Source organism: Heterodontus francisci, chromosome 17 (assembly GCF_036365525.1).
Source record: "Heterodontus francisci isolate sHetFra1 chromosome 17, sHetFra1.hap1, whole genome shotgun sequence".
In the NCBI taxonomy this organism is placed as follows: Eukaryota; Metazoa; Chordata; class Chondrichthyes; order Heterodontiformes; family Heterodontidae; genus Heterodontus; species Heterodontus francisci.
Window position 1 is genome coordinate 69382950 of NC_090387.1, and position 69099 is coordinate 69452048.

The 69099-nt window shown below is 44.3% G+C and overlaps 1 protein-coding gene across 1 annotated transcript; it reads left to right on the forward strand.

Annotated features, from left to right (window-relative positions):
• The first annotated feature begins 20662 nt into the window (after nucleotides 1-20662).
• On the forward strand, nucleotides 20663-60061 carry ano10b (anoctamin 10b). The gene is made up of 12 exons (XM_068049928.1): nucleotides 20663-20843; nucleotides 22090-22263; nucleotides 22358-22492; nucleotides 37262-37381; nucleotides 38804-39367; nucleotides 40785-40840; nucleotides 42782-42856; nucleotides 43822-43995; nucleotides 46045-46236; nucleotides 55724-55861; nucleotides 58436-58552; nucleotides 59648-60061. The coding sequence occupies exons 1-12, from the start codon at nucleotides 20663-20665 to the stop codon at nucleotides 59774-59776; spliced, it is 2055 nt and encodes a 684-aa protein (XP_067906029.1). The 3' UTR covers nucleotides 59777-60061.
• Nucleotides 60062-69099: the final 9038 nt, after the last annotated feature.

The window sequence follows — 69099 nt, forward strand, 5'->3', positions numbered from 1 at the left end:
AGCACCTGCCGCAGTGTCAGTAGACGCCAAGCTTGTTGTCTGACTTCACGTCTCGGGCCCTGGATTGGATGCCCCCCCTCCCGCCTCGCATAACTTAATTGGCTGGCTGCTGCGAGATCTCTCCAGGGAGGTTGGCAGCCAGTTAGCATAATTAAAGGCCCAATTAGGGGCTATTTTAGGGGGCAGCTGGCATTTAGCCGATGGCAAGGCTGCCAGCTAAATGGAACCAGCCTCCCTGTGGATGTCCGAGGGGGCAATCAGAGCCAGAGGCTCGATGGCCCAAAGAGAGGGCTGGGGGCAGGGAAAGCAGCTCCCGCAGCCTCAGTGATCACCCCAGAGGGGTTTTCCCTCTGACATTCTGCCCTGTGAATTAATTTTTTTAATTGACCTAGCCAAGCTCCCGAGGTTTCCTGCACACTTCAACTGGGAACACCTGTCCTGGTAGTGCTGCTGAGGCTTCCGAGCTGCCTGACCTCTGTTTGGGCCGACAGCATCAGGATCCTGCCTGCCCTCTTTAATTGGATGGTGGGCCTGCAGGTGGCTAATTAAGAGGCTGCCTGGGGTAAAATTTCTGAGGTGCACCCACTGCCGCAAGTGCAGGCTCAGGACTTCTGCCACAACATTGCGGTCCTGACGCCCATGGTAAAATTTAGGCTGAAATTTCTCAATTTCTTCCTGCCTGCCAGGTAATGCTCATGTTGGCAGTAGGTTTCCTGGTTCTTACACTTTCCCGCGGAATACTGGTAGGTCATTGCTCCATTGGCTGTCCTGCTGCTGCTATTATTGCTGAGATCGATAGATGTTTGTTAGATAATGGTATCAAAGGTACAAAGGTGGATAGAGTTGAGCTACAGGTCAGCAAATGGAGCCTCTGAAAAAGGCACCTCTGGCAGTGCAGCACTCATACAGTGTGTACTGAAGTACCAGCTTAGATTTTATGCTCATGTCTCTGGACTGGGACTTGACCCACAACCTAGTCACTCAGGGGTGAGAGCGGTACCCATTAAGTCAGACTGACATTGTAAAAGCATCTGATTATTTCTTATATGTATACACTGCAAATATTAAAGCTACATCATCTTTAATGAAGTTAGTACTTTGGTTCTCAATTCATTTCACACCAACTACCAACCTTACCACAGCTCTGAATGCTGAAATATCTCCAAGTGCTTCACAGGAAAAGACTTTGAAGTATGATCAACATGCTTCTGTAGACAAAGTCTCCAGCCAATCTGTGCTCCACAAACAGCAGTGAGATAATTGGCCAGTTAAAACCTGTATTTTGGTGGTGGTGTTACTTGACGGCTGGATATTGCCCAGGATGCAGGAGGACTCCCATGGGATCATTACCATTCCATATGAAAGATAGGCATGGGAGTTTCCAGTGGAGTCGGATATAATAACTGCATTGGAAGATTGGCAGAAACCCATTTCTGCCAATCCTTTGCCAAGTTATGCCAGCCAATCAGGAAGACCCCCGAGGAAATTGCCGGCAAAACACCTGTGACAATGCAGCACTCTCGGTATTGTGCTGGAGTTGCAGCCTCGAGTGGGGCTTTAAGTCAGCACCTTCTGACTCAGAGGACAGAGTACAATCACTGAGCCAAGCTGACAGCATTGAATCCTTATCAAACAAAATTCAGTTCTTATGCATGGGAATGTTCCTTGCTTGGAGTTGTAGAAGCACTGCAGGATATTAAATTGTAAGCTTCATGTAAACAAGCCTACAATGTTTGACTAATTTGGTTGCAAAGATCAATTTAGTTTTCCATTCGCAGACAAAGTTATGCACACACTAATGCAAACAAATGTCCTTCATTATTACCATCAGCTATTGATTAGTTTTCCAGTACAGAGAGCTTCAGCTGTGCCACTGTCACTGTTTGTTACGGTAATGGAGATATCCGTGGAGAAGTCAAGGGCAGGACCTTCTCAGACAGAGCTTGCATTGGTAAACAAAAGTCAGATTGAAATCTCACTGAACATAGCAACACCAGTAGGCAATTCAACCCCTCAAACCTGCTTCACCTTTCAATTAGATCATGACTGATCTGTACCTCAACTCCATTTACCGGCCTTTGTTCCAAATCCCTTGATAACGTCACCCAACAAAAATCTATCAACCTTTGAGAAAGGCATGAATGTCCTGATGGAAATTCCAAGCTGTTGGTATCTTGTTGACATTGGTGATCAGAAAACACTTTTGTTGAGTAACTTCACACATTTGCACATTCTCTGAGGGTAGATGATCTGAAGAACATTGTAAATTAGACTATTATAAAGTTTTCAATGCCATCTCCCCTACAAACCAGCATTATTTCTCTCCACAGGCCATTTAACAGATTAAAAAATGAGGCACACAATGAATTCACTTGATTGTACATCTTGTAAACAAGTAGCGAAGCAATTATGTAAATGTGGTTTGACACTTGTTAAAATGGGCTATTATTTAACACTATACACTGAGGGATTGATCACAGTAAAAATTCCAACAACATGTTAATCATAACTTTGGTGATAATTGGCAGTCAAATGGTTTCTGATACTCCACTTATCACATAGGTAGCAAGCAAACCATTTCAAGGCAGCACAAATGACCCAGTGCTGTAGCCATTGGCAGGCTGGGCACCTGCCCAATTGTGAACTGGAAAATAATTCTTAACAACAGAAAATTAGTTTGAATCCTGTTTCTGATCCCATCTGAGTACCTCCACCCACAGCTCTGTACATGTACAAGGCATCTGCTCAAAGCCCATAACCCTAAGATTTGACTACAATAGTCTTAGGGGATAGAGACATACATGGGTATTTCTGTAAGCACAAATTGATACCCAAATGGCATGCTGCCACCCTGGTGCCAGAATAAAGGGTATCACTCAGCAGATGCAGGGCATTCTGTGAGGGGAATGGGAACAGCCAGAAGTGGGCGGCACAGTGGCGCAGTGGTTAGCACCGCAGCCTCACAGCTCCAGGGACCCGGGTTCGATTCCGGGTACTGCCTGTGTGGAGTTTGCAAGTTCTCCCTGTGTCTGCGTGGGTTTTCTCCGGGTGCTCCGGTTTCCTCCCACAAGCCAAAAGACTTGCAGGTTGATAGGTAAATTGGCCATTATAAATTGTCACTAGTATAGGTAGGTGGTAGGGAAATATAGGAACAGGTGGGGATGTTTGGTAGGAATATGGGATTAGTGTAGGATTAGTATAAATGGGTGGTTGATGTTCGGCACAGACTCGGTGGGCCGAAGGGCCTGTTTCAGTGCTGTATCTCTAATCTAAAGTCGTGGCCTATGTTGGAGCCAAGTATATACGTAGAAAACGTATTGAGGTCCTTCAGGCAGACTTTCGGGAGCTCGGAAAAGGATTAAAAAAACAGGACCCCAAAGGTAGAAATCTTAGGATTACTCGCAGTGCCACATGCTAATGAATATAGAAACAGGAAGATGGTCCAGGTAAATGCATGGCTGGAGAAGTGGTGCAGGAGGAAGGGTTTCAGTTTCTTGGGCATTCGGTCTGGTTCTTGGGGAAGGAGCACTTGTACAAGATGGAACGGTTGCCCCTAAACAAAGACTGGATCAATGTTCTCACTGAGAGGTTAACTCGTACTGTTAGGGAGGGTTTTAAATAAGTTGGCAGAAGGAGGGCAACCAGAAAATAGCAGAGAGGAGCAGTAATGACATCAGAGGGCAGAGTGAAACAGCAGTAAAATGAGAAAGATCCCAAAGGTTGCAGGGACCAAATTGTGTAAAATAGCAAAAGTAACAAAGGAGGTATTAAATTGTATATATGTCAATGTCCATGATATAATTAATAAGGTTGGTGAGCCGGAAGCAAAACTTGCCATGTGGGATTATGAAATTGTCGCATTAACAGCGGCATGGCTCAAACAAGCTCAGGAATGCGTTCTTAATATTTCTGGTTACCAAGTATTTAGGAAGGTTAGAGAAGGAAAAGGAGGAGGGAGAATGGCAATGTTGATTAAGGATGATGTTGCAGTTCTGAATAAAAAGGATATGCTATATGATTCTAAGACTGAGTCTATTTGGCTTGAGTTGAGGCACTGTTGCATGGTTGGGTGTGTTTTTTTATAGTGCTCCGAACAGTGAGAAGCAGAGATTTCAAAGGCATGTAACAAAAATAGAGTGCTAATATTAGGAAACTTTAATTACGCTAATATAGACTGGGAAAAACAAAGTGCCAAGGGCAGGGAAGGAGCGGAATTTCTGATCAATATGTCTCCAGTCCAACAAGAAAGGAAGCAGTGTTGGATCTGGTTCTGGGAAATGAAGTAGGGCAGGTGGAGTGTGCTACAATAGGAGATCATCTAGCTAACAGTGACCATAACATAATTTGGTTTAGAGTAAATATGGAAAGAGACCAGAAAATATCAAATGTAAAAATGCTGAACTGGGGAAGAGCTCATTTCAGTGACAAAATACGGGTCATGGCATGGGTAGATTGGATAAGGTAATTGCAGGGTAAAGCAGTAACAGAGCAATGGAAGACATTCAGGGAAGTGGTAGCTCAGGTACAAACTAGACATATTCCTTTGAAGGGAAAAGGCAGAACATCCAAAGCTAATGCCCTCTGAATGACAAAGGAAACAAAAGTTAAAATGAAACAGAAAAAGGAGGCTTATGACAAACATCAAGAGCAAGATTCAGTTAATAACCAGGAAGATCATGGAAAGCACAGGAGGGAATTGAAAAAGTTAATACGGGAGATAAAGGGAGGTGACGAGAAAAGATTAACAGGCAATATTAAATTGAATCATAAAACATTTTATAAACCTATAAATGTTGGGCTTATTTAGGACCCAAAGGAAAATCTTCATGTAGAGGCAGAGGATATGGCTAAAGTATTAAATTAATATTTTGCATCTGACTTCACAAAGGTATCAGATGATGTGAAAGTTATGCTTAGAAGAGAGGAGAGATTGATAGAGAAGATTACTAAAAAGATTAGCATGACTAAAAATTGATGTCACCTTGTCCAGATGGAATGCATTCTAGGTTGTTGAAAGGAGCAAAGGTAGAAATAGCAAAGGCATTGGTCACAATCTTTTAATCCTCATTAGATACAGGAGTAAAGCAGGAGGACTGAAGGGTTGCTAATGTTATACCACTGTTCAAGAAAGGGGAGAGGAATAAACCACAGGCCAGTAAGCTTAACATCGATGGTGGGAAAGTTATTAGAATCCATTATCAGGGACAAAATGAACTTTCATTTGGAAAGGTATGGGTTAATCAACTGAGCCTGCAAGGATTTATTAAAGGCATTAACTTGATTGAATTCTTTGATGAAGGTAGTGTAGTAGATGTTGTATATTAAGGTTTCAGAAGGCATTTAATAAAGTGCCACACAGGAGGCTCATTAAAAAGATGGAAGCCCATGGAATTAAGATGAAAGTGGTGGTCTGGATAGTGGTGGCCTCAGTGATAGAAGCAGAGGGTGCTGGTAGTTGGATGTTTTTCAGACTGGGAGGTGGTTTCCAACATTGTTCCCCAAGGGCTTAATTTTACAATGGGCTCTGGGACCCAGAAGTCGGGGGTGCTATTTTCCCGGAGGCAGCCTCTTAATTGGCCACCTCTGAGCTCACCGTCCAATTAAGAATGGTAGGCAGGCTACCAATGATGCTGGCCCAATCAGAGGGCCGGCAGTTACCTAATCTCAGGTGTAGGGAGCAGCAATATAAAGTTTGCAGATGACTCACAACCTGGCAAAGTAGTAGATATTGGTGAAGACAGTTATAGGCTTCAGGATGACATAGACAGGATGGTGAAATGAGCATGGCAGATGGAGTTCAATGTGGAGAAGCGAAAAGTGGTACACTTTGGGAGGTCAAATATGGAAAGACAGTAGACTATAAATGGCACAATTTTGAAAAGTGTAGATGAGCAGAGAGACCTTGGTGTCCATATACACAAATCCTTAATGGTGACAGGTCAAATTAATAAGGTAGTTGAAAAAGCATATGGGTTATTTAGGTTTATAAATACAGGAAAGAAACAAAGAGATCATGCTAGAACTTTATACATCACTGGTTAGGCCTCAATTGGAGCATTGTGGACAATTCTGTGGACAAGAAAGATGTAAAGGCTTTAGAAAGGGTACAGCAGAGATTTACCAGGATCTTACTAGGAATGAAGGATTTAAATTATGAGCAGAGGTTGGAAAATTTAGGACTCTTCCTCTTGGAACAGAGAGGTTAAGAGGTGACCTAATAGAGGTTTTCAAGGTGGTGAGAGGTTTTGATAGAGTAGATAGAGAAAAATTATTTCCTCTGGTGAGTGGGTCAATAACCAGAGGTCATGTATTTAAAATCATTGATGGAAGATCTAGAGAGGAGATGAGGAGAAATGTTTTCACTCAGAGAGTCGTCAGGATCTGGAATGTTCTACCTGAATAGGTGGTGGAAGTGGATTCCCTTAATAGTTTTAAAAGGGAGTCAGACAGGTAATTGAGGATGAGAAACTTACAAGATTACGGATAAAAAGCAGGGATTGGGACTCAGCACAACTGCTCTTTCAAAGAGCCAGTAAAATGATAGGCCAAATGGTCTCCTTCTGGGTTGTAATTTTCTATAATTCTATGATTCTACCCATCCTCCGTCCTGTGGCTCTGGAGGCTAAGCTTATACGGTGACAAAAGTAAACTGCTGCCAGTGGCAACCGTTGCATCATGCAGGCCATTTTGATTCTGGTCCGCAACTGCAATCAGATTCCACATTGATTGAACTTCAGATCGGGCAAAGTCCACAGGCAGAATGAAAAACCACAAAAGTGACTTTGTAGTACAGATTTGTGCACGCATAGTTGTTCCATTGTTTGCGGATCTGCCCCACAGTATAAACAGGGGAAATTCAGTACCAAAGGAATCAACTTTTGATGGAAATATCTCACTGCAGCAGTTTATTTGCTGTGATTTGTATATTAGCTGCAACAAGGATAGGTATCTCATAATATTACCCTCAGTGGGTACAAAAAAAATGGGATTTGTTTTTAATTCATTCTTGGGATGTAGGCATCGCTGGCATTTATTGCCCAATCTGTAGTTGCTCTGAAAAGTTGGTGTATACAGTGGGCGACGTCAACATCGGTGTGGGACTTCAGACTGGGTAAGGGTGGCAGGTAACCTTCCCCGTAGTTTATTAGTGAACCAGTTGGGATTTTAATGACAATCCAAAGCCTCATGGTCATGATTACTGATATTAGCCTCTGGATCACTAATCTAATAATGTCACCACTACACCACCAGACTTCCTAGTTTGGTACTAGGGTGCCAACAAACAAGTTGACATTATTAGTATTTCAATGCATGCCCCAGCAAACCCGATGCAGTGAGCAGTGGTTCTGGAAAACTGTTACCGGAAAGCATTCTGTTTTTCTACCAAAGTGAAGGTGCATGTACATTCGGGACCAGCAAAGCCAGGCGCTGGAGATCCCAAGCTCAGTCAATGCAGAGGTAATTTTTTTTTGAATTGAGAAATCATGGTGATGTGTCAGTGTCTATCATGCAAGTAGCAAGGTTGATTAAAAAAAAGATAATGCCCCGAGGAAGCAGTGATTAGGCAAAGCCATGACTTGGGTTTGAAAAGACTGAAGGTTTAGGATTAAGATAAAGCAGAGGCCAGGCAGTGATGACCTCAATGTGCACAGCCTACACTTCTTTACATAGTAAAATCTTAAAAAAAATCTATCTACCTTGCTTTGTCCCATTGAAATTTCAGGGTGGGGGAGCATATAGTGCTTGGTAGAGGTTCCGGAGCTGTAAGCTAAGCTTGCTACACTGTGTGATTGGGCTGATTTGATTGTCTGTGACATTTGCTCCTTGTTCTACATTTGAGGCGTGTGTTAATGTCACTTATGCTGACTGTACAAAATAAGATATATTGCAAAGATTTTCTGGGAAATGCAGTGTGGAGATCAGGAGTCAGGTTAAATCAATTATACGATGAAGAGAGACAGAATCAGTAGCATTATATACACAGACAGTCTACATCTCTTATTGGACTAAATTTTACTATGGGCTTTGGAACCCTGAGGTCAGGGTGAAAAGTGGGTCTTGAGCCTATACATGCTGTCAGTGAGACCAACTCATCGATTTTACCTCTAAATGGAGGTGCCCTCGGACAGGTCTTTGAAAATTAAAATTTAGAATGGCCGAAGGTGGTAGGCCCCGCCGGATAGACGGGAAAGCCCTCTAGGAGGATCATTATGGCCACGCGGGCTGCCTTTCATGCCCGTGGACCCCTCTGTGAGCCATGGAGGCTCAGGCTCTGATGGCCCCCTTGGGCTGCCGCAGGGAGGCTGCCTCCATGAAGTTAGCAGCCTCCCACACAGAGGGGGGCAGCACTGCCATTGGCAAAATGCTGCCAGCCCTGTAAAATGACTCGTAATCAGGCCCTTAATCTGTCAAATCAGATGCCCACACCCATGGCGGTGCAACCCATTTCCTGCCCGCCGCTGGGAAACTTCCCTGGTAGCAGGACAGCAACAAGGAGCCATTCCAACGTGGCTTCCCGCTATTTTGCCAGCTCCCTGCCTCCGTTCCCGCTACCTGGGGGCGTGTATAATACAGCCCATTGTTTCTCCTCTGCATGCTCTACAAGACTGAGGACCAGTTATCAAATTCTACAACCACATTACCCCTGTATACAGACAACTATAAACATTCCCCTGTGCTCACACTTTAATTTTAATGGGCTTCCATGACCAGATACAAACAATGGAATCACAGGAAATTACAGCGTAGAAACAGCCCATTCTGCCCATCAAGTCTGTGTTGGTATTTTTCTCCACATGAGCCATCTACTCTAATCCCACTGTCCTGCTGGCTCCCCATATTCTTTAATATTCATAATTTTCATTCAAATATTTAAATCTCTTTTAAAAGAGTTTATGAACTATGGTTTCACAATAGTTTGTTAGAAGAATTTTGATTCTATGATTCTAACCATGCTCTGTGTATATGATTTTCTTTTGACCCCCTTCGTTACACTGTAAACTCTTACAGCACAGAAGGAGGCCATTCAGCCCATAATGTCTGTGCTGGCTCTTTGAAAGAGCTATCCTATTAGTCCCACTATTCCTGCACTTTCCCCGCAGCCCTGCAATTAGTTGGTCACTTGCCAGAAACACACTTGACAAAACATGTAACAGGCTTTCAGCTTTAATAGGCTCCACTCTCCGTACAGCACAACATGGTGACTAAAAGCAACACCAAATGCATTTCATACACAATGATGTTTGCATGCAACTTACTTGCTCCTGAATTAGGCTAACTGGCCTGATGAAAGAGAGAGAGGGAGATAGAAAAAAAGAGTGAGTTAGCAAGCAGTGCGAGATTGTCAATCCAGACCTCAGCCTGAGGAATATGTGCTGCTACAAGCCCCCAAATCCTTGGGGCAATCACAAACTTTTCATTTATTCTATTTGATACAAAATATAACAACAACAATTTATATTTATATAGCACTTTTAATGTCTTTTAATCCAGGAAGTGCCAGGTAGCAGCACGTTCAGATGTTTCCCGAGAGCTTGCGCGCATCTGCACATACATTCAAATTCTTTATTCCCAGCTCATTCACAGTGCACAATTGGAAATAACCCAAACCAAACACACTGAATGGAAAAAATATTAATCGGGGATGGTGAAAGTGCGTTGAAGTAGGATTAGATTTGACAGCTCCATGTAACAGCATAAGCATAATGGGACAAATATTCTCTTTCTGTATCCCACTCCAGGACTTGAGCTCAGAAATCAAAACTAACACTCCAATGCAATACTGAGGGAGTGCTGCACTGTCGGAGGTGCTGTCTTTCAGATGAGACATTAAACTAAACCCCCATCTGCCCTCTCAGGTAGACGTAAAAGATCCCAAGTCACTATTTCTAAAAAGAACAAGGGAGTTATCCCCGGTGTCAAAGAACAAAGAACAAAGAACAGTACAGCACAGGAACAGGCCATTCAGCCCTCCAAGCCTGCGCAGATCTTGATGCCTTCTGCACTTCCGGGGACCGTATCCCTCTATTCCCATCCTATTCATGTATTTGTCAAGATGCCTCTTAAACATCGCTATTGTACCTGCTTCCACCACCTCCCCCGGCAATAAGTTCCAGGCACTCACCACCCTCTGTGTAAAGAATTTGCCTCGCACATCCCCTCTAAACTTTGCCCCTCTCACCTTAAACCTATATCCCCTCATAACTGACTCTTCCACCCTGGGAAAAAGCTTCTGACTATCCACTCTGTCCATGCTGCTCATAACTTTGTAAACCTCTATCATGTCGCCCCTCCACCTCCATCGTTCCAGTGAAAACAATCCGAGTTTATCCAACCTCTCCTAATAGCTATTGCCCTCCAGACCAGGCAAAATCCTGGTAAACCTCCTCTGTACCCTCTCCAAAGCCTCCACGTCCTTCTGGTAGTGTGGCGACCAATTGTCAAAAACATCACAAAAAACAGATTATCTGCTCATTATCACATTGTTGTTTGTGGGAGCTTGCTGTGCACAGATTGGATGCCATGTTTCCTACAACAGTGACTACACTACAAAAGTACTTCATTGACTGTAAAGCACTTTGGAAAGTCCTGAGGTCACGAAAGGCGCTACATAAATGCAAGTCTTTCTTTTTTATATTGACATAATTTGCCAATAAAGAAATGTTACTTACCGCTTAATTGGACTGCTGGTGAATGGGGTAAAACTGGAGTTCTCGGCCTCATCTATTGGAATCAGCAGACTTAGAATCTCAGGAGTGTATCTGTTCCCTAGAGGATGGGTAACTTGGATCCATCAATTTCACTGTATAACCTGAACATGCTGTGGCATGAGGAAGGCAAGGACCATCATCGTAACATAAATTGGTGCCAATGGGCATCATACTCAATATGAGGGTGAATAGGAAGCTATGCCAATCAAGGTATAACAAGACAAATTGTGAGATTATTTCCTTCCCTACCTTCCAGATGTCTTCAGCTCACCAACTGTTTGGGATGAGTGGATGCTACTTGATGATCAAATGATCATGTTAAAGTGTCAATAGTTCCCGGTTAATTGTCTTACTATTTTATTCCAGTTTAAAACAAAAACAAATAACTTGCGTTGATATAGCTCCTTTCACAACCTCAGGATGTACCAAAATGCTTTACAACCAATGAAGTACTTTTGAAGTGTAGTCACTGTTGTAGTGTCGGAAATGCAGCAGCCAATTTACACACAGCAAGATCTTACAAACAGCAATATGACAATGACGAGATCGCTTGAAGGATAAACATTGGTCAGGATAATTCCCCAGCTTTTCATAAAATTGTGTCATGGGATTTTTTACAACCACCTGTGAGGGCAGATATCCCAGATGAAGAGATGCTTGAGATACCGCTGCTTTTTTTGACATTCTTGCTTTCGTACAGATATTTGATTTTTGCAATCTGACATTTTTGACATACTTCCAGTCAACTAAAGTCACAGCTGTCTCCATCTTCCTCCCTTCCCACTCTGTCGATGCTATCAAGCACTGTATTTACATTGCAGTGCCAATTCCATTTGACTGTGTTTTGGCTACCAGTGCCATAGAACATAGAACATTACATAGAACATTACAGCGCAGTACAGGCCCTTCGGCCCTCGATGTTGCGCCGACCTGTGAAACCATCTGACCTACACTATTCCATTTTCATCCATATGTCTATCCAATGACCACTTAAATGCCCTTAAAGTTGGCGAGTCCACTACTGTTGCAGGCAGGGCGTTCCACGCCCCTACGACTCTCTGAGTAAAGAAACTACCTCTAACATCTGTCCTATATCTATCACCCCTCAACTTAAAGCTATGTCCCCTCATGTTTGTCATCACCATCCAGGGAAAAAGACTCTCACTATCCACACTATCTAACCCTCTGATTATCTTATATGTCTCTATTAAGTCACCTCTCCTCCTCCTTCTCTCTAACGAAAACAACCTCAAGTCCCTCAGCCTTTCCTCATAAGACCTTCCCTCCATACCAGGCAACATCCTAGTAAATCTCCTCTGCACCCTTTCCAAAGCTTCCACATCCTTCCTATAATGCGGTGACCAGAACTGCACGCAATACTCCAGGTGCGGCCGCACCAGAGTTTTGTACAGCTGCAGCATGACCTCGTGGCTCCGAAACTCGATCCCCCTACTAATAAAAGCTAACACACCATATGCCTCTTAACAGCCCTATTAACCTGGGTAGCAACCTTCAGGGATTTATGCACCTGGACACCAAGATCTCTCTGTTCATCTACACTACCAAGAATCTTCCCATTAGCCCAGTACTCTGCATTTCTGTTACTCCTTCCAAAGTGAATCACCTCACACTTTTCCGCATTAAACTCCATTTGCCATCTCTCAGCCCAGCTCTGCAGCCTATCTATGTCCCTCTGTACCCTACAACATCCTTCGGCACTATCCACAACTCCACCGACCTTAGTGTCATCCGCAAATTTACTAACCCACCCTTCTACACCCTCATCCAGGTCATTTATAAAAATGACAAACAGCAGTGGCCCCAAAACAGATCCTTGCGGTACACCACTAGTAACTAAACTCCAGGATGAACATTTGCCATCAACCACCACCCTCTGTCTTCTTTCAGCTAGCCAATTTCTGATCCAAAGCTCTAAATCACCTTCAGTCCCATACTTCCGTATTTTCTGCAATAGCCTACCGTGGGGAACCTTATCAAACGCCTTACTGAAATCCATATACACCACATCCACGGCTTTACCCTCATCCACCTGTTTGGTCACCTACTCGAAAAACTCAACAAGGTTTGTGAGGCACGACCTACCCATCACAAAACCGTGCTGACTATCGCTAATGAACTTATTCTTTTCAAGATGATTATAAATCCTATCTCTTATAACCTTTTCCAACATTTTACCCACAACCGAAGTAAGGCTCACAGGTCTATAATTACCAGGGCTGTCTCTACTCCCCTTCTTGAACAAGGGGACAACATTTGCTATCCTCCAGTCTTCCGGCACTATTCCTGTCGACAATGACGACATAAAGATCAAGGACAAAGGCTCTGCAATCTCCTCCCTAGCTTCCCAGAGAATCCTAGGATAAATCCCATCTGGCCCAGGAGACTTATCTATTTTCACACTTTCCAAAATTGCTAACACCTCCTCCTTATGAACCTCAATCCCATCTAGCCTAGTAGTCTGTATCTCAGTATTCTCCTCGACAACATTTTCTTTCTCTACTGTAAATACTGACGAAAAATATTCATTTAACGCTTCCCCTATCTCCTCTGATTCCACACACAACTTCCCACTATTATCTTTGATTGGCCCTAATCTAACTCTAGTCATTCTTTTATTCCTGATATACCTATAGAAAGCCTTAGGGTTTTCCCTGATCCTATCCGCCAATGACGTCTCGTGTCCTCTCCTCGCTCTTCTTAGCTATCCCTTTAGATCTTTCCTGGCTAGCTTGTAACTCTCAAGCGCCCTAACTGAGCCTTCACGTCTAATCCTAACATAAGCCTTCTTCTTCCTCTTGACAAGCGCTTCAACTTCTTTAGTAAACCATGGCTCCCTCGCTCGACAACTTCCTCCCTGCCTCACAGGTACATACTTATCAAGGACACGCAGTAGCTGCTCCTTGAATAAGCTCCACATTTCGATTGTTCCCATCCCCTGCAGTTTCCTTCCCCATCCTACGCATCCTAAATCTTGCCTAATCGCATCATAATTTCCTTTCCCCCAGCTATAATTTTTGCCCTGCAGGATATACCTGTCCCTGCCCATCGCTAAGGTAAACCTAACCGAATTGTGATCACTATCACCAAAGTGCTCACCTACATCTAAAGCTAACACCTGGCCGGGTTCATTACCCAGTACCAAATCCAATGTGGCATCGCCCCTGGTTGGCCTGTCTACATACTGTGTCAGAAAACCCTCCTGCACACACTGGACAAAAACTGACCCATCTAAAGTACTCGAACTATAGTATTTCCAGTCAATATTTGGAAAGTTAAAGTCCCCCATAACAACTACCCTGTTACTCTCGCTCCTGTCGAGAATCATCTTCGCTATCCTTTCCTCTACATCTCTGGAACTATTCGGAGGTCTATAGAAAACTCCCAACAGGGTGACCTCTCCTCTCCTGTTTCTAACCTCGGCCCATACTACCTCAGTAGACGAGTCCTCAAACGTCCTTTCTGCCGCTCTAATACCCTCCTTGATTAACAACGCCACACCCCCCCCCCTCTTTTACCATCTTCCCTGTTCTTACTGAAACATCTAAATCCCGGAACCTGCAACATCCATTCCTGCCCCTGCTCTACCCATGTCTCCGAAATGGCCACAACATCGAGATCCCAGGTACCAACCCATGCTGCAAGCTCACCCACCTTATTCCGGATGCTGCTGGCGTTGAAGTAGACACACTTTAAACCAAGTTCTTGCTTGCCAGTGCCCTCTTGCGTCCTTTGCAATCTATCCCAGTTGCATTGTCAGTGGCAATAGGGAAACTACTGCAAATCTATAAACCTTTACTTATGCAGTTGTTGAAAACATCCAGTTGCAGCTTTTGTTTTCTGGGCACAGACCTCTCATAATGTGGGCTAGAAGGGCAAATGTGGCAATGTTGCCCTGTACTGACTGGCCTCCTGTTTGCCATCTGTGGCCCTGCTTTTCCAGCTGTGTGAGGACAGATCACATCTGCATATCACTGGAGGCACTGACACTACCTCGTTTCCATTACATTCATGTCCCTTGAGTCAGGACTGCCTCTGGTGACAGAACAAGAGAGCAAGATTTTTGTGTCATGCTACACCCTGGCCAAGTTCCAGAGTATATCCCTGAGGTGAAAGGAACTCAGCCTTATTCTCTCTACAATGACATCCTCCTACTTATTGGCAGGCATCCACGCTTGACTTGCTGCTGTAAAACCATACTCATTCCTAGCAGAAATTGTGAAAATTTTTTTGCTGAGACTAGGTCAAAATGAAAGTGACCAAGTCATCATGACCTAAGAAATCATAATTTTAGAAAGGACACAAAACTACTAAAAATGATCTATACATATCATAAGTGATTTATGTGTGATTAAAATATCGAACCAAATAGTTTATTGAGGTACCAGTTCGCTATCCTATGTTCTTCTGCATCACTGTGAATTCCTGATCTCATCTTGGCCATTTACATTCCGTGCTGAATATAGTTAAGGTGCCTCTCTTATAGGGACAGATGGATAATTGGATTCAGAAGTCTGAGTCACTCTTTCTCTGAATAACATGTGGAGGAGTTGGAATAGGTCACCTACCAGGTTGGGGCATAGGAGGCTCCAACTAAACTAACTAAACTAACTTGAGTCAAAGATTGGGGTCAGTGGGAGGGGGATCTGGTTACTATTCCATCTAAATTGTGCTGGAACAGCGGGTCCTCAGTCATTTCAGAGCTGGATGAAATCTTTAAAAAGCTCTCACAGTTCTACTCATGCCACTTTCAAATGCTGCAGTATAATAGGCCCAATAATTCTTGGTAAAGGGATTGGTGTGGGGCTGGGTAGAGGTGTTTTATTGAGATAACAATAGGAAAACATAAATAATTCTAATCAAATTAGAAATAAGTCGAAATAAATTCCAGATCTGAATTGAACCAAATCAGGAAATTTAGGGTTAATCCTCAGTATGTTTGAATTTGACTCAAATTTCTAATACTTCAGAGCTAACAACAGCAACAGAAACAACTTTATTTATGTAGCACCTTTAATATAATAGAATGTCTGAAGGCACTTTACAGGAACATTATAAAACAGTACGACACTGAACTGCAAAAGGAGATATTAGGTCCGAAGACAAAAGCTTGGTAACTGAGGTAGGTTTTGAGGCGTGTTATAAAGGAGGAAAGCAAGGTAGAGAGGTGGAGAGGTGTAGCGAGACTATTCCAGAGTTTAGGGCCTAGACAACTGAAGGCACGGCCACCAATGGTGGAGCGATTAAAATCAGGGATGCACAAGAGGCCAAAATTAGAGGAGCGCAGATATCTCAGAGGGTTGTGGGCTTGAGGAGATTACAGAGATAGGGAGGGGTGAGGCGATGGTCGGATTTGAAATCAAGAATGAGAATTTTAAAATCAAGACTTTGCTTTACCAGAAGCCAGTGTAGGTCAGCGAGCACAGTTTGTGCCTTAGCTGTTTTACATATCCTGCTGCCACCAATATATTGCTAGTTATTGTGCAATATATGGGGGTGGAGGTGGTGAAGGGTGTCACATTGTATCTAATTCCCAGCAACCTATGACAGAAGATAGGTGTGGCCTTATGGTGGGATGTAGCCCATCCAATCGCTGGTATTCTAGAGAAGGGAGGGCAGGGATGGTGTGAATGCATCCACCTATCCAATTTTCGTTAAAGTGGGAAATACTCAGCAAGTCAGGCAGCACCTGTGGAGAGAGAAAAAGTTTTATCCTGCCCTTGGAGACAGGAATGGAGTTGGGGGTGGGGGGTGCGGGGGTACACACAAAATGGCATGGGGTGGCGTTGGGCTGTGTGCTCAACATCGTCCTGCCCCATGCCATTTAGTTCGCAGTGGGGGAGTCGGAGGACGGCCCTCCTGCCCAAGGCCAAATGTGTCACTTAAGTGGCCAGATAATGGCCAATTAAGGACAGCTTCCTGCCTCTGCTCTGATTTTAACAACATCGGAGGGGCCTGCCACTGCATGAAGCCACTGCCAGATGAGAACTGGTGGCCTCCGAGTGGGCTTGGGTAGGGGGAGAGGTCCTTCCTCCGGGGGCAATCCTTGACCCATGGAGAGCCCTCCCCAGCTTCGATTGGCTGCCCCCGTGGCTAGACCATACCCAGCCCTCACCAATAACCCCCGCCCACAATCCATTTAACAGGGTCTTTGACATCTTTACCACTGCAGGCCTCCTGCAGTACCAGCAGTGGCCACTGCTCCCAGTGACGCTGCCGGTACTACAGAGCTGCCGGCCCCCTGATCGGCTAGCAGCTCTGGAGGTGGGAGCTCATCTCTTAAAGGGACAGCATCCCCGACCCTGGGCAGTTAATTGGCAGCCACCGTGGAATTCCACCAGGGATATGACAGAGCGCTGAGGTGCGGTCTCCCCCCTTCCTACCGGTCCACTGCTGGGAGCCACGTCGTCAGGTTAAAACCCCGCCAACATTTCAGGCCTGTGACCCACATTTCAGGTCATTCACAGGCCTGAAATGTTAACTCTGATCAGAATTTTACGGTGGGTAAGTTGGGGATAAGCCCAGCTCTGCGGGGCCTGGTGAGCCATACCAGGATTTTACGCAGCCAGGTCCTTAATTGGCCTTGGGTGGGTCTTCCACCCCTTTGAGTTGTGAAGTCCCGCCTCCAAGAGCTACCAGCCAATCAGTGGGCCGGCAGCTCTCAGTCCCAGCAGCGCCACCGGGAGTTGTGGCCACTGCTGGGACTGCACCCAGCTGCAGCAGCAAGAGGGACACCAGCCAAGGAGACACATTAAGTGTCTGGGGCCTCGCTGGGGACAATCAGCCAGACCCTGGCAAGGCAAGTGGGAGGTCAATTGGGAGGGGGGAATGTTGTGTAGTGGGGATGGTTGGGCTGTGGGGGTGGCCTTCCATGGGGCATAGGGTGCCCGATCAGGAGGGCCCCCCTAGCCCGCAAGGAAGATGCCAGGGTTTACTTGGGAGCCTTCTGGGTGACCTCAGCCGCCTGGCCGGCGCGTGTAAAATACCAGTGGCACAGGAGGGGTCCCTTAAGTGGCAGTTAATTGGCCACTTAAGGGCCTTGATTGACCTGGGGCAGGTGGTCCGTTTTTCGCCACCGCCACCGCCACCCCTCATAAATTTGCAGTGGGGGCGGGAAGGCGTCGGAAAATACCCCCACCCCCTTCCGCCTCCCACTCAATTTTATGACCCCGTCCACCACCAGCCTGCTCCTGTGGGGGCTGTAAAATCCGGCCTGTGTTTCTCTCTCCACAGATGTTCCCAGAATTTTCTGTTTTTATTTCAGATTTCCAGCATCCTCACTATTTTGCTATTAAAACTTCAGATTCGAGACTGAACTGCCTTGTACAGTGATTTCACATGAACAAAGGAGCTCACAGCATGGAAGAAACATTGGCTGGTCTTCACCATTCACCTTCATCTCCCCTTTATAGCCACTCTGGACTGGAAACTAAAGTTGGTGATATTAGTTGGTTATTTAAATTAATAGTGCCTTTGTTAAAATAACAGATTGAGAAAATGCCATACAAATGAGTTAAGCATTCACTTACTAACCGTAATCTCCAACCTCTTTTGCTTTGGTACTCTTTATAACTACCTTGCGATTACTCACAAACCATCCATGGCCATTTTGACTCGTGTACTGTAGTCTGAAAGTTTTCCCTTTAATTCAAAGGACTTGACTCTCAGTTAGGTAAGAACCTAAATAATGAATTACTTGAAAGCTAATTGGTGTCAGCATAAACTAGATGCCTTGAAACAATTTAAAAAAAAAATTACCTCAACTGTCATGGCTGCTCACTACAATTCTTCCTTTTCTATTCAGGGCAGGACTGCTTGGCTGACAGCTATTCATTTGATTTGTCTGCCTATTGATTGGTGAACAAAAAGCCTAAATAAAAGACAGCAAATAGTTATTTTGCTCCCTTTCTTCCACACCCTGCTTAACAGCAGCAGCTCAGCTTCCAAACCATATGAGCTGTCCAACTTAGACAAGTCAGTCTGATAATTGGCACAAAGACTTTTTTCTGACAAGGGTGCCTTAAATCAAGCCACTAGCCATGTGAGCTATTGGGTTAATTCAGGTGAGGAAGACAATCGCCCCTAAAAAGTACCCAGCATAACCTGAAGACATTAGTTATAATCAAGGTTCATCTAAAACGTGCTAACTTTTCTCTCCTATTCAGTTACGTTGTACACTAATCCTGGGCTCTGACAGGAAGATGGGAGGGTCTTAGTGCCGCAACATTCCAAGAAGCTTGTTAAACTTGTTGGTGTTAGTTTGAGTGACTTTTCACCTCTGTAATACAAGGAAAGAAGCTACTTGTATAGTTCAACACAAGGATGGGTCACAAACTACAGTTCGGGCACTATGGCTCTTTCCAGCAGTGGTGTGATTAGGATTCAACCTTAAACCCACATCTGTGCAGGTAAGTCTCAGTCATTTAGTAGCTGGGCGGAACTCAAATATTGTACTTCCTGTTTAATATTTATTTAGCTTCATTTTGTCTTTTCAGCACAAAGTAATTTCTAGTAAAAGAAAGTTGACTCTACTGCGGATTTGCAAGCAGACTCCTACTTGATATTTTTAATAGCCATATAATATGGCATATCACACTTTTCAGACACTGGCAGATCCCATTTTCCCATCCTGTTGAAGTGCTGTTTGCCTGTGGGCTATATGTTAATTCTGTTTCTACATACCAGGTACATGATTGCATTTGCCACCTGGTTAGCGTTCTCCTGCGTTCCAGCTATCAGGAAGTTAGCATTTGGGTTCTTGGCTACTTTTCACATATATTCTCCCATCAGCTTTTAGATGAAGATTCTGCTCCTTCTTCACCAACCCCCCTCCCCCCCGCCCTCCCCCTGCTATGAGACGTTCTTACTCGTTAACTTTATGATCTAAATGAACTGTTTCGGGGGAGGTGGGGGGGGAAAAGAAGAAAAGTTGACAGGAGCAAGTCAAAGTCTATAGTGTCCCCCATTCTCTTGTGCATCCTTCAATGGCTTAGAACAGGGGTCTGCAACCTACAGCTCCAGAGCTGCATGCGACTCATCAAGGACTCGTGGGGCTCCCGAATTTGATTGATCGCACCCATTTTAATGGTGATTAAATGCTTTGTTTTATTGTTTTTAAATTTCTTTAACATTGTACTTGTGAGAAAGTATCATTTAATGAACAACATTTTTGTAAAAATCTTTAAAATGTTGTTGAAATGTGTCTCTGCCTTGTTTTTCATTATTGGCATTGCAGCTCTTAAGATATTGTGTTTTTGACTAAATTTTAAAAATGGCTCTTCTTCACACTAAGGTTGCTGATTCCTGGTTTAGAGTAACACTGGGAATAGTGCCAGAATGGGTGAATGCTTTGTCCACCTACCTTGTCAGCAGGGCAGGATGATGCTGCCACGCCAATGTTTCTCCCCCCACATCAGCTGTTAATTGGATACTTGATCTGTGTGCATCTGACACTCAGAGAGTTGTGAAAAATCATTCAGACTTTTAACTGTAATTCATCAGTTCGGTATGAGAACTGACACAGATCCCCTGAGGCTTCCTTATTACCATAGTGACAGCTGCATCAGTAGCCCATAAGTTAATTTATCATCAGGTTCAAGGAGGACGAAGGTTTAGGTCAATTCCACAAAGTTGTTGCAGGAAGAGGCAGTGCTACATCAATAGGTGATACCAAAGACACACTGTATTGGTGAAACCTCTTTCTCCCTGCATCCCAAACTATTTATAAGGACAGTCTTCGGGTCAAATTTACAATACAGTATATGATTGATGTTCGCCTCATTTTGCAAATGCAGTCAAAATAGTTCTTCCAAAAAGCAGAAGTCTGCCTATCATTAAAGCATCATTTGAAGTTAACAGTTCCACTTGTATGTACAAGCCATTATCACTAAGAGATCATTATTTTGTGGTTATAAATTCTTGTTGGTTAACACTCTATGTTCTTTCTCATGGACCCCAAGGAACCAGCAACCATGGGCTCTTGGACGAGGGCTACCTGTAAATGTTGTACTTCCAGTGCAGTGCAGCCTCTGGTCGCCTTGGAGCTGATCGAGAACATCAACATGGAAACCAAACAATGGCTGATGTCCAGAATCCAGGCAGAGAAGACAGTTGGTGGTATGACAGTGCCAAATAACTAACAGTGAACAGGTTTAAAAAAACTCTAAACCTAAAAATTCCACCGATTAATCCAGGATTGTGCCCACTGATGCCCTATAGCACAGACCCGCCACTGGAATTTGCTGGATCAATAGGAGGGAACCTCATTTACATGGGGCAGATAGCTCTCAGTGCCACTTTTGAGCAACTATTTGGTGTTCACCTGCTCCATGGTCCCTGACATTGCTCCAATTGATCCAATCCAGGATTTATTTTTTAAATATCCCTCTTTGATGATCTAAGCCCATTTTCTGAGACTGGTCCCCACTGGTGGACATACATATATCCTTGCGAAGTTTGGTACACCTCACCTGACTCAGTGTACTCACCACCACTACTACACTGGGTCTCCTACCATGGCCAGGTCTCCCGCTACTTGTGAGCGTTTGGTCTATTACAATGGGAGACTGAGGAATCTCAGGGGCTCTGTATTTTTGAATTATGATATTGCATTTTCTTCACCTTAATTCCATGTAGAATTTTAACTGCCTCCTCTTCCTCTTCTCTTGTGATTAATATTATGGTCTTTGACTTGGCTCCTGTGGCTTCTCTGCTTTTCATCCTTACCTAGGTCTTCCATCTGATCCTTTTCTTACATTTTTGTACTCTTCTTTCATCACACTTAACAGTGCCTCTGAAGCTCTCTGGCCTTTCCTCTCCTCTGTGAACCTTTATTTTCCTTTTCTGAATATCCTCTTTACTTTTGACTCTCTTTTATTTCTGAACTTTTTCTCTGTCACACATTTCTTTCAAAAGTTTATCACAGTGTTCCGCCACCTCACTTTTCATTTGTTTTTCTCTTGTCACTCTTCTTCTATTTCTTCTTTTTAATACCTATGTCTCACTTTCATTCTTTCTTTCTCAATCTCTGATTCACTCGGCTTCTTTCTCACTCTGGTTCCTGTTTTCCCTCTCAGTTTCTCGATAACTGTTTATTCTCTCTTTCTCTGTCTTTATATTCATACACTTTATGTATTCAGGTATATCAGATATATCTGTCCCCTTGTTTCACTCTATTTTACTTTTCCTTGCCATCTCCTTTCATTTCTTAATGTCTATTTGCCTGTTACAACGGGTCTAGATGCTGTACTGGGAAACTGGTAGGATTGGTATTCTGGAAGAATGAGTTCAATTAGATCAAAGGACTTTCTTTGTTTGAACCAATCTTGTTATTTTATTTGTCACTTCCTCCCTCTTTGTCCAGGTGCTGAGCTAATGGTCCACCCTGGTGAAGATGACGATGGGAACATGCTCCTAGTTTCTGCATCTCAGCATGTTCTCCTGCGGACAGCTGAGGTTCTGGGACTTTATAAACTGTACAAAGATGGCTCCATGGTCTCATTTTCCTACAGGGACCGGAGAAATTTTCAAAACTCAGGTATTGTGCCCACTTCAAAAGAAGAAAAGTCACCTCAACATTCTGTGTTTTGCTTACTTGTCAAAGAATTTCATTCTTTGTGTTTTCTTTCTAGTTAATGTAAATGAATTTCTGACACTAGCCGAGCGTCAGTTCATCATTTTGCGTGCACTAGAGAACATAAAGGCCGTAGATGAGAAGTATATTCCAGGATATCCCACAAAAGCCCTCTATCCAGGAGAAGTGATTTGTAAGTTCTAAGTCTTGTCAGTATATTGTGAAACAGTGCTACACCAGCACTGGATTTTTATTCTTTGAAGTATAAGAAGCATTAAAATTATTTACTTTTTTTTAATAAGTTGACCACACAAGACAAGTGTTGGAAACTTAACAGTGATCTGTACAATGCAATTTTCAATCGTACAGAGCAGGGATGGCACAATGTAACTCACCAGTGAAATGTCCAGCAGGGTAATGCCCGTACAACAAACTGGCATCATCACAAGTCCTTTGTTCAAGAATCAAACTATTAAAGGGTGTTCGTTTTGCAAAACTTACAGTCTGGGATTTTTCACACAAAGTAATGTAGGGTGTGATTATAATGCCATTCTGTGACAGTATAAAAACAATGTTATACTGCTTTGTTTTAATCTAAACTCCAGGAGGCCATAGGCCACTGCCTGTATTTCCTGTGGGCGTGCCCATATGTCATTGGGATAAACAAGCTGGATCTAGCATAGAAGACAACATGAGCCGTGCCTCATGGATGCCCATCTCCCAGATGCCAGGCAGAAACAACAACAGCAGCTGCTTACCTTGACAGTCAGGCTCCTGGGCATACTGACATTGTGAAGCTGGACCTCCTGGGCACTTCTTAAACTTATTTTCCAGTGCTTTTACTGTTATGAGGAAATGGATGTTTCTATTTTGCAACAATGACTAAAATGCAGAAATCCAATGCAAATTTAGCCAAATGAGATGATACCAAACTAGGAGATGTTGGGGAATCAGAAGATGCAACTCAGAAATTACAGTTGGGCAAATTATATAAGTGGGCCTAATAATGGCATAGTAAATTTAATAGAAACTGGGATTGTTCTTTCTTATTATTCTTTCAAAAAATATGGGCGTCGCTTGTTGTATGATCGCCTCAAGAGTGATGTCTCTTTAAGAACTCAGTATGCTAATGAAGTAAGTACCAGGATGTAGTCACGTGACTAGAAGCCAGAGTCACTCTGCAACTGTAACACCCTAGGACAGAGGTTCCGTACATAGTTTGCTCTGTATTGTATACACTAGCTTAGCTGTTAATAAACCAGATAGACATCTTCAAGGCACTGGAATCCACATACCTTATTGTGTGGCTTAAGACAACACAAAGAACATATGATATGGTGGCAACTGTGGTGAAAAGACCAGCTATAACCTTGAAGACCATGGGCAAAACAGCAAATCAGTGAAAAAACTTTAAAACAAGTACCAGAAAAGAGTGAAAGAAATACTGGACCAAACAGGGGAACGAAGAAAAAAATTTACCTCCAGCTGTGGGAGACAGAGTGCTGAATGACAGGCTGCAAATAGAATCCTGTGGCTGGCTGAGTCATTGTGCCAACAGTCGAGGAATCCTGGTTTAGAGAAAAGGCTTTGAAGTGCTTGGAAAAGTGTTTTTCTTTAAAGCCTCCATGGGAGAGAGAAAAAAAATGGGACAAGCCCAATTTCTTTCTCTGGCTGATCAAGGTCGGCGCCATTACATGAGGCGTCTGACAAAAAAAACTTATTAAACCCAGAGCACTGCATTGAAGCAGTCAAGCTGCAAAAATAATTAAAGCAGTCAACCATGAAGGAGATAAATAAACTTTAGCAAAAAAAGCAAAGGGGAAAACTCTTGAACTGCCTATGGAACAGCTGTGTAAACATACAACCTAAAGTGCTGAAAGCAAAATAAACAGAGCACACTGTCCAGCACCTGTTATTCTCCATCAAAACAGCTTGTCGAAATAAAAGAGAGTTTCTTAAAGGGGAAACAGTGCAGAATTAGCAGAACAAATTTTATAGCCAGTTTCAAACCACAAATAGAAAAGTCATAATAAATACAGTGCTGAAGGCACACAGAGCTGAACAAAGTTAACTACAGAGCAGAAAGCCAAAGAACAGTAGAAAGATGGGCATCAAATTTGTCAGCATGAACTTGAAGGCCATTGATATCCTCTCTGAGTTCAAACCTTTTAAACAAAAAATGCAGTTATGCTTCACAGACCAAGCGGTGGTAGAACCAGAGAAGAAGGCTATGAAAATACTGATAGCAGTTGGAAATGAGGGGTTAAACACAATCAATACCTCTGGTTGATCTGAAGAGGACGAGAAAGACCATGCAAAGATATGGGAAGTGCTAGAAGATCAGCTTTGGGTATGATTGAATTTTAGAATTCATCACCTGGAATTGATATCTTACAGGCAACGGCCATAAGAATCAATAGATCAATTTGTCAGTAAAAGGCATAGTAAGGGCAATGAATGCGACTTTTCAGAAACTGAGCTGTCGGAGCTGGTGATTGTTTCAACACCTATTGAAGCTTTTCAAAAAGACCTCTTGGGGAAAAAAGAAAAGTCACAGCATTGATGCACTGCTAGAAGATGGTCGGAAATACGAAGACATTGGAGCTGGGCAACAGCATTTGCAAGCACTAGGTGTAGCCAACAGTATCGGCATGATAACCAGATCACAAAAACCAAACAAGCTGTGTGGTGAGTGTGGTTTGTCCCACTCACTGCGAAGTTGTCCTGCATTTCAATACCTGTGCAAGGCATGTGGTGCAAAAGGACACTGGGCCCGCCTAGGCAAGAAATCTGGCTCCAAAGATGCAGCCAGAAGTCACAATAGGACACAAACGAACAGAAGACAGGTGCAGCAACAGGGCAACAGCAGCAAGGAGAGCACCAGAGACTTGCATCAACACAAGCCGATACATAAAGTCCACTGCGAAATAGACCCGAGACAAGGCTCAGAGAGAAGCAATTCTCAGCCAGAAGATGATCAGGTGTTTCACATTGAACACCTGACACATTGGGCTGGATTTTAAGGAGCTCTCAATGTCGGAATCCAGGGAAGGGCGGGTCTGAGGATGGCCCCAGATGAGGCCTGCCACGGAAATCGACGCTGGCAGGGCCCAGTCCGATCCTCCCCGCGGCGACAAGACACCATGGTGGCCTCCCCGCCGCTGGGCGACGGGACCATAATTTAAATATTTAAATCAATTAATATAATTAATTTAAATAAACTTACATTGCCTCCTGATACCCCACTGCAATCTTTGGCCTGGTGGCCAGCACTCACGCATCTTCGGATCCCCGTCCAGAGAAATGAGGTGCAACACTGGTGGGGAGGGGGTAGGAGGTAGGTTTTTCCGTGTGGGGGTGGGGGGGTCAAATTAGCGTCATGGGTGTAGGGGATGGTGGGAAGGGCTGTAGTGTAAAGTTTGTGCAATTTCGGGGGCGGAAGGATGATAGTAAAGGTAAGTGTTTTACTGGGAGAGAAGGGCAAATAATTAATTTCATTGATATTGGGGGAGGGGTGGTTGGGAGAAGGGCAAAAGAGATGTATTTGTTTAATTTTATTAAATCTTTCTTTAAATATTTAAATATGCTGGTCGGGCTAACAGTCCTTTAAAAATGGTGTCAGCGCCTGCACACAGGCAGCTGATGCTGTTGCCGGGGCCGGACAGCCCACGCCCGCCATGTGATCCCGTCTATTTAACTGAGCTGCCGCGCTTGGAATCGTGACAGCTCTTTGGTGTGGGCCGCCATATTTTTCACCTGCCACTGAAATTCAGCCCATTGTGTCGATGAAGTCAAACAACTGGAAGCTTTTGTGACTATTAAAATGTGCCTAAAGAAAGTTGGCAAACACACACTCAGGATTAAGATTGACACCGGGGCTAGTGCAAACATCCTACCAGTCTGAATCCTGAAGGACATGTTCCGGGATCATTGGAAATTAATGATATAACCGACAGCTGCAAAGTTAACTACATACAACGGGTCACCCATCCCTTGCAGTTGTACACTAACAATACAATGCAGCTATGGCAAGTCGGCACGGAAACCACAAATATATTACCTGGTAGACATGAATGGACCAGCAGTGGCAGGACTACCAGCGTGTGAGGACCTCAGCATTATGACTATCCACGAGGTCACCAAGGTACCTAATACAGCAGAAGAGACCAAGGGTACCCACATTGAGTCAGTCCCCATGACCTGCAACAAATGTACCAGACAGGGTCGACGCCACAGGAGATTTCAAAGGTGATGCCGTACTGCAACTCAGAGAGGATGCAATTCCATCAATCAACCCTCCCAGAGAGTGCAGCGTGCATGTACAAGAAAAGCTTAAGTGTGAGCTAGATGACATGGAACGCATTGGCATCATCCATTGTGTGCATCATCACACAGACTGGTGCAGCCCAATTACAGGCATACTAAAGAAGGATGGAGCAATCAGAGTTGTCTAGATTCGAGGCGTCTAAACCTGAAATCATCCCTGAATCTACCCCTGAAATCATCAACAGTGCCAAGCCTGCTATACTTTCAGCACTACGAACTGCTTTGCCTGTGCTGCGATGAGGGAGCAGTACCACAGTACATGCGCGATGCCAATAAGAACAAGGGTGACCGCGGTGACTGCAACAACTACCGTGGAATCTCCCTGCTCAGTATAGTGGGGAAAGTCTTCGTTCGTGTCGCCATAAACAGGCTCCAGAAGCTGGCTGAGCATATCTATCCTGATGCACAGTGTGGCTTTCGAGCAAAGAGATCCACTATTGACATGCTGTTCTTCCTTCGCCAGCTACAGGAGAAATGCCGTGAACAACGGCATGCCCCTCTACGTTGCTTTCATTGATTTCACCAAAGCTTTTGACCTCATCAGCAGATGTGGTCTCTTCAGACTACTAGAAAAGATTGGATGCCCACCAAAGCTACTAAGTATCATCACCTCATTCCATGACAATATGAAAGGCACAATTCAGCATTGCGGCACCTGATCAGACCCCTTTCCTATCCTGAGTGGCGTGAAACAGGGCTGTGTTCTCGCACCTACACTGTTTGGGATCTTCTTCTCACTGCTGCTCTCACATGCGTTCAAGTCTTCAGAAGAAAGAATTTTCCTCCACACAAGATCAGGGGGCAGGTTGTTCAACCTTTCCCGTCTAAAAGCGAAGACCAAAGTACGGAAAGTCCTCATCAGGGAACTCCTCTTTGCTGATGATGCTGCATTAACATCTCACACTGAAGAGTGTCTGCAGAGACTCATCGACAGGATTGCAGCTGCCTGCAATGAATCTGGCCTAACCATCAGCCTCAAGAAAACGAACATCATGGGACAGGACATCAGAAATGCCCCATCCATCAATATCTGCGACCACACTCTGGAAGTGGTTCAAGAGTTCACCTACCTAGGCTCAACTATCACCAGTAACCTGTCTCTCGATGCGGAATTAAACAAGCGCAAGGGAAAGGCTTCCTCTGCTATGTCCAGACTGGCTAAGAGAGTGTGGGAAAATGGCGCACTGACACAGAACACAAAAGTCCGCGTGTGTCAAGCCTGTGTCCTCAGTACCTTGCTCTATGGCAGCGAGGCCTGGACAATGTATGTCAGCCAAGAGCGACGTCTCAATTCATTCCATCTTCACTGCCTCCGGAGAATCCTTGGCATCAGGTGGTAGGACCGTATCTCAAACACAGAAGTCCTCGAGGTGGCCAACATCCCCAGCAAATACACCCTACTAAGCCAGTGGCGCCTGAGATGGCTTGGCCATGTGAGCCACATGGAAGATGGCAGGATCCCCAAGGACACATTGTACAGCGAGCTCGTCACTGGTACCAGACCCACCGGCCGTCCTTGTCTCCGCTTTAAAGACGTCTGCAAACGCGACATGAAGTCCTGTGACATTGATCACAAGTTGTGGGAGTCAGTTGCCAGCGATCGTCAGAGCTGGCGGGCAACCATAAAGGTGGGGTTAAAGCGTGGTGAGTCGAAGAGACTTAGCAGTTGGCATGAAAAAAGACAGAAGCGCAAGGGGAGAGCCAACTGTGTAACAGCCCCGACAACCAATTTTATCTGCAGCACCTGTGGAAGAGTCTGTCACTCTAGAATTGGCCTTTAAAGCCACTCCAGGCGCTGCTTCACAAACCACTGACCACCTCCAGGCGCTTAGCCATTATCTCTCGAGACAAGGAGGCCAAAGAAGGAACCTCTCCCTAAAGAGATGCCCCCACAACATTCCGACATTAGAGGAATTGAATCCCAAGTTCAAAGGAGCCAAATTCTTCTCCAAGTTGGATGCTGAACATGGGTATCGGTTGGTACACCTAGCTAAGGAATCTTAGGAAGTCACCACCTTCAGGACACCATTTGGAAGATATTGCTTCCAGAGACTACCCTTTGGCTTATCTGTCAGTCAAGATCTGTTTCAGCAGCGTATGGACAGAATTATACAAAAGGTGCCTGTATATGCATTGCCAATGATATGCAGTAATGGGCAAAACCAAAGAAGAATATGATTGAAATCTTCATTCACTGATGGCAGTAGCTCATCGTGAAGGGCTTGTTTTTAACAGCAAAAGTGCCAAGTCTGATCAATTTCTTTGGCTCCATCTATTCCAGTTGTGGAATCTGTCCTGACCCAGGCAAAGTAGAGATGTAAGGCATCTGCCTGCCCCACAAGACAAGGAAGACCTCCAGAGATGTCTTGGATTTTTCAACTTCTTGGCACCATACATTCCAAATTTTTCTCACAAAGCATCATCACTGTGAGAGCTCTTAAAGAAAGATGTACCTTATATATGGCAGGTGGACCATCAGCATATGTTTGAGTCTCTCAAACAAGCATTGTCAGCAGAAACCTGTACCCTGCAGTACTATGATCCAAGGAAGAAGACAATCCTGGAAGTCGTTGCCTCACTAAGGGCTAGGAGCGTGCATCCTACAGGATGGCAAACCAATTGCATTCGGATCCAAATGTTTATCCTCCAATTACTCAAACATAGAGCGTGAAACACTTGCTCTGGTGTTTGGGAACACAAGGTTCCACACCTACCAGCTCGGTAAGCAGTTCACTGTGGAAACCGACCACAAACCAATGGAGATGATCTGGCGCAAACCATTGACAAGCGCACCACCTCGACTACAGTGACTCTTAGTGAAAGTACAGGGGTATGACTTTGACATCTGCTACAAACCGGGTACCAAAATGGTCACCTCAGATATTTTTTTTTAAGAGATACAGCACTGAAACAGGCCCTTCGGCCCACCGAGTCTGTGCCGACCATCAACCACCCATTTATACCAATCCTATACTAATTCCATATTCCTACCACATCCCCACCAGTCCCTATATTTCCCTACCACCTACCTATACTAGGGGTAATTTATAATGGCCAATTTACCTATCAACCTGCAAGTCTTTGGCATGTGGGAGGAAACCGGAGCGCCCGGAGGAAACCCACGCAGACACAGGGAGAACTTGCAAACTCCACACAGGCAGTACCCGGAATTGAACCCGGGTCGCTGGAGCTGTGAGGCTGCGGTGCTAACCACTGCGCCACTGTGCCGCCCATATGTTGAGCAGATTGCCAGACCCGAACAAGAATGAAGAAGTTCCACTGGATCTACAAGTAAACAGCATGGACATCGAGGTGGAAGATGCGATTTAATGCATTTTGATCAGCACAAATGTAACCAACTACAATCAGAAACAGCCAATGACCCACAACTGAAGGCACTGTGGAGAGTCATCATGGAAGGTTGGCCAGACACGGTAAAAAAGGTGCCAGAAACCCTCCGGTGCTTTTGGCCTTATAGTGATCAACTCGGTATCTCGGGAAGCATCACCTTCAAGGGAAAACAAGTGCTGTGCCCAAAGCTCTCCGACAGGACATCTTATCACAACTTCACCAAGGCCATATGGGCATAGAGCAAACGAGATGACTGGCACGAGACACTGTTTATTGGACAAGGATCAACAGTGACATAAAAGGTTAGTGAGGATGTGCGAGGCATGCCAGAGCCACCAGCCACAACAACACAAAGTACCTCTACATCCTCACAAGATTTCATCAGTCCCTTGGTCCAAAATCGCCACTGATCTATTTACCGTGAATGGAGACGACTTTACCTTAGTCACCGATTATTTCTCCAAATTTCCAATTGTCAGACAGGTAAAAGACTTTGCAGACACATTTAGTGCCATGTTCAGTCTAATTCATTGCACCTGAAGAAATTATTTCTGACAATGGGCCATAGTATACTGGCAGACCTTTCAGGGATATGTGTGCCAAATGGGGTGTAAATCATGTGACGTTCTCACCACATTACCCTAGATCTAATGGTTTTGCCGAGCAAATGGTTTGCACAGTCAAAGCACTTATCCTAAAGTATCGGACTAGGAAACAAGATTCTTGTGTTGCCATGTTACATCTCTGAGCTACACCTCTGGGTATGGGCTTACCGTCACTAGCAGAGATCATGTTTGGCAAACAAATGCAAACGATCTGCCAAACCATCATCTGTCCAAATTCTCAGAGATCCAGGAGAAACTGCTCGAGAAACAAGGGAGAATGAAAATGGTGCATGACCGACATGCAGGGGCGGAACTACCTCAGCTACACATAGGTCATACACCCCATAGTGAGAACATGGTTACCCGCAGAGGTATCCAAAGTATGCAGTGAGCCTAGGTCCTACGAGATTACAACATCTAATGGAGCAGTGTTGAGGGGGGACCGAAGCCAACTAAGAGAAGTGTGCAATACTCCAATTGCACACAGCGGACTCGAAAACACTCTGATGATGATCTGTGATGCATCTGTGAAGGAACAACAGCACAACAATCAGCACATTGACAACATGGCTGCAAACCAATAACAGACAAGGGTCAAATCCACATCTCCAGATGGTAATACTATAACAAGATCTGGAAGAGTTGTCAACCACTGAAACAATATATAGACTCTAAAGCTTTTGCACATGTAAATTTCATAATGTCTATCCCTGTGTAGATAATTTTGATGTTATCCAATTTTATGTGTTTTTACTTATAACATATGAGACTTTTCTTTGGAAAGAAAGGGGATGTTGTATGATTTCCTTTTGAATAATGTCCCGTTAAGAACCCAGTATGCTAATGAGCTAAGTACCAGTACGTAGTCATGACTAGAAGCCAGAGTCACTCTGCAACTGTACCAATCTAGAGAGAGGTTCGGTACATAGTTTGCTCTGTATTGTATGCACTAGCTTAGTTGTTAATAAACCTGTTAGAGATTTTCAAGGCACTGGAATTCACATACCCTATCGTGTGGCTTAAGACAACACAAAGAACACATGACATCGCTGGCTAGGCCAACATTTATTGCCCATCCCTAATTGCCTTTGAGAAGTTGGTGGTGAACTGTCTTCTTGAACCACTACACTCCATCTGGTGTACTTACATCCACTGTACTGTTAAGAAGGGAGTTCCAGAATTTTGACCCAGCGACAGTGAAGGAACAGCGATATAATTCCAAGTCAGGATGGTGTGTGACTTGGAGAGGAACATGCAGGTGGTGATGTACCCATGCATCTGCTGCCCTTGTCCTTATAGATGATCGAGATTGTAGGTTTAGAAGTAGCTCCCCATTACCTTCACAGGGGCAGTTGGAAAGGGAAATAAAATTCTGCCTTTGCCAATGATGTCCGCAGCCCATGAATTAATAAAAAGAAAATCAAGATGGGCACTTCCTATATGCCATATGCTGGTACAGTAGCCTTGTGGTTATTTCACTGGACTAGCAACCCAGATATTGTGAGTTCAAATCCCACCAATGCAAGGTGTGATAATAGAAATCAGTAAATGTAGCAATTTTTGGGCTGGTGCCAGACAATGTTGATGAATGTTACTGGATTGTTGCAAAAACCCAACTCCTTCACTAATGTTCTTCAGGAAAAGAAATGTACTCCTATTAATCTAGTCTACATGTGTCTTAAGTCCCTGCTTGATGGTTAATAGAACCATAGAAAAGTTACAACACAGAAGGAGGCCATTCAGCTCATCATGTCTGTGCTGGCCAAAAAACTAGCCGTCCAATCTAATCCCATCTCCAAGAACCAGGTCCATAGCCTTGCAGGTTACAGCACTTCAGCTGCATGTCCAGGTACCTTTTAAAAAAATTGAGGGTTTCTGTCTCCACCACCATTCCTGGCAGTGAATTCCAGACACCCACCACCCTCTGGGCGAAAAAGCTTTTCCTCATGTCACCTCTAATCCTTCTACCAATCACCTTAAATCTGTGCCCCCTGGTAATTGACCTCTCCGCTAGGGGAAACAGGTCCTTCCTGTCTACTCTATCTAGGCCCCTCATAATTTTGTACACCTCAATTAAATCACCCCTCAGCCTCCTCTGTTCTAAGGAAAATAACCCTAGCCTATCCAATCTTTCCTCATAGCTGCAACTTTCAAGCCCTGGCAACATTCTTGTAAATCTCCTCTGTACTCTCTCCAGAGCTTTCTATAATGTGGTGACCAGAACTGCACGCAATACACCAGCTGTGGCCTAACCAGTGTTTTATACAGTTCCAGCATTACATTCCTGCTTTTGTACTCGATAACTCCGCCAATAAAGGAAAGTATTCCATATGCCTTCTTCACCACTCTATCTACCTGTCCTGCCACTTCAGGGACCTGTGGACATGCACCCCAAGGTCTCTCACTTCTTCTACCCCTCTCAATAGCCTCCCATTTATTGCGTAGTCCCTTGCTTTATTTGCCCTCCCCAAATGCATTACCTCACACTTCTCTGGATTGAATTCCATTTGCCACTTTTCCGCCCATTCAACCAAACCATTGATATATTTCTGGAGTCTACAGCTAACTTCTTCACTATCAACTACACGGCCAATTTTTGTGTCATCAGCAAATTTCCCAATCATGCCTCCCACATGTAAGTCCAAATCATTAATATATACCACAACCAGCAAGGGACCCAACATTGAGCCCTGTGGAACGCCACTGGAAATAGCTTTCCATTCACAAAAACATCCATCAACTGCTGCTCTTTGTTTCCTGTCACTGAGCCAATTTTGGATCCAACCTGCCACGTTCCCCTGTATCCCATGGGCTTTCATTTTACTGACCAATCTGCCATGTGGGACCTTATTAAATGCCTTACTAAAATCCATGTAGACCATATGCACTGCACTACCCTCATCGATTCTTCTTATTACTTCCTCAAAAAACTCAATTAAGTTAGTAAGACATGACCTTCCCCTAACAAATCCATGCTGACTATCCCTGATTAATCTGTGCATTAATAAGTGGCAGTTTATCCTGTCCCTCAGAATTGAATCTAACAATTTACCCACCATCGAGGTCAGACTGACCGGCCTATAATTATTTGGCCTTTCCCTCACACCCTTTTTAAACAATGGTACAATGTTCACAGACCTCCAATCATCTGGTACCTCGCCTGTATCTAGTGAAGATTTGAAAATGATCCTCAGCGCATTTGCTATTACCTCCCTGGCTTCCTTTAACAACCTGGGATGCAATCCATCCAGCCCTGGAGATTTATCCACTTTCAAGGATGTCAGACCCTCTAATACTTCCTCTCTCATTATGCTTATGATATCTAATATTTTACAGTCCTCCTCTTTAACTGCATTGTCTGCATCATCCCTCTCCTTTGTGAAGACAGAGACAAAAACTAATTAAGAACCCTGGCCACAACTTCTGCATCCATACATAAGTTTCCTTGTACATCTCTGATAGGTCCTATCCTTTCCTTAGTTATCCTCTTGCTCTGATAAAACATCTTTGGGTTTTCCTTGATTTTATCTGCCAATAATTTTTCATGTCCTCTCTTTGCTTTTCTAATTTCCTTTTTTACTTCACCCCTGCACTTTTTATACTTCTCCAGGCTTTTTAAAGTATTAAGATTTTTGTGATCATCATAAGCTTTCTTTTTCTGCTTTAACTTACCCTGTAAGCTTCTAGACAACCAGGGGGCTCTAGATTTGGCAGCACCATCCTTTATCTTTGTAGGGACGTGCCTACATTGTGTCTGTAGTATCTCACTTTTTAATGCCTCCTACTGGTTTGCCACTGATTTGCCTTCAAGTAGCTGTATCCAGTCCACTTTCGCCAGGTCACTTCTCAGTTTCGTAAAATTTGCCTTCTCCCAATTTAGAACTTTCACTCCTATTTTATCTTTGTCCTTTTCCATGATTATGCTAAAACTAACTGTATTATGGTCACTATCTCCAAAATGGTCACTCACTGTTACTTCAACCACTTGCCCAGCTTCATTACCGAACACTAAATCTAGAATTGTGCCCCCTCTCATTGGGCTTGTAAGGTGCTGGCTAAAAATGTTCTCTTGAGTGCAGTTCAAGAATTTTGTCCCCTCTGTGCCCTTCATACTGTTTGTATCCCAGTTGATATTGGGGTAGTTGAAATCCCCAACTATTATTGGCTTGAAGTTTTTGCACTCAGAAATTTGCCTGCATATTTGTTCTTCTATCTCCCTCTCACTATTTGGGGGTCTATAGTACACTCCCAGTAGTGGGGCTGCCCCTTTTTTGTTTCTGAGCTCCACCCATATGGCCTCGTTTGATGATTAATTTAGCATATCATCCCTCTTCAAAGCTGTTATTGATTTCTTAACTAAATGCGACACCCCCTCCTTTTTTTACCCCCTCTCTATTCCGCCTGAAAACTCTACATCCAGGGATGTTGAGCTGCCATTCTTGCCCCTCTTTAAACCAGGTTTCCGTTATAGCAATTATATCGTGATGCCATGTGTTTATCTGCTCCCTCAGCTCATCGGCTTTATTTACTATACTCCTTGCATTTAAATAAATACCCTTTAACACTGCCAAATTCCTGTGCTGCACACATTTTAACTTTGTTTCTTCTGTCTTTCAGAGTCACTCGCAAATTTCTGCCTCGTGTTCCCTGCCCTGAAATTGTCCTATCTAAGACTGCACTCAGGTTCCCATCCCCCTGCCAAACTTGTTTAAACTTTCCCTAACAGCATTAGCAAAACTTCCTGTAAGGATATTTGTCCCAGTCCTGTTCAGGTGTAGACTGTCCGGCTTGTACAGGTCCCACCTTCCCCAGAACCAGTCCCAATGCCCCAGAAATCTGAAGCCCTCCCTCCTGCACCATCTCTCCAGCCACACATTCATCTGGTGTATTTTCCTATTTCTACACTCACTAGCATGTGGCCTTGGGAGTAATCCGGAGATTACTACCTTTGAGGTCCTGCTTGCTAATCTTGTTCCTAACTCCCTAAACTCAGCCTGCAGGACCTCATCCCTCTTTCTTCCAATATTGTTGGTACCAATGTGGACCATGACCTCTGGCTGTGCACCCTTGCCCTCCAGAATGCTCTGCAGCCACTTGGAGATATCCATGACCCTGCACCAGGGAGGCAACATACCGTCCTGGAATCATGTTGGCAACCACAGAAACGCCTCTGTTCCCCTGACTATAGAATGCCCTATCACTATTGATCTCTTGTCCTTTCTCCTCCCTTCCTGCACAGCTGAGCCATCCATGGTGCTCTGGTCATGACTGTCGCTGCACTCTCCAGAGGAACCCTCTCTCCCATCGGTATTCAGAACTGAACTGAATACCGGTTAGAAAGTGGGATGCCCTCTGGGGACTCCTGCACTACCTGCCTTGACCTTCTTGTCTGTCTGGCAGCCACCCAGTCTCTCTCTGCTTGTGCTCTCTTAATCTCCGGGGTAACCACCTCCCGGAACGTGCTATTCCTGTAGGTCTCTGCCTCACAGATGCACCACAGTGACTCCAGCCGCCGCTCGAGTTCAGAAACCTGGAGCTCAAGCTTCTGCAGCAGGTGACACCTCCTGCAGATGTGTTTGTCTACGACACATGGAGCGTCCATGACTTCCCACATGCCACAGGAGGCACATTCTGCTGGGCCAAGCTGCCCTGCCATTATTTAGCTTTACAAACTAATTATTGCTTGTATAATAAGTAGAATAACTTACCAGTTACTTGCCAATCAGTTTTTTCCCCTGTACCGTGGAAGCTGAAAAGGCAGAAAAGAAAAGACTGCAAAGAGCACCCCCTTCCCCGAGCCAGTGAAATCTCTCACACAACTCATAGCCTTACACTGTGTCCAAACTGCACTTTCTAATTAGTAATTACTAATAAATTACACTAATTAAAAAAACCTTAGTGGTACTAATCTCATCACTTACAAGGTAGTTATTTGAGGCTTTTTTAAAAAGAGCTTTTTTTTTGTCTGATTTTTTAAAGCTATTTACAGGTAATAACAGCTGTTACTTACCAATCAATCAGCTTACAGATTTCCCGTGATGCCACTGTTAGTTGTTTTTTCACTTTTCAAACCCAGCGGACGCCGACACTGCTAGCGAGAGACTGCCGACTGCTGCTCCGCTCCTCAGATAAATGTAGGCCTCAAGCCCCGCTCTTGATTTATAGCTCCCGCTCTGGTCCTGGTTCCTCATAGGTCTGCCAACTGCTGCTCCGGTCCTCAGGTAAGTGTAGGCCTCAAGCCCCGCTCTCGATTTATAGCTCCCGCTCTGGTCCTGGTTCCTCATAGGTCTGCCGACTGCTGCTCCGGTCCTCAGGTAAGTGTAGGCCTCAAGCCCCGCTCTCGATTTATAGCTCCCGCTCTGGTCCTGGTTCCTCATAGGTCTGCCGACTGCTGCTCCGCTCCTCAGGTAAGTTTAGGCCTCAAGCCTCGCTCTCGATTTATAGCAATGACAATAAATACAACTGTGTCCAGTTCCCAAGAATAATGTGGAATCTGAAAATTTATCCCATAATTAACTCAATTTTTGATGTTGTGTTACAGGTAACTTGATTCACTGAGACAAGTTCAATGCTTTATATAAAGGGCCTTTAGAGTCAAAATCTGTAACTTTGACAGAACAATGCAAAAGGCAGCTGTGCTTAGTGTCGACATCCTCAATTCTCATGTGTCTTGACTTCAGTTAACAGGCTACAGAAAATCAAGATTCTGCATACATTCTATCCATTGCATGATGAAGAAATGCTGAATGAGCTGGGAACTCGCTGGTACTCTCACAGGAATCTGACCTTGCAACCCATTGGTGAGCAGACCAAATTTTGAAGGTCACTTGTGGTTCACATATTGTGCGAGCTATCTTATTGGGGGCAGGGCTGTTATAAGGTAGGCAGGAAGGGTTCACTACATCTGTCCTTGCTCTCCCCATGTGATGGTCACTTGTTTGTCCCAAGCCTGAATTTTTATGCAGACCCTTGGCATCTTCCTTATCAAGACTCTCACCCTAGTGCCTCTCATCTCAGTTTATATGATCTTCTAATGTTGATTGGCTTAACCTTACCTTTGTTTTTTTTTACTGTTACTCACCTGTGCCCAGGTTTGTTGTTTGCACGAATTTCACCTGGCTGTATGTGGTGTGATGTTGACCCCTTCCTTTTCTGTTAATCTTTTATAACTTTATTTACATTCTTGTTTGTGTTTGTTTTTCATCACTCATGTACCTATTGCTAAAGAATTAAAACATTTTATCAAGTTAAAGCACAAAACACTAGGGGATCCTACATATTTGGTGAGGGTCTGTATTGTAGTCTGTGTCAAGGGACTTGCAATACAGGATGTGACAGGGATCCAACACATGGCAACATGAGATATGGTAGTGGACATACACATTCATGTTGCATCATATGTATTGGGGCTCCTCTGCATTTAATTGTGGATGTGTGAGAGTCTACTAGAGATGACACTGGTGACGCAATTAGTAGCACTTTTGCCTCCGAGCAGGTTCTGGGTTCAAGGCCCACTCCAGGACTGAAGCACAAAGATCAAGGCTAACATTCCAGTGCAGTGCTGCACTGTTGGATGTGTTATCTTTTGGATGAGATGTTAAACCAAGGCCCCATCTGCCCTTCCAGGTGGATGTAAAAGATCCCATGGCACAATTTCAAAGAAAAGCAGGGGAGTTATCCCTGGGGTCCTGGCCAATATTTTCCCTCAATCAACATCATAAAAACAGATTATCTATTTAGAGATACAGCACGAAACAGGCCCTTCGGCCCACCGAGTCTGTGCCGACCATCAACCACTCATTTATACTAATCCTACATTAATCCCATATTCCTACCACATCCCCTCAATTCTCCTACCACCTACCTATACTAGGGGCAATTTATAATGGCCAATTTACCTATCAACCTGCAAGTCTTTGGCTGTGGGAGGAAACCGGAGCACCCGGCGAAAACCCATGCAGTCACAGGGAGAACTTGCAAACTCCACACAGGCAGTACCCAGAATTGAACCCAGGTTGCTGGACCTGTGAGGCTGCAGTGCTAACCACTGCGCCACTGTGCTGCCCAGACTGCTGTTTGTGGGAGCTCGCTGTTTGTTTCCTACATTACTTCATTGGCTGCAAAATGCTTTGAGAACGAAGCAGTTTAACAGTATTCTCTTCACGTAGCGGAAGACTACATAGTGTAACTTTACTATTTCATTTTTGTGTTTTTTTTTACAGATTCAATTTATAGATATTTTGGTGGTTCTGTCGCCATGTACTTCAGTTTTCTCGAATTCTTCACCTGTTCTCTGATGCCCATGGCAATCTTTGGTACCATAGTGGTCTCTCTTTCAATGGACACAATAGACAAATGCATCCTCTTTTCTGTTTTCAACATTATCTGGTCGACTGTGGTCATGGAGTTATGGAAACGCCACAGTTTTGTTCTGTCTTATACCTGGGGTACCATGCAGATGAACAGCCAATTTGAGGAGCCCCGTGTGGATTACAAAGGCCCTATGGGAAAGAACCCTATCACCCATCGCTACCAGCCCTATTATCCTGCATGGAAACGCAAAATGAAGATCTGGCTTGTTTCTGTACCAATACTGTGTTTGTTCCTGGCCTTTTCTCTCTATGGGATGTTTATTTTCTTCAGAGCAGAAGCATGGGTCAAGGCCTTTCACAGTGAAAACAGCTGCTGGGCATGTGCATTATATTTACCAAGTATTCTTCACACTCTCTATGTTACTGGCATGAATGTCCTGTATAAAACGGTTGCTAAAGTGCTTACTGAATGGGGTAAGTGCATGCTGAGAACAGTCAACAGGGCGCAATTACCCATGTACACACAGCCTGTGGCATTATCACCAGTAGCCCCTCTTTTAGAGAACACCATCAGGTCCTGCTGGTGACATCATGGTCGCACAATGCTCCACCAGCAATGCTAAGGTTGTCAATCCTTCAGGATTGGCCTGGAATCTCCATCAATTAAAGATTGGTCTCCTAGAAAAAAATCATAGGGGCACTAAAGAGATTTGTATTTTTTTTTGAACATTTGTTTATTAGCTATAAAAATATTGGAGATGGAGAAAAATGAACAAGGCAGTCAGAGGCAGAAGATCATGCAATAAACCCTCAGGAATATGTCAAATCAGAGTTTGCAACCCTAGGCAACGCACAGTGTGCTGGCCTACACTGCCTGAACCGTCTTAGCGTCTTGCTGGATTTTCTTCTTAGTTTCAGAAACACTACTCTAACACAAATTCCTCCAGTAAGAGAATACCATAAGGGGGTGGCCTAATAACTACATTATATAGATGTCAAATGTGGCTCAGTGGTAGCATCCTCTCCTCTGAATCTGAAGGTTGTGCGTACAAGCACCACTTGAAACTTGAGGACCCAATGCAGGTCCTCCCTAAGGGAGGAGCTGCACTAGCTGAGGTGCCATCTTTCAAATGAGATGTTAAACCAAGGCCCTCGTTTTCCCTCTCAGTTGGACATAAAAGATCCATGGTACTATTTTGAAGAAGAGTAGGGGAGTTCTCCCCAATGTCCTGGCCAATATTTATCCCTCAACAAACATCAGGGAAATAGATTATCTAGTTAATAGCATACTGCTGTTTGTGGAAGCTCGTTGTGTGCAGATTGGCTGCCGTATTTCTTACACTACAATAGTGACTGCACTTAAAAAGTGCTTCATTGGCTGTAAAGCACTTGAGGACATGAAAGGCACAATCTAAAGCTAGTCTGTCTTTCTTTTACATTGGGACAACAGTTAGGAGAGACCAATTTAAACATGAGACTTGACTACCAGGCACACTGTTTCTTCCCTGAGGAGGGTTAACTATGACAGCCTAGCTTGCTGGTTGGAGCAGTCAAAGCATTCAAATAATCCTTCGTGTGTCAGCATTAACAATGTGACAAAGAAATTTATGGTGGCAGGGAGACAGTATACATTTGCACTTCTGTAAAGTGCCTCAGGATACTTTACTACATTAGAGATGCTAGATAAAGGAAAATATTATTTATCTATATAGTACCTTTAACATAGAAAAATAGGTGTAGCACTGGTTCCTCTCTTGGTCTAGGCTGAAGGTAACAGTGAGGATACAAGTGGTTAAATGGGTGGGATGAAAGAAAAAGAATAGAAAAAATATAATAAGGATAGCAGATGTAGCTGAAATGATTTCTAAAATTTGTTGCAACTTTATTCCAGAAAATCATCGATTAGAATCCTCTTTCCAAAACCATTTGACAATAAAAGTGTTGGTGGTAAGTACACACGGCACTCACTGCACTTTTGAATCTGCCGTCATTTAAGTGACTAATCTCAGCTTTGAGTCACCTCAAGCCATGTACCATCCTGACAAAGGGGGCAGGCAGGCTGATGGGCCCCAAGCACTCTGCCACTATTAGGGGTATTAGGGTGTTGTGAGGCAGCATCCCCTTTAGTTGTTCCACTAGAGTAGATTCCTGCTTTCATCAAGGTCTTGCTTTGATCTATTCCTACCGTCTAATCCTGTGAGGAAATCATGGCTCGAGCTTCATCCTGTCACCCATGGTGCATTCCATTAGGATCCCAATGTGATGTACCTGAATGAATCCAGTAAATGCCATAGTTTTGAAATCCAATTGCGGTGCACCCATTTTCAATCCTTAAAATAGGCCACTATATTTCCATTATGGCAAGTGGGTGCGTGCATTATTCTGCATCAGAAGTGCACCCAACTCTATATTGGTTAGGGAGCCCTGAAATTGTCCAGGGCACCAGCCTGAAACTAGCGTTCGGATCATTGCATATGCGAACTGGGGGCCTGCTGTTTCAAGACCCTTTGTAAAATGGGTTTGCAACTCACCACATCATGTACCCCCTCACTGATACTTTGGCAGTGACATTCACCCCCCCCTCACTGGCACTTTGGCAGTGACATTCACCCCCCCCCCCCTCACTGACACTTTGGCAGTGACATTCACCCCCCCCCCCTCACTGACACTTTGGCAGTGACATTCACCCCCCACCTCACTGGCACTTTGGCAGTGACATTCACCGCCCCCCTCACTGGCACTTTGGCAGTGACATTTACCCCCCCCTTACTGACACTTTGGCAGTGACATTCACCCCCCCCCTCACTGGCACTGGGAGTTATATAATCCCCCTCACTGCCACCTTTGGAGTGACATTTACCCCCTCACTGATACTTTGAGAGTTATGTAATCCCTCTCATTGGCCCTATTGGAATTATTTCACCCTTTATACTGGCACATAGGCTTTTAGTTCACCGCCGACTGTTTGATAAAAGAATCAGGAAAGATTATTTTCACAGGAAAATTCTAAATGGCAATTTCTAAAAAGTTTCCAATGAAGTGACTTCCTTAATAATTAGTTATGGGCCGGAATTTAACAGTGAGGTGATGGTCCCAATCACAGCTAGAAAGCCAGGGCTGAGCCTGCCTCTGCCAGAACTGAAAGCCACGCTGCTATTTTGCGTGGCTCCGGCCCTTAATTGGCTTCAGATAGGGCTTCCTCCCCGCTGAAGGAGGAAGACCCATGTCCAAGAGCTGCCAGCCAATCAGAGGGCTGGCAGCACTTCATCCCCGCAGTGCCACTGAGAGCAGTGACCACTGCTGGGACTGCACCCAGCAAGAAAAGGACCATGGACACAGCGTCCAAAGATGTAAGTTGGTAGGGGGAGGTGGGTGGTGATGTGGGTGGTCGCACTTCACCAGGGAAAATCGGCGAAGACCCAGCAAGGGGGGGAGGGTGGGGTGGGGGGAGAATGGAGTGTAGGGTGGGGGGCAGGGGGTGGTGGGTTTAGCCAGGCAGTCCGTGCTGCTGGGGGGGGCCGATCAGGAGGCCCCGCCCCCGCCCACAACCTTATTACTAGGAAGCCTCCCCAGGTGCCAAAGTGTACTGGTAAAATAACAGCAAGGTGAGAAGAAACCCTTAGGTGGCCATTATTTGGCCACTTAAGGTCCTCAGTTGGCCTAAGAGTGGGCGGGCAGTTTTCCACCTCCCCCGCTACTGGTAAAATAGCTGCAGAGGTGGGTAGGCATTGGGCATGGCACCCCGCCACCTCCCATCTGATTTTACGCCCCCTCCCCTGCTCCTAGCCAACTCCAGTGGGGTGGGTAGGTGTTAAACTCTGGCCATGGAGTTACAATTAAAGTATTTTAAGTCCGAAGACAATTATTAATTTTACTTTTCATTTTCAGTTTCGCTTTGTCAATTGTTTTGCTGCCCTGTTTTACATCTCATTCTACCTCCAGGATCTAGAGCTGCTCAGAAAGGTAGGCATTTTGAAATCTGTGTCCAGATACAGAGCATCCTTTTGTATTTAAATCAACCATACTCAATCCTGCAAGATGACTGGCTCATAGGAATGGCCAGTTGTCTAATCTATCAGCTAATCACAGCTGTGATCAATAGAGGGCACCTTGATGATACCATCTGATATATACCTGGGACAATTGATTTTTTGGTTCAGATTGAGAGTGTCTGATGTAGAAATCTATGTAAACTGAAGCCCAGTGATAGATGCAGATATTGAGACTAACAACAAACATGAGTGCTTTTATGTAGAGCAGCAGAGAATGGTGATCAAGCTCCCTCTGTCTCTGTTAAATCACTGGAATATTTTTGAATGTTTACTGGAAATCTATGACCAAAATAAAATTAATGCTTCCTGTTACTCATGTTCTTGAATTAATGTTACCCATAGAGAGGCCCACCATACCAAAGAGATTTAAAAAATTAAATTTAAGAAGGGAAGGAAATGGAGGATGAGAACATTGAAAAGACATCTGTTCCCACCTGTACCAGGCACAATTTCAACATGCCTGTACATAACTCCAGTGCAGAAAAGCATTCAGCTTGCCATGATTGTATAAATTCTAAATTCTGCCTTCCTGATGAGGCCATATCAGTAGTTTAGCTGTCAAGGATATCCTACTCATCCCTGAGTTTGGTCTTGCATAGCCCCTACATTCCCCAGCCATCCCCACTCCTACCTGCTGCTAATTTTAGCAGAGGAATGCTCAACAGGCTCCTGCAACATTCCAACTGTCCACTATATTAGCACAGGCTTAAACCCATTTATTAAAACACACTAATCCCTCTGCTAAAATATCAGACCAAGGAATATCTTACAAATGCATTGTTCATTGGCTACAATCACTGACAGTAATCGTTACACTTCTAACTTTTAAAAGAGAGCTTTCAATTTTCCGTCTCATTGTTGTTCTTTGCACCGTAGAAACTTGCATCACTGCTTGTTCTGACTCAGATCATCAGTCAGTTCATAGAGACATTAGTGCCCTATCTCTACAAGACAGTTAATGGAAACAGGACACATTTGAAGAAAGCCACAATGGAAAATGCACCAGAAATTGACAAAATCAAATCACAGGGACAGATGACATCATTTCCTGTAAGTAGTATCATAATAATCACTTTTGAACAATGGTGGCTTGTTCCACTCAGAAATTTAGAACAGTTTCCTCTCAGGATAAGTACTTTTAGAAGAATATATGTGATAAGTTTAAATGTTGAGCTTTCTTTAAGATGCCATTATTGCATCTGGTGCAATTCAGCATATAGTCCTGCCTGCTCACAGATTAATTTCCCTTATTAGTTCTTGGTTCTTTTGTGTATCTGAATGTAGTTTTACTTTATCTGTTAATTTTCTCCACATGAGGGCAATATTGCTTCATGGGAAGGTGACAACTCTGGGCCCTGCCATGTGAAGCCAGTTTTATTTGATTTTAAATTTTATTTCTGTCCTCATCTTCCTCTATATATTTTTTTAATGAGGTACTAGCAGAACTCTCGTGGCATTTCTTACAGTGAACTGGAGGTTTTATAGGAAGATGAGTGCCAAGTAGCACTACCAGGGATATCAACTTATCAGTATTGGAGGCCACCACTGTGATCTGGGATCACTGGAAAGGAGGCCTTGTCTTCTTGCAGTCCTGGGAAAGGTGGGATGGGGGTTCCCAGGGTTTCAGGAGCATTGAATAGAGAGGTTTTAGGAATACTTGGGCAGATACTCGGATCTGGGATCACTGGGAGAGGGATCCTGATTTCTGGAGGCATTGGCATGAGAGGTCTCAGGGTCTGCCAGCATAGGATAGTTCTGGAATTAGAGGCCACTGGGAATAAGGTCTGAGGCTCTGTAAGTACTGAGAGCATTTGTTTGGATCTAAGATTGAGTTGGGCAGTTTGAAGGAGAAGGGGAGGACAAGGCCCTGGAGTCCAGTAGTACCAAGGATTTCGGAGCATTGGAGAAAGGGCAGAGTCTGGCAAATTGGGGGAAGCAGGAATTAAAAGCTTGGTGGGGGGACGGGGAGGTAGGGGAATGGGACCCAAACTGCCATTTTGAACCAATGGAAATAAAAATTGGGAGAGTGGTTAAACAGGCTGTCCACTCACAACCATCTGCTTTACACTGTGGTACAAGTTCAAGATCTTCCCAGATAAGTGTAAAAACCCAAAAAGTTTAATATTAATGCATCTTGATTTTATTGTGTGCTGGGGCAGTTTAGAATTACCGTTTTCAAAAAAGCCCAAACAGTAATCTTTCTTCCCAAAACTGAAATTAAAATAGAATGCAGTCAGTTAAAATCATTGCAGATTTTAAGAAACACATGGACTATTACCCTCTAACCTCCCTTCTCCCTTAACAATCATTGGGATTGGTATAATTTTAGAAGAATTTCCTTTTTTAAAGACAGTTTAGATTTACAAGTTGGCTGGAATGAAATAGTTCAAGTCCTAGAGCTGCCTGCCAGTCAAAATCAGTCAGATTTGTGGAAAGAAGCCACTCCATCTCATAGGGACAGGAAAAGTGATGCTTTTTTTTAATGTGCTGCCTAGCTAATTTTTTTTTGAAATGGTTCCCTGGTGGTAACTCCTGTTTTTTCTGCCTCTCTGACCTCTTAATTTGATAGGCATTCCTTGTTTGTCCAAATGTCAGATAGCCTGTGGTTAGAAAACATCTCGACAGAAGCACATTCCTTAATGATTTTGATAGCCCTAAAAGGAATGAATGGGGCTGTCTGGACTCTACCATGAAAGTCACTGTGATATGATCTTACTGGTAGTGTAACTCAGTACAACAAAATCACTTTTTTTCAATTGACTTTAAGGTAGTTAAAAGCATTGTAGAAAATAATTTGAGAGGGAACGTGGAGGAATAAACAGTTACTTCTCCAAAAGGGTTTAATTCACAGAATGCTCCAAAACTGCCATTAATCAGTGAATGACAAGCAGGAAACTATAAATCAGATGGATGGTGTGCACGTTTTCTGCCCGTTCCTTGGGACATCCCAATTTCTATTTCTTAGCTCAGATGAGATCTGGTGCAGTTCACTGCATTGATGTGGGGTGGGGTCATGTCTTTGATCTATTACTACATTATTTGTATTACTGGTCTGCTCAAAGTCCTCCTGTGCTCATTGTCATCTTTGTGTCTGTCTAGGGAATGTTTGATGAGTACATGGAGCTGTTTGTTCAGTTCAGTTACGTCAGCCTTTTCTCCTGCATTTACCCTTTGACTGCAATACTGATTGTTGTGAACAACATCACAGAAATCCGAATGGATGCTCTGAAGCTCTGTCATCTCTTTAGAAAACCTTTCATCTCTGCAGCAGCAAATATAGGAGTCTGGCAGGTGAGAAAGTGCATTCATCAGACTGTCCCTACAGACACAATGGGTAGAGCTTTAATTGATAAGTCATTACTTTTCTTCTAGAAGTTATCTTGATTAGATGAGTGAAAAGACATTTTATTTCTGGTGCAAGAAACATGAAGAAGGTCCCACAAATCGCAATGAAATAATGGCCTGATAATCATTTAGTGATGTTGGTTTCGGGATAAAAATTGGCCAAAGGCATTAGCAGAGGACAACCTGCTTTTCTTCACATCGTGCTTTTGAGATCTTTTACATCCACCTGAGAGGGCAGATGGTTTAATGTCTCACCTGAAATACAGCATTTCTGAGATTACAGTATTCGCTTAGCACTGAAGTGTCAGCCTAGACAATGTACTCAAATCTCTGAAGAGGGGCTTGAACTCACAATCATCTGACTCGGGTGAGAGTGCTATCACTGAGTCAAGACTAACACCTAAAGACAGAAGTGTAGCAGATCTCTGGTCATTCCCCTTGCTGTTTATTTTTTGGTTGAATGTTCTTATAGCTTTCCTGCCAACAAGGAGCAGACACTCAGCTAAAACGGTTAACACATTATCTACATCAAATACAATCTGGTGTATATCTGTTTCAATACAATATTCAAGGTCATAAGGATGGTCATACATAATCCAAATCTAATCAGAACAGGACTGGTCATGGAGGGGCTAAATTAGATAGCCCCCGAAAACAGGCAGGAATCGCAATACACAATGAACACATGCTCACTCAACGTAATGTAGACAGCATAAGAACTTCATGCTGCCTGTTCATTTAAATGCTTGCTGCATGCAGCTGGTCATGTTATAATTCACAGCATTGTAAGAGCTCTGATGTAACACACCATGTGACATCTGACACCACATGCCTTACAGATGCCGTTAAATGCTGGGCAACCCTTAGGCGTATGTAAGAGCCCACACCTTTTACATGGTTTCCCGGACCTGGAATCCTTACTCAATGCACCTATGGTACTCGCAGCACATAGGGATTGTAAACTCTTTTGGCCCATAATAATAGACTCAAATTTTCGACCATATTTAAGCAAGGCGCCCATGGTATACCCTTTGGGCTTCTCTAAAAGACCCCTCTGGTATGCCTCCATTGTTGTGGATGCAATCACAAGCTCGATGATACAGTCTGTCAGTTCAGCCTCTGTGAAGTCACACTTGTGACCCTTAGCTCGCTATCAACTCACAAACAGGTCAATGGACTCACTTGGCTGCTGTTGACAGGACATGAACGCGAAATGTGTGGACCCAAAAATTGAATTTGACACGAAGTTGATCCTTGAATGTGGACCAGAATTTCGCGGGATCCTTCTGCTCTCCTTCGGTGAGACCAGAAGTGTTAAGGCAATGTTTAGTTTAGTTTAGAGATACAGCACTGAAACAGGCCCTTCGGCCCACCGAGTCTGTGCCGACCATCAACCACCCATTTATACTAATCCTACACTAATCCCATATTCCTACCACATCCCCACCTGTCCCTATATTTCCCTACCACCTACATCTACTGGGGGCAATTTATAATGGCCAATTTACCTATCAACCTGCAAGTCTTTGGCATGTGGGAGGAAACCAGAGCACCCGGAGGAAACCCACGCAGACACAGGGAGAACTTGCAAATTCCACACAGGCAGTACCCGGAATTGAACCCGGGTCGCTGGAGCTGTGAGGCTGCGGTGCTAACCACTGCGCTACTGTGCCTTCACTGCCTATAGCAATGTGTATTTTCACTGCCTGCTTCTCTGGTTCCACGACTGCTAAATCAACTAAACATAGCTCAACTCTGCCTGAAGAGCTGAAATTCTGACAGCAGCTCAGCTGCTTTCCAGTTAATGGTAGGAAACTGCGTTGTCATTCTTGTAATGACTCACTGCCGTCACTCTGTGTGAAATTTAAAAAAATCTCCTGCTGCACAGGTAGACAGAAATACTGCAGCAGTAATTTGTTTTATTCATTCATGGGATGTGGGCATCGCTGGCTAGGACAGCATTTATTGCCCATTCCTAATTTCCCTTGAGAAGGTGGTGGTGAGCCTTGAACTGGTGCAGTCCATGTGGGGTAGGTACACTCACAGTGCTGTTAGGAAGGGCGTTCCAGGATTTTGAAGGAATGGCGATATAGTTCCAAGTCAGGATGATGTGTGGCTTGGAGGAGAACTTGTAGGTGGTGGTGTTCCCAAGTGTCTGCTGCCCTTGTCCTTCTAGTTGGTAGAGGTCGCGCGTTTGGAAGGTGCTGTCTAAGGAGTCTTGTTGCATTGCTGCAGTGCATCTTGTAGATGGTACACACTGCTGCCACTGTGCGTTGGTGGTGGAGGGAGTGAATGTTTGTAGATGGGGTACCAATCAAGTGGGCTGCTTTGTCCTTGATGGTGTCAAGCCTCATGAATGTTGTTGGAGCTGCACCCATCCAGGCAAGTGGAGAGTATTCCATCACATTCCTGACTTGTACCTTGTAGATGGTGGACAGGCTGCCTGCAGTTCCACTTGGAGGGTGTGGCGCTGGCTCTGGCCGTGCAGGCAGACAGGAATCTCCTTCTTAGGCAGTCCCTCGGGAATGAGGATGACTTTCTTCCACTCCAGGGTTGTGGGTCCTTAGGTGATTGAATATGCCAATTCTGGATCCGCACACTCTGCCACAAGTGGGGCAGGTGGTATTTGATGAGGCAAGTGGATGGGATTCTCGAATTTCCGAACACTCCTTCCGCTGTTTGAACTTGGTTGCTGCCTGGACATGTCGACCTTGTTCAAACTGGCTGGCATCTTTGCAGATGATTCATTTCCATTTTGGGCAGTCTCGGGCAAGAGATTCCCACATATCAATGGATATGTCACATTTTTTCAGGGAGGCTTTAAGGACATCCTTATAGCGTTTCCTCTGCCCTCCTGGTAGCCTGTTGCCGTGACGGAGCTCGAAGTAGAAAGCTTGTTTTGGGAGTCTTGTGTCAGGCATGCGGATGATGCAGCCCTCTCAACGTAACTGACTCGCCATGACCAGTGTCTCGATACTGGGGGTGTTGACCTGAGAGAGGACACTGATATTGGAGTGCCTGTCCTGCCACTGAATTTGCAGGATCTTGCTCAGGCACTGCTGGTGATATCTCTCCAGAGCTTTGAGATGTCTGCTGTACATTGTCTATGTTTCCGACTCATGCAGGAGGGCAGGTAACACTGGCCCTGTAGACCGTGAGCTTGGTGCCAGGTTTGAGTTCTTTGTTGTCAAACATTCTTTTCCTCAGATGACCGAAGGCTGCGCTGACACACTGGAGGCAATGCTAAACTTCATCATCGCTGCCTGCCCTTGCTGAGAGGAGGCTCCCAAGGTATGAGATGTGATGCACATTGTCTAGTGGTTTGCCATGGATCTTGATAGTCGGGGGGCGTGTTGCACTGCGGGAGCAGGCTGGTAGAGGACCTTTGTCTTCTGGTTGTTTAGCTTAAGGCCCATTCTTTCATCTGCCTCCATGGATGCATCGACGAGGGTTTGAAGCTCGGCCTCTGAGTGTGCGAATACACAAGCATCGTCAGCATACTGCAGTTCGATGGCAGAGGTTGGAGAAATACTGCAGCACTAACTGCCTGCAGTTCCATTTGGAGATGTGGCACTGTCACCTGATTCGCCTGCTTTTGTGTGAAGCAATGGAACCAATATTCAGGCCTTGAAGTTCCCATAGAGCTGGCAAAGGCTGTGGCTAGCACTTCTTCAAAGACGTGGAAGAGAACTCAAAAAGTTGAGATGTTGAAATTCCCACAAGGTTTTCACAACAGAAGCCAGTGCAAAACAATGCACACATCAGCAGGGGGCCCAAAATCATAACTTGCTACCACCAATTAAAGCTAGCTTGCACTGCTTAAAGTTAGCCAGCACCTCTTAAAGGGGAGGTGCATTGTGACTGGAGCAGGCGCTGGCAGTCATGCAGGAAGTGAATCTGACCTGGGAAACAGTGAGGAATGACCCAACAAGGGAGAGCTTGGGCTCCAAGATTTGCAGACACTGGACTGGAGGCTTTGATGGAGGGGATGGAAAGTAGGAGAGATTCCCTGTATCCGTAGGGGCAAGGAGGCCCTTCAGACACAGACACAAAAGGCATTGGGAGCAAACAGCCACGGAGGCCATTGCCAGGGGTCAAGTCCTGTGTACCTGGATGCAGTGCCGCAAGAAGGTTAATAACCTCACATGAGATGGTGGCATAGTGGTAATACCACAGAGCTAGTAATCCAGAGGCTCAGGCTAATGCCCTTGGGACATGGGTTCAAATCCCACCATGGCAACTGATGGAATTTAAATTCAATTAACCTAACAAAAATCTGGAATTGAAAGCTAGTCTGGCTTACATGTGACTCCAGACCCACAGCAACGTGGTTAACTTTTAACTGCCCTCTGAAATGGCCGAGCAAGCCACTTAGTTGTCAAGGGTGATTAGGGATGGGCAACAAATGCTGGCCTTGCCAGTGAAGCCCACATCCCATGATAGAATATTAAAAAAAATGAGTGGTCGAGGTCCATGGATGCATCTTCGATGGTGCTGGCCATTATTGGGACACCCATTGCTGAGGTTGTGGCCAGTTTCAGGGCTGGAACCATTGAAGATTATGGTATCCTCATATCTGACCTTCCTTCTCACAGTCCACTTTCCCCTTTACCCTAATCACACATTGTCTTCCAACTTAACAAACTACAGATGGTGTAAACATGCACCTTTTATTTTTCAGCCATCCCCACACCACTATCTTACCCTTGGGCCTTTCTCCTTTCAGATACCCAAGAAGTGTGACCTGGCCAGGCAGTGGAGGATCAGCAGTAACAGAGTGATAATAAAGACCTAGCACCATCACCTGATTTCACACTCGCAGCCACCAACTCAGATACTCTTAGGATAGATTAGGGGCGGAATTTGTATGTGGTGACACACTGGGCATGAGTGGACTGCAGCCAGGGCAAGGGGCAAGGATAACACAGGTACCAGCTTGACGGAGAATGAGGCCACTCATGGGTTCCACTGCAGAGGACTTGGATGAGGACTTTGACGAGACAGCTTACAGAAGAATGCTGATGGGTATGCACAATGAAATGCTTGGTGTATTTAGAGGCCTGCCAGAAAGACTGCAGTCAATGTTAAGGAGCTTGGAGCAGCCCAGCACCAACATGGCACAAGGCTTTGCGCAGATCTTTTCCAGCATGGAAGTAGTGGCCAACTCCATTTGCACATTTTGGATCCAACTGTGATCGAGCACCTGATGGCTGTTGTTGCAGCTTCCGTTGCAGCACAAGCACTTGCCACCCAACATCTGAGTGCTGCAGTGGAGCTCAGATTGCTGTCACACAAATTCAGCTTGGTGCCATACAGGCTTAGACTGCTGACGTCATAGCTGTGGATTACTGTGGGCAAAGAAGCTTGCAGGTTCTCACAGCAGTCCAGCAATCTGGCCTCCAATGAGGTACTAAGATTGCGGAGGTATTGACCCGGGGGAGTGGCAGTGGCTTCATGGAGCACAAACCTGCTGTCCACTCTCAACAAGTCGGGATTCACCCTCCCAGCCTTCTGATTCCACCAGTGCTGTTGCTGTTGCCTCTCCGCCAGCCAGCCCAGACTGCTGCAGCCCATGCCGAGATGGTGCAGTCCATAGCCGGACACACAGAAAACAGGCACAAAGGGAAAGCACAAGGGTGTTTAGTTGACGTTTGTATGCAAAATGGCATGACTGCATTTATAAATTTACTTTGGAATATTTAATTGAATCATAGAATGGTTACAGCACAGATGGAGGCCATTTAGCACATCGTGTCCATGCCTGCTCTCTGCAAGAGCAACTCACCTAGTCCCAATTACCTATATTATTGAAACATAGAAAATTTTGAAGGGGCTTGACAGTGTAAATGCTGAGAGGATGTTTCTCCTCGTGGGGGTATCCAGAACTAGGAGGCACAGTTTCAAAATAAGGGGTCTCCCCTTTAAAACGAAGATGAGGAGGATTTTTTTCACAGAGGGTTGTTAATCTTTGGAATTCTCTACCCCAAAGAGCAGTGGAGCCTGGGTCATTGAATATATTCAAAGCCGAGTTTAGACAGATTTTTGATCTACAAGGGAGTCGAGGGTTATGGGTGGCCGGCAAGAAAGTGGAGTTAAGGCCATAATCAGATCAGCCATGACAGAGTAGGCTCGAATGGCCTACTCCTATTTCTTATGATCTTGTGATCTTGCTTGCCCGCAGCCTTGCAAATTTTTTCTCTTCAGATAATTGTCCAAATTTCTTCTGAACACCACGATTGAAACTACCTGTAGGGCAGTGCATTCCAGATCCTAACCACTCGTTGCATATGAAGGTTTTCTTCATATCACCATTGCTTCTATTGCCAATCACCTTAAATCTGTGCTCTCTGCTTCTTGATCCTTCCGCCAATGGGAACAGTTTCTCCCTATCTACTCTGTCCAGGCCCCTCATGATTTTGAATACCTCTATCACATCTCTTCTTAATCTTCCTTTCTTCAAGGAGAACAGACCCATCTTCTCCAACTTATCCACGTAATTGAAGTTCCTCATCCCTGGAACCATTCTCGTGAATCTTGCCTGCACCCTCTCTAATGCCTTCACACCCTTCCTAAACATAGAAACATAGAAGCATAGAAAAATAGGAGCAGGAGTAGACCATTCGGCCCTTCGAGCCTGCTCCACCATTTAATACAATCATGGCTGATCATCCAAACTCAGTAACCTGTTCCCGCTTTCTTCACGTATCCCTAAAGTGTGATGCCCAATACTCCAGTTGAGGCTGAACTAATATTTATATAAATTTATCATAACTTCCTTGCTTTTGTACTCTGCCCTTACTTATAAAGTCTAGAATGCCATATGTTCGATTAACCACTTTCTCAACCCATTCTGCCACTTTCAATGATTGCGCATATCCTTCCAGGTCCCTCTGCTCCTGCACCCTCTAAAGAATTGTACCCTTTAGTTTATATTGTCTCTCTTTGTTTTTCTTACCAAATGAAGCCTCACACTTTTCTACATGAAATTTCATCTGCCACTTATCCACCCATTCCACGAGCCTGTCTATGTCATCTTGAAGTTTATCACTACCCTCTTCACAGTTCACAAGACTTCCAGGTATTTGTGTTGGCTTTCATTGTGGTGATCAATGACAGAGGGAAGGGAAAGTGTGGGACTATTGGTGAATTGGGGTTGCAGTAACTTTATCACGTTTGAATTAGTTCTTCATGGACAGCCCAGGCAAAAAGGGGCTTTCGAGGTTGCCACCTCACTTCCTCCTCCTCCTCCTCCTCACTCTTCTGCTCCTCAGCTGTTCATCATATAGCTGGTGGCAAAGGCTGTCCCCTCATGTTGGCGAGGTTGTACAGCATGCAGCAGACCATATTACATCTTGATACCCACTCTGCTGAGTACTGAAGGGCTCCTTCAGAGCAGTCCAGTCAGCAAAAGCCTAGTTTCAACATGCCAATGGTCTGTTGTATCACATTTTGTGCAGCAATATAGCTTTCATTGTATGCATGCTGCACATGTGTGCGTGGATTATGTACCGGAGTCATGAGCCATGTTGTCAGTGAATAGTCTTTGTCACCCAGTCGCCAGCATTGGGTTTACTGTGGTGGTTTAAATGCAGATGGCACAGCAGATTGCTGCAGAATGAAGACATTGTGATTGCAGCCAGGATTACAGGCATTGACCTGCATGATCTGAAACCTATAGCCACACACCAGCTGGACATTCAGGGAGTGGAATCCCTTTCAGTTTCGGTATAGGGCAGAGTTGACACATGATACCCGCAAAGCGATATGTGTGCAATTGGGGGAACCCTGCACCATAGGGAAGCCTGCAGTCCTAGCGAAGCTGCATGTTCGCTCTGCCTGCTAGACTCTAGCAAGAGAGAATGAAATGAATAGGGGCACTCAGTGACCTCCCTTACACAACAGTGGATGGCAAACTGCAAGATGTTGCAAATATCTCCAGCTCCAGCCTGGAAGGAGCCCAGCGCATTAAAGATCATTGCCAGGGTCACCAACGCTATCCTCACCCCACTCTGAGGTTGCAGTTGTGGCTACAGCAGGTGGAAGATTTCAGTGAGGACATCCTTACTGAAGTGCAAACCTCTCACACATTGTTCCTCGCTAAGATTCAGGTAGGACAATTGCTCTCTGGACACTCAGGGCAGATATGGCTCCTGCTGAGAGCCCTTCTCCCTCTTCTACTCCTTCTTCCAGCAATGTTTTTCCTGCTCTGTGTTGTCTCTGTTCATTCTCCAAGTCATGCTGTATTCCAAGGGAATTGCTTCATAGTGCACCCATGTCTGGGAGCAACAGACCTGTGCAACAGCTTTGAAGTCAACTAAAAGTCCTTCAGCACCTGCCACACCACTCACTGTAGACTTTTGCAACTTGAGGCAACTATAGGCAGCACCAAATGCTTCTGGAATCATAACAACAGCCAGAAGAAATCAACCATCAATTATCCTGTAAGTAGTTGATCATCCTTCTTGCTGCTGAACGCATCTTCAGCTGTGCGAGATTAAGAGAAGGCTGGAGCGTTGTGCTCCAAAATGGCACCATTAGTGTCAAATCAGTATTGCACACTGACTAACGTCATGTTCTGCCTGCAGTTCAAACTTCTGGTGGACATTCACTGTGTGTGTGCACTAATGCCCTCACCAATATGGGTCTGCCCCACAAGTGTGCGAACGTGTGGCAGACACCATTTTCAAGCTCTAAGGGCACTTGTAGTGCCCAAAAAGTGGGCACTATTAGGACCAATTTCTTGCCCATGGTCTTCTGGGACTGCAGCTAAACCACCTCTGCAGTGGGACTAGGCAGTGTTGTTAATGTACTGAGATATGGCTTGCTTAACCTTGGTTGTCAGGGAATCATCTCACAGAGCTTTGCCTAGTTAGAGGCCTACCTGTGGCTGGATTGGTAGCCTTCCCTCAGGAGGATTGATTAGATTGAATTGAGTCATGCTAAGTCTGTTAAGAGGTCAACCATTGACCTTTTCTTCGATTCTCTTTTCTATGTTCTTAGAAAATTGACATCAGAAGCATTTGTTCACAGGTCTGTGACTAAATTAGGATCATGGAGTGGAACACTTTGAAATTGACTCCAGTGTCTGTTTCCAAACAAATCATTTATCTCCAACCAGCTTCTATTCACCAACGTGCTGAAAGCAGCTGCAAATTAGGAATTAAATTTGGGTTGTACTAAACTCTGTCAATAGGGGAATATTTAAGGTTGGTTGAAGCAGCTCTGTTAATTACCAATATAATTGACTAGAAGATAAAAGGCACTGAGCAGCAAACTAATGTCTCTGTGCTTGTTTCCAAAGTTTTCCTATTTTGTTTTTAAAGACCATCAAACAGGTACTTGCTCCATAATTTATGGTTGGCATATTAAAAATTTGCCTAAAAGCTCTTTTAATGAGACGGTGTGTCTCTCATTATATGTTTTTGGTTCACAGACTGCGTTTGAGATGATAGGATTCCTTTCTGTCATCACCAACTGTTTGCTAATTAGTATTTCCCCTCAAGTAGAAGAGTATTGTGCAGAAAATAATATAACATCTAAAGATGCGTTGATCTGGACCGTTGGAGTGGAGGTAAGTGAATGTCCTTTGTGCTCACTCTTGTCCAACTTACTAGACACTGACAAAATTTCATTCTGGTTTACTCATTGGTTCAGCTGTTCTATAATTTGCATTCAAAGGGCATTTACAGTTCCTATCACTTATAGTGGGTACATTGGTGTCAACATGATATGCCCACTATACACAGTGGCCAATGTAACCAGAACAATTTTTAAAAATTACTTTACAGATGTGGAGCAAAAAAGGTAAAGAAATTATATAAAGAGGAATACCTGCACTGTGTGAAGGACAGTCCTCCAAACTGTGATAAAAAAATGACACTTGCATCCATCCTTGGGTACCCGAAGGCTGAAATCCTGGAGCTGGCAGGCAGTGTGGGGGCAGGGACAAAGAGACGTCACACAGCTCAACATCCACAACACCGAGGAACTCAGCAAGTCAGAAGGAAGGGCTGCCAGCAGTCACAGGAATTCTAGAAGCCGTGGGGTGTTGGGGGAAGTGGGTCATTAAAGGTGGTAGGGCTGCCTGAGCCAAGTCACTTTAACAGGGTGCAAACAGCTGTTTGAAATAGTCAGCCCACTTAATGCATTATAAATGACACCTCATTAATTGACACCTATGGTAATAATAAATGGTCAGTGCCATTTGCCCAATTTAGGCAGTTGTCCGGGATAAATGCAGATGGTATAAGTTGATGCGAACTGTATCCATTTATCCTTTATCTGTGTCTGTTATCTAGTGTGTGTCTATCACACTGCAGACAACACTGGGGAGATTTTCGTCTCCGGCACCTGGACAGTAATCTGGTGGAGCAGATCGCCTGCCCTTTCTAGAACCCATCCAATTCTTTGTTACAGATGCAAAACAAACTTGGCAAAAGAAAGGTTTTCAACTTCCTTGAAGAGACTTTAGGAGTGGAGCATCTGTTTTTAATACCCTTACTACTAATAAAATATGAAAAGAACATACGTTCACACACTTCTAGGGTCAAGCTTTTTGGGGATTTTATTGGGTTATTCCATACAGTAAAGAACCATACTATTGGATATTGGCAAATTTGAAGCTAAGGATCCAATCTTCTTGTGGTCCTGCAAGCTCAGTATGAGCTCGCTGAGTCTACCTTCTTCTCCTTATGGTGGAACCAGATAATAGCGGTGCACCCTCCAATCTATACCAGCAGAGAGACCAAGAGATACCAAACACCTAGACACTGCTATGGAACATAATAGTCTTCTACTGTCCCTTCCTGTCCATGACTGCTCAGGCTGCCAATGCTGTCAGAGAACTGGGCTGAACTGGACCACTAAGAAACCTGGACATAACATGAGAGGTTGTGAGGGTGACTTCTTCCTGCAGTACAACTGGATCTAACTCTAACATTAACTCCAGTGTTTGGGAATTGTTTGTCCATCATGATGTTAAGAAACTAAGTGATAATGCCTGTAGCTCACATCAGTTCCTACCATGTTATTCTGTATTGTTTTACCATTTTTCTATCCATTCATCCTTTTTCTTTTGTGCAAATTTTGGTTAGGGATCAGTGCTGGAGGATGGAATGCTCTTCCATGTTGGACACACATTGCTAAGATCAGGCATGCTCCCTATGACCACAGCACAGCAAGGCATTGAGTAAAACTTCCCATACTCTGCCCTCAACAAGGTACCTTTATGCCAGACTCCACTTGCCATGCCAGACACAATTTGGGCCTCTCAGAATTAGGCTGCCAATTTAGTCTCAGTATATGCCAAATTCTAAGCAGTTTTGGCCTATGCATTAGTTCCTACAATGAACAGGATGGAGACAGCCCATGTTCTTTTCACATAGTACGATGCAGCTGGACAAAGAGAGGAATCTTTTACCCCATCTGTCTGGGATAGATTGAAACTTAGATCGTTGAAGAGAAGAGACAGAATTCCCATCTCTTTTCTTTATTATCCACTCCCCAGGATCCTTGGTTACCCTATTTTCTCCATGCCTTTTCTGTTCACCCACACACACACACATAACCCCCGAAAGAAAATTGCTGTATCTGTAATTATACATGCCTGTATCCTGAATATGACTATCATAAAAAAATCCATATTACTGATGAAAAGAGCAGTGAATCTCCAGTGTCTGAAAACAAACACACACCCTCAGGAGGGACCCAATAACCAGGAGGTTGGCAAATATATTCAGTTATCTTATGATCATAAAAGGAGCACCGTCTATCAGACTCACATGACTTAAACAACAATGTCCTATAGCTGTAGCTATACTGCAGTTCAGCTCCTTTAATGAGCATAAAGGTTGTCTGCTTCACACTCTATAAACTATTTTGTTCACGGAGAAGTGGAAACAGAAATAGCTGGAAATAGACAGCAGGACCATCAGCATCTAAAATGAGAGCGTATAGGTTAACATTTCTGACAGAGTCACTCCTCTTTATAGATGCTGATTGAACTGCTTGTGTACTTAACTTTTATTCGCCAATTCTAACCATTTAGAGTTCTTCTTGTTCTCACTGCCTGGTAACTTAGTGGCCTGACTAATGAATTCTTCTTCAGTTCTCAGGCTGACTCTGTTCCATTATTTCTGTGTTTCAGCATGCCTTGCTGGCTATAAAGATCATTTTAGCTTTCGTTATTCCTGATATTCCCCAATGGGTGAAGCTGAGGATTGACAGAGTTGAATATCAGTCCCTTCAAGCCCTCAAGCATAAGGTAAAATACTCATTAACTGTAAACATTAAAGAATCCATTTCAACAAATTGCATTGATATAGCACCATCAGTGGAGAAAATGTCCTAAGGTTCTCCACAGTAGTGACAATCTTAGGCCTGAACTTAGAAGGATAGGTCGTTGGGTTAGATGAAGTAGGGTCAAAGCATGCTCATGTGGAGCATAAACACCATCATGGATTAGTTGGGCTGAATGGCCTGTTTCTGTGCTGTACATGATATGTAATTCTCTGGAATTAATCATGAGAAATCCAGGAGCAAACCAGAAGCATGGTCAAAGGAGCTGCAGCCTCATAACCCTATGCTGGCAAATTCAGGTGGTCCTACTAACAGTCACAAGAGTTTACTCATTGATGCTTTAGATCAAATAGCACTCTGTGTCCGACAGGTAGATATACATGTCTTCCTAAGGCAAGTGCAACTCCTACTTACTGTTATGGAGTGATCCCCCGCTCAGACCCTCCCACTATCCATGAACGATTTACAAGAGCATTCCTCATATTTCAACAACAACTTGCATTTACATAAGAACATAAGAAATGGGAGCTGGAGTAGGCAATTTGGCCCTTCAAGCCTACTGTGCCATTCAACATCATGGCTGATCTCAACTCCACCTCCCTGCACCATCCCTATATCTCTTAATTCCTTTAGTACCCAAAAATTTATACTCATCGACTGAACATGCACAGCTCTCTGGAGTAGAGAATTCCAAAGACCCGCAACTTCCCCTTGACTTAGTCCTAAATGGCCAACCCCTTATTCTTATATACTGTCTTTAGCATAGTAAAATGCCCCAAGGTGCTTCAAAGGAGTGTAGTCAGTTAAAAATTGACACCAAGCCAAAAATAAGGACATAAGTACAGGTGTGGTCAAAGAAGTAGCTTTTGAAGAGAATCTTAAAGGAGGAGAGAGATATGGAGGCAAAGAGGTTTAGGAGGGAATTCCAGAACTTGGGGCCTGAATGGCTGTAGGCATGGCTGCCAATGGCGGGGCAAAGGATGTGCAGGCTGGACAAAAGAGGCTCATTTCTAAATCACCATCAGAATTTAAATAGCTTGCTGTTTTCTCCCTATTTTAGTTGGCTGAAGCAGATAAAGGTCACAGCAGAGAAACTGAGGAAAAAGAAATATGGTCTGGTGAAATCACACAGTCTGATTCTACAGAGAGCTCTCTGCAGACGAGCAACCGGCAGCTGAAGTTACTGTAACCACCCATTACCATGGGATGTAAATTCACAGCAAGAGAAATTCAACACACATCAGTTCTATGAACTTAAGGGAATAATTCTGTCTCAAATACTAACTCTGCCTCTCCACCATTTATTTTTATGGAGTTGACATTGCTTTGTGTATAATAGGGCAGTTCCTTTGTTATTTTATAGTTTCTCACTATATGCACAAATATATATCTAATGCGGTCACTGATAAACTACATTTCCCACAGCAGGAACCATGGGGCTCCTACTTGTATTCCCTGCTTTGTATTTTAATTAAAGCAATAACCTTTCACAACTGCAAATCATCACAGCCGGGGCCAACACACAGCAAGAGCCTCAACAGGAGGTAAGGGTCGGCAGCAGAATCAGTTTCCCTTTTACAAGTAGGACCCTGTTTATTTAAAGGGTCAGTCTAAAATCCTCATCATTTCTGCATATCTGGCATAAATACCATCCTGTTTGTAGTGTTGTAGTGTTTTGAAATTGCAATTGCATTGTGTACTCTAGAGGCTGCTGTAGAACACACTTGCTAGTAAAGGGAAAGTGAAACTAAAACAGAATAAAGAAGAAGCCTTTATGTTCAACAGTCTGCTGCTTCTGACTTAGTCTCTGCCTAACATATCTTATACTAAACTCAGCTAAACCCTACTTGAGACCCGAGGGCATCACATTGTTTAGCGAGATCCTTTTCCAGTTTCCTTTCTTTTTCGAGTATTTTTCTTCACAGCTACGAGATGAAACAGTAAGTTTTCAAAAAGTCTTCCTCAGAAGTATTTCTCATACAACAGTCGTCCAAATATTGATTTGTCTAATCAAGGGCAGTTTAGCATGTTGCCTGGCCGTCTCACCCATATTTGGTACTGTCTGACAGTTGGGAGTCCTTATCCTGTGGCCCTGACTGATGGTTATGGCCTAACTCAGTGGCCCTCTGATTGATGGTTGGTTTCCTCACCCCATGGAACTGACTGATCTTTGTCGTATTTATGCTGCAGCAATCTGACTGGATTTCTTACCATGTGACAGTCTGACTGAGTGTTGGGTCCTTACCCCATGGGCCTCTGACCGATAGTAGAATTCATTACTCTTGTGGTACATCACCAATGCTTCAGCAGTAAAACTGATAAACACAGGAACGGACAACAGCCTGTCAATGATGATTGTTGTCACTGACCACAATTGCATCTTTAAAACTCTTTGTCTTTCACAAACACCCACCATATGTGATTTCAAGGAAATGTAAAGCACTCACACTCAGTGCAGTGTGGGTATGAATGTATTCTTTCTATTACCTCCTCCATGTACCATGGAAAGTGTGTAGGAACTTTACCAAATTGATTGCGTGCAAGAGGAAATGGGAAATGACATTCCCAGGGATTCAATGTCGAAAGACTGAAAGAAATAAGAAGGTCGTTGCCCCTTCCATATCTCTGAATGTAATGTAATGTAGTCCATGTAATGCATGGGTCGTTTATTTATTATTTTTCTAATACCCTTATTGCATATATTGGGAGAGGGGTTGGAAGTTCTCATGTACAGTATTTCATGAAAAAAAAGCATAAAGTAATAAAGTCCCTTGTTTTCTCAGAGGACTTCAAATAACTAAATGATAGGATGTTGGCTTTTTGACTGTTGTTATCCTACAATTGCGGGTCCCTGATCAGCACATTTGGTGTGCTATTGGTCTTGGCATCGTGAACAGAACTTGTCCAAATTTCCCATACATGCTTGCTAGTGGGACAACCTTCTTCCAGGGACATGGGCTTGGTAAAATGACCTCTGCGAAATACAAAGTGCCTCCAAGGAGACCGGAGTTACACTGAGGGTTGCCTTCCCATACTCTTCCCAGGGATAAAGGCACACTCAGGATCTAGTATGTAAACCAGGAGCTCTGCTCCCCTGTCGGGTTCCGTCTAAATATTGGGAAAGCAGAGGATAAGCAAATGATAGACTGCTAATGATATAAATATTGATATGCAAATATTAAAAGTTCTGATAAGATCTATTCACCAGTGTATTCAGGCGTTGGATCACTCAGCTGACTAATATTATAGCAATAGACCTTCATATTTGTAAGCCATGCTTAATGAAAAATTACTGAGGGAAAAAAACATTTCATGTCGAGCATGAACTCTTAGGTTTATTCTGAGGTAATTTTCCTGAAGAAAAATAACTTAAATAAGATTTCAGAACTCAAAAGCAACCATATGTTCATATAAACAGGTTAATAGGAAAGAATTGATTTCCCCATATTGCATGCAATGCATCAGGAAAGCAAATATTATTTATTTATTTTAGAGGAACTAATAAAAAAACAATTGCTTCACCATCTTCCCTCACTTCCACACCCCGTAACAAAGTTGTAGGCTTTGACCCACCATGAGCACCAAGGGAAATCTGCTTCTGTACAAATGGCACATCCAGCATGCATTTTGCCCATGCTGTCTATATGCCAATTGCTGTGCCACACATATATTTGATTGATTCAAATTTTGAATTTATGAAACAGCAACAAATCACAGCTGGACAGGTTGGGAACGCATCAATCAACATGCAGCAACCAGTAATGAAAGCTACTAATCAGCAATTTCAAAAAACATCCAATCAAATTTCAGCAACAGCTATCAACAGCAGGAAGTGGAAGCGGAGTCAGTTACATTGATCTATTTGTTTAACAATCCTTTCAAATCACCATCTTGGATTTTGCACAAAGCCGAGCACTTAACTTTCAGAAATAAGGTTTGCAACATTAAAACACTATAACAAATATTAGAAGAGTTACAAGAAACTTAAAGCAACAAACTTGAAAGTGTACTTTATAGATACACCTGATTGGCTCAAATAACATTTTTATAAAATATAAGCAAATCACAACCAATTAATGGGTAACGAGTGGGACTGAAAACTACCTATCAATAGATACCAGGAATGGTCAAAAACTAGCAATCGAGCATTGGCAGTCAGCAAATAACTACCAATAAAATGAGCAAAGAGATGGTGAACCAATGAATTCACTCAGAATATTCCTTCAGCCACCACCTAGTTTTGTCAGTAAACGATGGAGACATTACGACCACTAAGGTTACTAACATAATAAATACGTAGAAAATACAACAAAATAATTAGTCTGATACTAAACTGAAATTTCTCCAACAAATGTACCTCTAGAGATCTGTTCCCCTTTCAGGCACATCGGCCGTGAGTAATAGCTTCTCAAAGCCATCACTATCAGCTGAATGAAGGCTACTGTAAATATGCAAATATGCTGGGCTGGAATTTGTAGAACAAGGCACAGTATTATTGATGTGTAAGTCGGTCAGCAATTTGTGATTATAAAGAAATTCTCCGTGAATTGTGAATCGACACAAGTTGTTGGATGATTTGCATCACTCCGCCATTAGCCTCACAAAAACAGCATCTCACCCTTAACCTCCCAGTGAGTTTGAAGAAGTTGTACATTTGCACATTATTTATCCATTAAAATTACCACAGAAGGTTAAGCCGAGGAACTAATAGCACAAAATCCTTTTAATGACTGATAATTGTTAATGACTGCCAATTAACTGCATTGGTCCAGAACAATATGTTCACAATAATAGTATCATGGGGCAGATTGTTGCTGAAGATTTTAAAATGTCAAATTTTAATTCTTCGTCTCAGTTTTTCTTTCCATCTCTTTTCCTCCCTCTCCCTGAATTCACTGATATTTTCCCTCTCTATTTCTCCCTCTGTATCTGATTTGGCATTGAATTTACCCTCTGTAATTCACCCTCCTTCTCATCCCTTTCTCTGTTTATTTCCAAATTGTTAAATCTGATTGGTTAAGGTCCCATTGTTAACCAAGATCCCAGATTATTGTCATTATCAACTCGTTATCAACTCCCCTTTCCAGCAATGAACAGGGCAAAACAATTTTGAGCTGAAGGGTGCAGGAAAAAATCTAATGAACTGGGTAGGCATTATAAGGCACTGCTCCAGTAAATTTAGGACAGCATTGGTATTTTGTAACATAGACTGGACACTGCTGCTCTTATCATAGAGTCATAGAGTTTTACAGCACAGAAACAGGTCCTTCGGCCCAATGTGCCTGTGCTGACCACCAAGCACCTGTCCTAACTAATCCCATTTCCCCGCACTTGGCCCATAGCCTTGTATGTTATGGCGTTTCAAGTGCTCATCTAAATATTTCTTGCATGTCGTGAGTGTTCCTGCCTCTACCACCCCTTCAGGCAGTGTGTTCCAGATTCTAACCACCCTCTGGGTGAAAAAATTCCTCCTCAAATCCCCTCTAAACCTCCTGCCCCTTACCTTAAATCTATGCCCCCTAGTTATTGACCTCTCTGCTAAGAGAAAATGTTTCTTCCTATCTATCCTATCAATGCCCCTCATAATTTTGTATACCTCAATCAGGTACCCTCTCAGCTTTTTCCACTTCAAGGAAAACAACCCCAGCCTATCTGGTCTGTCTTCATAACTGAAATGCTCCAGCCCAGGCAACATCCTGGTGAATCTCCTCTGCACCCTCTCCAGTGCAATCACATCCTCCCTATAGTGTGGTGACCAGAACTGTACATAGTACTCCAACTGTGGCCTAACAAGCATTTTATACAGCTCCATCATAACCTCCATACTCTTATATTCTATGCCTTGGCTAATAAAGGCAAGTATCCCATGTGCCTTCCTAACCACCTTATCTACCTGTGCTGCTGCCTTCAGTGATCTATGGACAAGCCCCCCAAGGTCCCTCTGACCCTCTGTACTCCCAAGGGTTCTACCATCCATTGTATACTCCATTGCCTTGTTAGACCTCCCAAAGTGCATCACCTCACACTTCTCAGGATTAAATTCCATTTTCCACTGCTCCGCCCATCTTACCAGCCCATCTATATCGTCCTGTAGTCTAAGGCTTTCCTTCTCACTATTTACAACACCACCAATTTTCGTGTCATCTGCGAACTTACTGATCATACCTCCTATATTCACGTCTAAATCATTAATGTACACTACAAACAGTAAGGGTCCCAGCACCGATCCCTGTGGTACCCCACTGGTCACAGGCTTCCACTCGCAGAAACAACCCTCTACCATCACCCTCTGTCTCCTGCCACTAAGCCAATTTTGGATCCAATTTGCCAAATTACCCTGGATCCCATGGGCCTTTACTTTCTTAACCAATCTCTCATGCAGGACCTTATCAAAAGACTTACTGAAGTCTGTGTAGACTACATCAACTGCTTTACCTTCATCTACACCTCTAGTCACTTCCTCAAATAATACAATCAAATTTGTGAGACACGATCTCTCCCAACAAAGCCATGCTGACCATCCCTGATTAATCCCTGCCTCTCCAAGTGGAGATTAATCCTGTCTCTCAGAATTTTTTCCAATAATTTCCCTACCACTGATGTTAGACTCACCGGCCTGTAATTACTTAGTTTATCCCTGCTACCTTTCTTAAATAATGGTACCACATTCGCTGTCCTCCAATCCCCTGGTACCTCTCCTGTGGCTAGAGAGGATCTCAAAATTTGTGTCAGAGCCCCCGCTCTCTCCTCCCTTGCCTCACATAGCAGCCTGGGATACATCTCATCCGGGCCTGGGGATTTATCCACCTTCAAGCCCGCTAATACAGCTAATACTTCCTCCTTTTCAATGCTAATTTTATCAAGTATATCACAATCCCCTTTCCTGATCACTACACCTACACCGTCCCTCTTCATAGTGAACACAGATGAAAAATAATCGTTCAAAACCTCACATATGTCCTCCGGCTCCGCACACAGATTGCCTCTTTGATCCCTAATGGGCCCCACTTTTTCCCTGGTTATCCTCTTGCCCCCAACATACTTATAAAACACCTTGGGATTTTCCTTTATCTTGTCTGCCAGTGATTTTTCATGCCCCCTCTTCGCTCTCTTACTTACTTTTTTAAGTACTCCCCTACACTTTCTATACTCCTCAAGTGCCTCTGCTGTTTTCAGCACTCTGAATCTGCCATACGCCTCCTTTTTTTTCCTTATCCAATCCTCTATATCCCTTGACATCCAGGGTTCCCTTGACTTGTTGGTCCTACTCTTCACCTTTACAGGAACATGCTGCACCCGAACCCTCACAATTTCCCTTCTAAATGACTCCCACTGGTCTGATGTAGACTTTCCTACAAGAAGCTGCTTCCAGTTCACTTTGGCCAGATCCTGTTTTATCATATTGAAATCTGCCTTCCCCCAATTCAGTACTCTTATTTCCGGACCCTCTATGTCCTTTTCCATAACAATCTTGAATCTTACAGAGTTACGGTCACTATCCCCGAAATGCTTCCCCACTGCCACTTCTACCACTTGTCTGGCTTCATTCCCTAGGATTAAGTCCAGTACTGCTCCTGCTCTTGTAGGACTCTCTACGTGCTGACTCAAAAAGCTCTCCTGAAAGCACTTGAAGAATTCCACCCCCTTTAACCTTTTTGCACTAATACTATCCCCTCTAATATAGGGGAAGTTGAAATCCCCCACTATTATTACCCTATTATTATTGCACCTCTCTGAGATTTGCCTACATATCTGCTCCTCTACCACTGCCTGACTGTTTGGAGGCCTGTAGTACACTCCCAGCCAAGTAATAGCCCCCTTTTTGTTTTTAAGTTCTACCCATATGGCCTCATTAAAGGAACCTTCTAAGATATCATCCCTCCTTACTGCAGTAATTGTCTCTTTAATCAACAGTGCAATACCACCTCTTTTATGCCCTCCCCTATCACATCTGAAGATTCTGGGATATTAAGCTGCCAGTCCTGCCCTTCCCTCAACCATGTCTCAGTAATAGCAATATTGCAATATTCCCATGTGTTAATCAACGCCCTCAATTCATCTGCCTTACTAGTAAGACTCCTTGCATTAAAATAGATACAATCCAGCCTTGCATTATTTGCCTGAGCCTTAACAGATCTACTTTTACTCTGTCCTCCGCACTGACTTAGCTTCACATTAATATTTGATTGTACATCACCCCCTACTGAGCTTCCACTCTGTATCCCATCCCCCTGCCAAATTAGTTTAAACCCGCCCCCCCAACAGCATTAGCAAACTTCCCAGCAAGGATGCTGGTCCTGTTCTGGATCAGGTGCAACCCGTCCATCTTATACAGATCCCACCTTTGCCAGAAACAGGCCCAGTGATCCAAGAATCTAAAGCCCTCCGTCCTGCACCATCTCCCCAAACATGCATTCATCTACTCTAACCTCCTATTCATATACTCACTAGCCCGTGGCACTGGAAGAAACCCAGAGATTACAACCTTTGAGGTCCTACTTTTTAATCTGCTGCCCAGCTCCCTAAATTCTTTTTGCAGGACCTCATCCCTCTTTCTACCTATGTCATTGGTACCAACGTGGACCACAACCTCCGGCTGTGCACCCTCACCCTCCAGAATACTTTGTAGCCGCTCAGTGATATCCAAGACCCTTGCACCAGGGAGGCAACATACCATCCTGGAATCACATCTGCGACCACAGAAACGTCTATCTGTTACTCTAACTATAGAATCTCCTACCACTATTGCCCTCTTGCCTTTTTTCTCCATCCCAGCACAGCTGAGTCAGCCATGACATTCCGGTCATGACTCTCGGTGCATTCTCCAGAGGAACCCTCTCCCCCATCGGTACTCAGAACTGAATACAGTTTAGAAAGTGGGATGTTCTCTGGGGACTCCTGCACTCCTGCCCTGACTTCTTTGTCCGTCCGGCATCCACCAAGTTACCCCCCGACTGTGCTTGTCTAGGCTTGACAACCTCCAGAAATGCGCCATCCACGTAGTCCTCCACCTCGCGGATGCGCCATAGTGACTCCAGCCACCGCTCGAGCTCCAAAACCTGAAGCTCAAGCTTCTGCAACTGGAGACACTTTCTGCAGACATGTTCACCAAAGTCACATGGCACGTCCACAACTTCCCACATTGCACAGGAGGTACATTCCGCTTGGCCAAGCTGCCCCGCCATTATTTACTTTTACACTGAGAAAAAAATAACTTGCTAGTGTAATAACTTACCAGCTATTTACAATCAACTTTTATCCCCTGTACCTTTGAGGCTGAGAAAGAAAAAGAGGAAAGAGCACCTTCCACCGCCCCAGCCAATGAAAATACCCACATTTAACTTACAGCCCCACTCGATGCAAACAGCACCAGAACAGCCAGGTTATGTTATCAGGTTATGTCTCAGCTTTAACAGCTGCAGCTATCAGCTCCAGCAACCTTGCACTCACTGCCTCAGTGCCAGGAACATCTACACTCATTGGCTGGGATTTTCCCAGCACAGGATGAATCCTGATGATGGGACTATATACAAATCCCCCACCCGTGTGGCCAACCAGTGGGACTGTGGCAGCAATCTTCTGGCAGTGGCCAGTTAAAAAGCTGCCACCGGACCTGCCATCCAATTAAGAATGGCAGGTGGACATTCCACCCTGCTGGCCCAATCAGAGGGCTGACAGCACTGCAGTCTTGGCAGCGCCACCGAGAGAGGTGGCCACTGCTGAAGCTGTAAGGAGAATGAGAGGGTGCCTCTATTTTGAGGCACACTCAAAGGGACAGTAAGACATTTGTTGCTGTGCTGGGGCTGGGAAGGCAACCCTCAGTGATCAGAGGGGTACCACTTCCAATGGCGGCATCGGGTCCGTGGGGGGGGATATTGCTGCCAGGGGCCCCCACCTAGGGCTATGGATCATCTAGAAACCAAGTGCGCACTCCCCCGGGTAGCCCTGAAAATGGGGGCAAGCCAAGAAAATGGAAGACAATTGGCCCATAATTATATCAACGGGCTGCCTGCCTCTAGTTGCATGGCAGCCGAACTGCTGGCATTAACACCACTGGGAAAATGGCCGGGTGGCGGGACAGTGGTGGGGAGTGTTCCCAATGCAGTTTCTTGGAATAACTGAGTCATTTATTTATGGAATACAAAGAGGACATTCAGCCCATCGAGACCATGCCGGCTCTCGCAGAGCAACCCAAACAGTCCCACTCGCCGGCTTGTCCGAGATAGCCCTCAAAGATAATTTCCTGCAAGTGCCCAGACAATTTACTGGAGGCTGGTAAAATGCAGGTCACTACCTCAGCCCGGGAACACCCACACTCACTGCCTCAGCCCGGGAACACCCACACTCACTACCTCAGCCTGGGAACACCCACACTCACTGCCTCAGCCCGGGAACACCCACACTCAGTGCCTCAGCCCGGGAGCACCCACACTCACTGCCTCAGCCCGGGAACACCCACACTCACTACCTCAGCCCAGTGGCACCCACACTCAGTGCCTCAGCCCGGGAACA

Coding starts and splice junctions, on each gene's coding strand:
- ano10b (XM_068049928.1), top strand. CDS start 20,663: ATGTTCTTTCTCATGGACCCCAAGGAACCAGCAACCATGGGCTCTTGG. Junction 22,493..37,261: donor CTATCCAGGAGAAGTGATTT/GTAAGTTCTAAG, acceptor TCTTGACTTCAG/TTAACAGGCTACAGAAAATC. Junction 55,862..58,435: donor TCTGGACCGTTGGAGTGGAG/GTAAGTGAATGT, acceptor TCTGTGTTTCAG/CATGCCTTGCTGGCTATAAA.